This window comes from Thermobia domestica, chromosome 17, assembly GCF_964235325.1.
Source record: "Thermobia domestica chromosome 17, izTheDome1.hap1.1, whole genome shotgun sequence".
Taxonomy (NCBI): Eukaryota; Metazoa; Arthropoda; class Insecta; order Zygentoma; family Lepismatidae; genus Thermobia; species Thermobia domestica.
In genome coordinates this window covers 88,897,552-88,969,640 of record NC_137470.1, presented here as the reverse complement: position 1 = coordinate 88,969,640, position 72,089 = coordinate 88,897,552, and the positions used below count along the sequence as shown (strand labels likewise).

General features: G+C 36.5%; 1 protein-coding gene and 1 long non-coding RNA gene across 2 annotated transcripts; both read right to left on the bottom strand.

The window, feature by feature from the left end:
- Positions 1-13,770: 13,770 nt before the first annotated feature.
- On the bottom strand, positions 13,771-67,742 carry LOC145673824 (uncharacterized). The gene is made up of 2 exons (XR_014128824.1): positions 67,593-67,742; positions 13,771-16,236 (listed from the first exon to the last, which is right to left on the bottom strand). It is a non-coding gene; the product is annotated as an uncharacterized LOC145673824 (long non-coding RNA).
- On the bottom strand, positions 23,660-64,324 carry LOC145673823 (eukaryotic translation initiation factor eIF1-like). Its single transcript, XM_081743597.1, has 3 exons — positions 64,151-64,324; positions 37,834-37,991; positions 23,660-24,640 (listed from the first exon to the last, which is right to left on the bottom strand). Exons 1-3 carry the CDS (start codon positions 64,176-64,178, stop codon positions 24,494-24,496), a joined length of 333 nt encoding a protein of 110 aa, XP_081599723.1. The 5' UTR covers positions 64,179-64,324; the 3' UTR covers positions 23,660-24,493.
- Positions 67,743-72,089: the final 4,347 nt, after the last annotated feature.

The window sequence follows — 72,089 nt, the reverse complement described above, 5'->3', positions numbered from 1 at the left end:
ACTTGGGGCTCTTTTACAAGAGCCCTGTTAACTCGGAGACATCTTGACCTGTGCTCTTTTAAAGGGGGGGGAGTTTTCACTCGGGCACCTTTGACGCAGGAACCTTTTGACTCGAGTCTTTTTTATCACGAAATCATTTTGACCCAGGATCTTTAGAGTCGGGGTCTTTTGACCCGGGCTCTTTTGACGCAGGGCACTTTTGAGCCGGACACTTTTCACGCGGGGTAGATTCAACTCGCGCCTTTTGTCGCGGAGGCCTTTTGACCCAGGCCCTTTAGACTCTGGTCCGTTTTGACTCGGGCCCTTTTGTTACGGGTTTTTTCGACCTGTGCAATTTTCACCCGGCTCTTCAGATGCGGGATTGTATTGACTCGGGCCCTTTTGGAACAGAGCCCCTTTGTCGCGGAGAGCTTATGACCCGGGGCCGGTTTTACTCGGTGCGTTTTGTCGCGGAGGCAGTTACCCGGACCCTTTTAACCCGTGCTCTTTTGACGCGGGGCCGTTTTGACTCGCGCACTTTTGTTTTGGAGACCTTTAGACCAGATTTCTTTTGACTGAGGCCCTTTTGTAGCGGGGCCCTTTTTGACACCGGCCCTTTTGACACGGGCCCGTTTGAGGCGTGTCCGTTTTGCCTTGAGCTCTTATGTCGCGGGACCTTTTGATCGTTGCTGTTTTGAATCGGGCCTTTCTGTCCTCCCCCTTTCGTCTAGCCCTTCTGACATAGAACCATATATATAACGCAGCAGCAGAAATGCGTGGGGAAGGCGGCGGGTATGAGTAAATCGATTATTAATCGATCCCTGGAGCAGTAAAATAAGTTACGCTACTGATCATATCTCTTTCTTTCTCTTCTCTTTACATCATGTCTGGAAATGAATGTTCTGACTAATAGGCTACAGTGGCGATTTTAAAAAGACGATATATGCTATCAATTATAAATGTTATGAATTTTAACTTAATATATATAACGCAATAAATCGAAAAACACTATATCGGCCTTTTGCTCCCCCCTTCCTGTTGGAAAAAAATCTTGCTGGTGTTAAGGATTATCATGTTGCTTAGTTAGTGTATTATATTGTGCTATATACACAGTAAATACATCTGTGTTTTATTTAATAAGAAGAATCTTATTTACATTTATTACGGACCTTGCTTTACGACAACGAAACATATTCGCGTTCAGCGTAATCAGTTTCCATTATCAAATAAGGACAGTGAGACGAATGAAATAATTGACGCATACATTTAGGACTTAGAAAAGTGTCCTGCGAACATGTCGTAGTAAATTCCTGAAGAATGAATTGCGCTAGTAGCAATTGTTAGCAGTTATTAACTTAACATAGAAGATAATAAACTGAAAAACTGAGAATACCAATCTTTTCAGAGATGACAGTGTACTCGTGCTTCAAGTATGTACCTTTACTCCCTATATCTACGTTATTTCCCTAGTCAAAATAAAAACTCTTCAAAATTATTCACAATTTCTTATGCAACCATCCCTTCCTTGGAGTACTGCGCGGTCACATACCCATCACGGCGATGTCAAGGCACTTTTTGCGACGAGGATAGATAACACATTCGAAGTGCAAGAATTTGGGTAAGTCCAGCGTCCCTTTTTAGCACTGAAGCTATGAGACATGGACCCAAACTGAACCACCGTAATGTGTTCAAATTTCAATGCTATTCTATTACCAAAAGCGGCTACACCAGCAGCGAATACGAATTCTATTTGAATTTATGGAACACTGAAATTTATTTCCATTTTTATCGATAAACGATTTTGGATGTTTTCAATGAATTTAAAAAACCTATTTCAGCAATGAAAATGTACATGACATGAGCATATAGCTAAGCATGGAATAGAATCAAACTGTCTCCTAAAGAAAGCAACTTCGGAACATATGTACCCACATGCGCAAAAAAAAAAATGCGCGTATACGGTAACTCATGATTTTTTCATTTATTCCATTTTCCTTACGTTTATGAGTAAAATTCAGTTATTAGTATGTGGAGATGATAGAAAGCTATCCATCTAAGGAGATATTTCAAAAAAAATAAATAATAAAATAATAAAAATATAAGCAAAAAAATACGCTCGGTTTTTTGTATACTGGCAATCATGCTTTCGAGGGATTTTCAGTAGCAGAGCACGATTGCGAAAAGAAATTGACAATAGGCAATGAACGAGGGCGATAGGCGAAGGAAGGAACTGGAAAGTGGAGTAAAATATTGAGATTATTGCTTTAAACCTAGTGTCTAGATGGTTTGCCAAATATAAATTAGCTTCTGTGACTAAGATGTACGAAAATATAGAATTAAACAGAAAAACTCTTAAGATTCGAAGCGATACGCACCATGGTTATGAGCACTATTTGTTAAGAAAAAGAGCAAACAAAACGTAGTCTCCGTGGTTAGGTGGATAGAGTGGCGGAATAGCAGTTATTGTATTATTTTGGCACCAGATCGAATCCAATCCAATTCCATCCCATCCCATATATATATATATATATATATATATATATATATATATATATATATATATATATATATATATATATATTTACAAAACTACAGGAAGTGTGTAATTTTGATGTTAATAAGAACCGAAACAATATAATAAGGAAATAACTTATTGATAGCATCCTTCAATCGACGTATTTATTCAGTATTAGAATACGTGTAGGCCTACTATTGGAAACAACGATATCTTTCAGTTTATGGTCTTGTATGTTACACCTCCTCTGGCCGTTCTTGAACAGCAGACAACTCACTTCGGATTTGTCAGGAACAGGAAAAAGAACATATGCGACAGTCTTTCGTCTTACCCCTTGTTACATTGACCTAATGTCAAATTATCGTTTGTGTGTGTGCTTGTGTTTTTTGCTTGTTAGAGTATTTACTTTCTCTCTCTTTTTCATATCCACAAGTGCAAGAATACTTTCGTTGAACGTAAATAAATTATACAGATCTATTTATGCGGAACACGAATGTTTCCAAAAGATAGCATGAATATGAACGATAATCATGCCATATTTCTACATTATATAGTAGCGTGAAACACGTGATATTAAAATGATATAACAAACAGCCATAAGCTTTTTTTGGCATGGCAACACACTAAACGTAAATAATTAAATTTTGGGGATTACAAATTGTCACCTTACGTGTCGTATTCCTATTCATTTTCACGTTCGAGCGAGGAAAGAATAAATTGTAGTGATAGTGATAAAAATCGCATTCGAGATTTCAATGAATTCAAATTTCACGCCCCCACATATCGGAAAAGTGATTTTGATGTCTGTCCATCTGTTCGTCTGACGGTTCGTCACGCTTTTACATGCATTCAAATAGAGGCCATATTGTTCGACGTATCTGGACCGAATTCTAAACATGAAGTTTTTATAAAACTTTATCGTTTCGAATTCTATATCCTCCGACACCTAAAAATAAGGGTAGTTTACTTAAGGATGAAAATTTAAAATAATTAAATTGTCTCTAAAACAGTTGTAAAGATTTTGCTTATTTTTTTTACAAATATATATTTTATTAATAACCCTTCACCGTAGTATGAATCATTGCTCTGAAAAAAATACATAAGGTGTAATATACTGCATGGGATACGTTTTTTCGAACAGTTTTCTCAATCACATTTCATAAATAAATGTAGCATTAATAACCTAACAATATGACAAATCGTTCGTCCTGTAAACATTCAGAAGGGGTAGTTTACTCTTAGTTTACTCTTCTCCGACGATTTTCTCATTAACACCTGACGCAATTTTGTTCATATTTCATAAATAAATGTTATATAAATAACCTAACGATATGGTATAATTCCATCATCCTAAAAAGCTAGAAGTGGTATATACTTTTCGGAGTAAGTTTTACCCTACGATTTTGTTGAGAACGACTCAGGCAACTTTGTTCGTATTTCATAAATAGCATAACTCGTTTGTCCTGAAAAGATATACAAGGAATATTTTATTCTTGGTGATAACTTTTTTGACGATTTTCTCAGAAAGTACTCAGATGCTTTCGCTCATAGTTCACATAATTATTTCCTTAATAATTCTAATATATGACATACTTTAATTTATTTCTAATAGAAATATGACCAATGGGTACTTTACTTTTGGACGTAAGTTGCTTCGAACAAAGTTTTCCAAAATACGTTATTTTATTCGCATTTCCCAAATGAATGTTTCAGTAATAGCTGCAGCCTAACACGAGTCAGTTTAAGAAATTCGAGCGAGAAAATTCAGTGCGTTTCATCCGGATCAATTCTTAAATATATTTTTAAATCACAACTTTCCTAATAAAATCGAAACTTGTTTTTAAATGTGCCCCGTTGTGGCCAAATGGTTCAAGTGCATTGGTTCTGGATTTGATTCCCGGTGAGAGCTAGTGTATTTTTATCCAACGTTAAGGTATAGGTAATAAGTAGGTGCAAAGAGAAAAGTGTTTAAACAAGCCTAACCAAGCTAATGAATAATACAAAGAAATAATACAATATTACGAAGTTATAGAAGAAACGTGGTTAATATTAGATATTTGCGTGTGAAATGTCCAACCGATGACTGTTAACTCCAAAGGTAAGAAAGTGAAACATCGAATACTAGGTTAATCAGTGGTCTCTAGGTAAAGCTATGCTACTAGGAAGTGATTGAGATACCAAAAAATGTTGTAATCGCTGGGAGACATGTTAGGAGAATACAGTGAGTGAGAGAGTTTAATACTGCAACTCATGTATAGTCTGCATCTTCGTTGAGTATTGAAGTGCGTAGGCCTACCTAGGTTTGCACTGCAATGAGTATTAATACACAATATCTCTTGAACATTACTCGGGGCTTGCAGATAGGTTTGCAGTGCATTTCATGTGGTTCGATATTGTAACAATCCTAGCGAACTCCTGAGCCTTCCCCACTGTACACTATAAGTTAAATTCGTGCTTAATTAAAACTATTTGTTTAAATTTAACACTGTTAACCGTTATCACCTGTGCACTATGAGCAACAATCCGCCTGTAATTCTTTATTTTTGCCCTCTGTTTTAGCGTCAAAAATGTCTGTCTATGGTTTTGCATATACGTAGCGTGGACATTAAATTTTGACTTCTACGCCATGTGCATCTAATTACAAACACACCTATAACACGAACACAACAAACTTGGAATCCATAGTTTGTATATGGAAAATCATACATGAGGCGCTGCACGGGAGAGCCGTGTGCATACATATGGCAGTCAACTTCCTAAGAAATTAATAATAATAAACAGAAAACGAAAATTATTTGCATAATTAAGCATGGAAGTGCAATGGACTTAAGTTATTTCTCTCTCTCTCTCTCTCTTTTTGAAGGCAACAACCCTTAGGGTGCCAAGACGTAGAAAAGGACTTGTGGCACAAGACTATATGGTGGTGTGTGGTTGGCACATCGGGTTCCTTTGTTGTTAGTTCAAGCTTTCTAGACCGGATGCAGTTATTCCCGGTAGAAAATACAAGATAATATACCTTTCTATTACAATTAAAGTAAATAATTACACTCGTTCCCTTAATGTGATACTTGTTTGTTTAACTGTATACAGCCAGCTGATCCGTGGAAGAATCGTTGGTAATAATAAATAAAATAAACTCGACAAATATTCTTGTAAATAATAGGGAAAAGTTTGCGTCAGACTGTTCATTTTGCTGGGCACGCCAGTGCCGTTTTATCCGGTTGTGGCACACTGGAATATAGGGTATGGCTTTCTAATTTTTCCCAATTATTTTAACTGCTTCAACTGAAATGAATCTATAATAATAAGAGAGTGAATTTAGTCTTCTTACCCTTCGATTTAGCAATAAGGTCCACTAGAATTGTATATATAAAAAATAATAATACTCAGAATTTTAGAGAATAGTTTGTTTTATTCGAAATGACATACTTCCTGCAACTGTTTGGGTTGGAATTATTTGAAATCAAATCTTTAAGTTTTACGATCCACGGTTATACCGGCTAGGCTAAAGGAGACGGTGATGGAAAGAAGAAAGTTAGAGAAAACGGGAGAACCCCGAGAAAACCCATGCACATCGTGTTTGCCCGTCACAAAATTCACTCGGTGCGAGCTGGGATCGAACCAAGGATCCCATGCACAAAGGGTGAACACTATCACCGAGCCACCGCGGCCCCTCTGAAATTATTTATAGGAGAGAGTGACTACTTTATGAAAACTTGATATCGAACACACTTGTTTGAAAATACCAGCTTTCTGTGAAATATTGCTTAATATTCAGGAAAACCTAAGTCAATAAAATAATAATAATAATAATAATAATAATAATAATAATAATAATCATCATCATCATCTTAAATTAAAAACTCTCTGGACCTAGTGCATTGGCACAATTCCACGAATTAAAAAGAGTTTGTTTACTTCTCATGTAAGTGTAGAAGGACTTAATCCCTGTTGCTTTCAATATACGAAGAGAGTGTCCAACTGTCAAATGATATTGTACATAAAGTGTACTATGCAACATAATATAGTATAGAGTCATCATTTCTAGGTTGTCTAAAGAAAACTTTTGTTTTAGTAAGAAAGGAAGAAAATAGAAACTGCTCAGTTTTAACCTAGTAGAAAGTTTGCAGATTTAAGTGAAAATGCACAGAGTTGTTGGATATTAATTGTAGTTCGGATTAATGGAGTAAGACACCGTAGTTTATTGTTTGAAATATAATGAGAGTGACCAAGCCATTACCTATGAGGAGACGGTGATGATGAGAAATGAATGAAATGGTGGAATGAAGAAAGTGTGAGGAAACGGGAGAACCCCTAGAAAACCCACACACACGGTTTTTGTCCACCACAAAGTCTACTTGGCGGGGGCTGGGATCGAACCCGGGACCCCAAGCACCAGAGGTGAACGCTCTACCACTGAACCACCATGGCCCCATAGCACACACTGATTTCGCACCCGTCTCAAACTGGAATACTCATAACAACCAAGCGTGCAATTTTCGATGTCAATTTACCACGCCTACTCGACGCACTAAATAGTTCTTGAATGTTCTTTCCTACTTAACACACTTCAGGTTAATACACTGATAAGCTCGGTCAGTGGCCACATATACATACGACAAGGCCACTCCAAGCACTGAATGCAATTACACTTTAAAAATCATTTTAATGAAATAAGGATCTCATACTTCACAACACGCACTACCATTTAATATTTAATAATTCAACGAAAAGTAATCAATGCATTATAACTTTCTGCATGAAGCAACGCACTACTTACTACGGTTTAAGTGTTCCGCCGCACTCCAGAAACACAACTTCCGCTACATGCGCGCGTAAACAATCAACATGGCTTCCAGCCGTCAAATTTTACTACTCAATATCTTTTGTGATTTTTTAAAAATAAATTGAAAGCTACTTATAGATAATCTGCAATCTTCGTTACCACCCATATTAAATTGACAACATATCTACATAAGAATAAAGCAGAAAGTGTACTTATACCTACTCGGGAAGTACCACACCAGCGTTGTAATATATTCATGTCTGGCTATCTATAACTCCAGAAAGAGGCAATCAAAGTTGTAGTTATTGCTTTGTTGGATTTTAGTAAAAATTATTCCTTTGTTATTCAAATTGAAGCACGATACCACTGGACTCAAGGCTACTGTTCAGTTCATCCACTTGTGATGCATTACATCCGTTAATCGTGTTTGCCTAATGCACTGTACACATTGGCGGCATTATTTTCCATAAGATCGAAAGAAAGGAGCATGAATTACATTCGTTCACACCCAAAGCCATGACTTATGGAAGCAAAAACTATTCCTGGCACAAGAAGTTTTCATGGTGTGTTCCCACTATCCCAACACAAAGCTGAATTAAAAAGTCAGGATGGAAAGTATGCTTGTTTCCAATTTTGAAACAAGCCTAATGTGTGGTCATATTGTGCCTTATGCGAAGTAGTTCTGACGTTTGATTAGTGCCATACTAAAGAGTTTGACTAACATGTTTCCTGCAGGAGTCATGTCTTTAGTATGACGCGAATCATACATCAAAACGACTCTCCATAAGGCGGACCGAGTCTAAAATATATGTCGGCTGCTACGTTACATGTGTATGGCAAAAAGTGATTCATTGGGGTAATACGTAACAGGTCAGAAGATAACGCTCAAGTTAACTTCACGCAACCGCCAAGTCTTTATTCTGCTGGCATTTAACTCGAGAGGATGTGTACTGGATAATCTTTGTCTCATCTTCTCAGTTTTGGAGACCAACAACTAGCTGTCCGCACCTACTGTTCTTTCACAGATTTAAAATTTTGTGACTGGAAATTTCATCGGAAAATCATTTCTTACTACATATGATTCTACAAGTAGTACAATTTGAAAGTTACTGAAGGTACTGTTCATTGCATGAACTAAACTCAGTAAACACACGCACTATATGTACGAAAGCATCCAGTAGTGATCCATTGTATATTAAGAAATCTGTAATAACTTCTCTCCATGATCAGTAAAGTGCTGAAATACAATGTTCCAAGTACCAAATTCCCAAACGTCTAAAATAGTAGGGGTCGTAGGATGTCTGAATTAATGCAGATACCCTTAAGCAGGGTTGGAAAAAATCACGATTAAAAAAAATAGTAAAATTTAAATGTTCATTTTCGTTATTTTCTTTTCGATAAGTTACCGGGATGTCTCGTTTCTTTTAGTTAGCCTAAAAAGCAAATAAAACCGATATTTATGGTGTGTTTTATAAAAGGTGTTCCTCATACGAGACAATTAGTAGTCATTGTTCTCTCAACTTGTAACAGTGGGTGATCATATTGATCTCGGAAGTTCAAATCTCAATGGCTGGACGAAAGACAACGTATAGTTTTCTTTTATCCGAATTTCAACTGCAAGCGGCAAAGAATTTCGTGCAAAATGCAAAGTATGTGGCTCAGAAATGCAAGGTCTTGTGGTCCGGCTGAAAAAACATTTAGAAGTGTGCAAAGCAAAAGAACCAGTGGAAGATTCTTGGGGATGACGAGTGTGATTCAGGTAGCTAGCTTATTACAGCTATTGCTATTACATGGGTACAGAATTTATGACAGGCCTACATTACTAATTATTTTGAAGTTCACTGTTTAAATAGTTAATGATCAAATAGCGAAGTGTGTGAAATTAGTGTTAAACAGGTCTGTAGCCAGGACAAACCTGTAACCAGGGTAGGACTAGGGGGTTCTGCCCTTTCATTGTATTAAGGTCTCGTGGAGGCAACAAAAAAAAAATTTAGATACTTGTCGAAGAACACGTCATATCTCAGGGGTGCCCACAAGGGGTGCTATGACGCAAACTGCGTCATTGAAATATTTGGGGGGGGTTAAAAATTATATAAATATGTTTGAGGGTGTAAAAATTAATCGAAGTTTTTTTTTTCATGGAATAACACTTACGGATAGGCAATTGAGGGGGAGTGCGTCATGGACATGAGGAGGGTGGGCACCACTGCATATCTATTGTAAAATACTTCAAAAATAATCACTTTGTAGCATCTAAATACAGCAAACAAGGTGGTCAGGTACTTTCCCCACAGATGTGCGATGGAACATAGTGGACTGTCTAAACACTTACACTCATGTCCAAAATTATTGTTGCATGTCTATAAATATTTTGTTGTAGAAACAATTTGATAAATTCGACCGGTATTTCTTATGTCAGTATGTATATAATCGGTAAGGACATGCATGTGGCAAATTTCATGTCAAAAGAGCAGTAAATAACAATGAAACTAAAATAAAACTTTCTTGTCCATTTAGCAGCATTTTGTTTTACTTACTCTAATTTTCGTATTTATAAACCTTTTCCTACGAAATTTACCACAAATATACATTTCCCGATTATACACATAGTATCAGTATTAAAGGTACCCTGCAAAATCATTATCAAATTATATTCTTACAAGACAGTTATAGATATGCGACAATCATTTTGGACATGAGTGTACATTAAACATTGGCCAATTTTGTTTAAAACATGTGAAGAACATCGATCAAAAATAAACGATAGAATACAGCAGAAAATGAAAAATGTAATATTAAGGCCGTGTCTAACGTTTGGAGCTGGGATCATCAATCCCTATATAACATGGTAAACTTCTTTCCAAAATATTATGAAAACTATTTATCTTATGCAGTTCAAACTTTCTCCAGATGTTCACCTTTTTATTTTACAACTAGCTCTTATAGTTTATAATTATTTTTTTTTTTTTTACAAGTAAATACGGCAGCGTTGTAAGCAGGCTTTCTTTTCCTGTCCGTGGAGGTGCAGATATCTGATCCAATCACACCATTGTTCCTCACTGATCTTCAAAAAGTTGGTAGGGGAGGGAAACAAGTTACGAAGTGAGATAAGACCGTTTATCTAAAAATGAGGAGAATGCATATCTTCGAAGTTATGTTAGTTGACAACCTGACCATATGGTCGCAAGAACAAATGCTTGCGGGAGGTAAGACTGGCTGCTGTCAGAAATGATAAAATCTTATCTACTTACACATCTTTTTACTTTATTTTGTAACAAGTCTTCTTTTGAATTGTCTTCTCAAAATTTGTTCAAGATTGGTCGAGTGGTTAGGAGTTATAAGGTTTTATTTATTTTTATACTGCCTCCTCCACCCCCTCCCCTTAGTTCCACCATCAAAGTGAATAGCCTAAAACCAGCCCAGCCTCGAACCTCGTTTATGTTAGAAATTTGATCGAGATCTGTCGGGCGGTTCAGGAGATTTAGTCACATAGTGATTTTCAATTATATTTATATATATATATCTATATCTATATATATATATATATATATATATATATATCTATATATATATATATATATATATATATATATATATATTACAAGACAGAACATAAGTGATTTTATTAATTTTTAAAAGAGGAAAAGAAAGATAGGTAAATAGTTAGTGCCCGGCTTATAAACACTTGCGTCGGAAGTAGATCTTCACGTTTCATGCTCACCATATAATTTAATTAAATAGAGACAGAAGAAGAATGAGATAGACACTTTTTTTTTTGGGGGGGGGGGGGGGCATTTACGGATAAAACCTGTTAACTCAGAACTTATTTATGTAGGCGGATAACTTGCAACTCATGTAACTGAGATACAGCACTAAAAAGTTTGTTCCATCACCATGATATTGTTCTATATGAACGATGCAATGAACATACGTATTTAGTAAAATTATGAAGGCTATAGGGGCTATGGGGCCAGTACCCCCAGGAATAATTCCATTATTACGTTTTCGCATCATGCGTACAACACAAATGATGGTACGAAAGCAATGAAGAGAATTTATCTACGTTTAAAATATCCAAGTCATTACAAAATTTACTCCAATAATAAGTGTGGTTTAAGTGTTCGTATATCACATTATTCGTGTAACAATCGTGACGCGGAACGGTTGTGAAAACTAGTTGAAATTAAGAAAAAAATAAGATATAATTTTTTAAACATACATTAACAAAACGGAGCAATAAAATTTCGAGACAAGAGCGAAAGAAGTCTTCAAGGATCGAGACTAGACGAGACCTATTAAACTTACTTCTCGTCTCGTCTCATGAGGAACATTATCTGAACGAAGCATATATCATTCTTACTTGTAGTGACTAGCTGGCAAATGTTGGTGCATTTTTTGCATGAATAATCGATTTTATGGTATATCAATCTCTAAGCATATCATCAATCTGTACGCTATTATTGGGTATTAGCCAAGAATTTAACCCTGTAGAATGCATTAGGTTATTATTTAGAAATGAAATCTTTCAGTTTTACGTCCCACTGTTATACCGGATACGCTAAAGGAGACTGATGATGAGAATGAACGAAATGCTGTAATGAAGAAAGTGGGAGAAACGTGAGAACCCCAAGAAAACCCACGCACATGGCGTTTGTCCACCACAAAACTCACTTGGCGCAAGCTGAAATAGAGCCTGAGACAACACACACCGGAGGTGAGCACTCTACCACTGAACCACTGTGGTCCCCGTTATTCTTCATGGCATAATTACTGATGTAAAAGAATTTTTGAAATTCTCAGATTCTTAATCTACAAGAAAATAAATTTGATGAATAATATTTCTTCTATCTGGATTTATTATATTTACAAACTATGTTATGCATAAGTATCGGAAGTCGAATAGAATGGCTCTGCATGTTGACAGGTATCAGACGAAAAGCGGTAAGAGATATCGAAAAGGATTTTCCGGAATAGATTTAGCGTCCTAAGAATAGTTTCCATTTCCTCCGTCAATCTTCTATATAAATCGGAAGTGATAGAGATCGACTACTTACGGGTCATAAATCAAAAACTATAATAGCTAGCGACAAGTGGGATTAGGGAATTGATTCAACGTCCCTCGAAAATGTACCATTTCTACCCCTATCTTTCTATCAAAACCGGAACTGGTAGAAATTTACTACTACTTCCAATTTCAATATTGATTTTCATAGAGCAAAGACGATAAGATATATCGAGAAGCAGTTTTCTGTGGACTCCATTCAGCACCCCAAGAATAGGTTCCATGTCAGTTTCCTCCAACCACCTTCTATTTAAATGGTAAAAATCGACCACAACCAGTTTCAACATTAATGGCCATAAATCAAAGACGGAAATAACTAGCGACGAGAGGATCTGGGAAATCGATTCAACGTCAAGAACATTTACTACCTCTACCCCTATCTCACTATTAAAACCGGAAGTGGTAGAAATTTACTACTATTTCCGGTTTTAATATCGATTTTCATAGAATAAAAACTGTCAGAGCTCGAGAGGTTTTCGGGAATTCAAACGACGTCTCAAAAATAAGCTCCCTTTCTTTCGTTAACCCTGTATTGAAATCAGAAGTGGTAGGAATAAACCGTTTTCGGTTTTAACATTGATCGCCATAAAAATAAATTGGTAGTAGATAGCGACAGTTTTCGAAAATCGATTGAGCATCTCAAGAAAAATACCATCTTCACCTATCTCTCTCTACTGAAACCGGAAATGGTAAAACAATTTCACTCTTAGTTTCAATATTGATCCCCATAGCTCCATAGAGCTCCCCCGGACCTATGTGGATAGCATACGCGTCTTAAGCGCGGGAGACCCGGGTTCGATTTCCGGCAGGAACTCGTGTGGTTCGTATTCCTCGCTGTAGTTCCACGTCTCATATGACCTCGCTGCTGAACGGTACGCTAAGCTGAAATCAAACTAAAACCAAATCCATAGCTCCATAGAGCAAAATCGATAAGTGATATCGAGAAGCATTTTTTATTATTATTATTAATGTTAACCCACGATTTTCTTCTGTCCCACCAGGCGAATATCACCAGGATGATATACTTCCCACATATGCTCTGCCTGATTTCCATATTTCCTTGTATTTGTTATTAATGTTTCGGTATAAAATGGCCTTTAGGCTCCATCTGACATTTCGTTTTCTAAAATAAATAGTAATACATTTAAATTTACTCGTCAGTTTGTTTCTAACACAGCAGCGGTCTATTTCTCAAAACTATTTTTTTTTTGAATCCATCAAATATCATGAAGTAGAAATACTAGAATAGTAAAAATTCATTTCTAAGTACTATTGCTGACATTTTTAATTTGCCGCTTTTTAATAATATATACAAGTGTAAAATATTTGATTTTGAGAAGTATCATACTTGTACTACAAGACTAGTAGTTTTGAGACGTAGGCCCCTGTAGTTCAAGTTATTTTTTTTTTTTTTTTTTTAAAAAAAAGGCAAAGAATTGGGTTCTCGATGCCACTAAAAACCCAGATATGTAAATAATATATATAGTAAAAGAATCGTTCGGACCGTTCTTTATTTTTACTCATTTCTAGATTTATTAGACAATTTTGATACGAATATACTTAATAGACAGTAAGTACCAGCATTTAGTATACCGTTCGTTTTTTCTAAGACTTCTCTTTGATCTATATGTAAATTTTTCTCAGTTGATGCAACAAATAAGTGAGTTTCCTTTACGCTATACAGTTCGATACTAATTTTATAAGATGAACAGACTTCCCTCACTTGAAAACAACAGACAGATTTTCTGAAACTTTCGTATGTTGTTAGCTGCAATATGCCTGTACAGGTAACTATTCACTGAGATGTTTACGTAGAATCAAGGAAATCTTTCCGATCTATGAAGAGAGAGAAAACAGACATTGCTCTTGTTATCTGCTGTCAATCTGCATTCCATCGGTTTCTTTTTCTCTGCGGACAACCCTAAGTTCACGCACGTGACCTAGCGGGGGCAGAGAATGAAAGAAATCTACCTGGTTAGCTTCCTATCTGCTGTTCTACACTGTTGCAAAATGCAGCCAATATCTTAAACAGCTTTTAAATGGAAGAAAATTAATTTTTAATTAGCGCGCTCTAATATTACCTTAGCAAGAAAAACTAAAAGTGAACATGCAATATTAATACTAACAAACATTTGGCCGAATTTTGAACTTGATAAAATAAATAGTTTTCATAAAATTTTGGAAACTCCCAACTCTCAAGACGATCTCTGTTGCATAGGACAGAATTCCAAGAAATGAAACGATATCTGATGCGGTAGGACTATGGGAGTGTCTTCACGAAGTGTTAAAAGACCCACGCCAAGACGAAGAAATGGAAAACATGACAACTGTCATAAGCAAGCATTAACTACCTGCCCACTTCTTGGCCTACCTTCTCGATCCGAAACGGCGAAAATTCAAATTAACTGCCGAAGAGAACAATTTAGCCTTGAAATTTGCTACTTATGGTGGTATTTCTCTACTGCCCATAGTAATTCAATTTCAAGCAGAGTTCCTTTTCTAATAGGATGTTCACAAAGAGCCATTGAATGGCGGCAGTCACAAGGAAGCGTGCATGATAGTAGTGTTATGAATCCAATTACGCAGTTGCTTCTGCTTCGTCTGCAGGAGCTGAAAGAATATTTTTCTTTTAGTTTTATACAATCTAAGATACGAAATAGTTTAGGCACTGAAAAAGCATCTCTTTTTAATTTGTAAAGCAACTTAATCAGTACAGAATTTAAACATGCTCGTGTAGAAAAATTTGCATTACACTGCACTGAGTATTTAGCCTTTTTTAAATTTTTGTTTATAAAATAAGTTTTTACAATCTTATTTTTACTATATCCTAATGAATATCAGGATATCTCTATATAATCGTAGTCAGTGTCATTTTGCGTGTCATGTATTCACATTTCTTGTGTGTTGACTAATGTTAACGTTTATATCTGTGAAATCTTAAAATTTTTATTGTATTATTTAAGTATCAAAAACTTTTGTATAAGTATGTACAGGAACTCAGAGACCTATAAACATTCTTTACTGTTAAAATATAGAAACTTTCAAATGCATAAACAATTCCAAAATAGTCTTCAAGGATGTGTGACGTCCGAGTTGTTTATGTATTATAAGCCAGAAAAAGTATTTCTCAAATACATATAAATACTTCCCAAAATTTCCAGTCAAGAGAAAGAAGACAGGAAGGCCTACTGGCTGAAGTCGATATCAACGAAAAATGAGAATTTGTTCAGTACGAAGATTTGTATGTAAGTATCTTATTACGTTGAATTTGTCTTGTTTGAGAATGTATTTTTAAATATTCTCAGAGGTCTCCTCGCAGACCTACCAAACACCAGATCCTTCAATCTTGGTAATTTTATAAAGCTGCTTCTTTATTAATCTTTTGAGACAGCAGACATTTTAGTGCACCAAATTACTGATTTACTTAATTACTTGCTTACCTACTTAATCATGGTTTATACTGAATATGTCTGCAATTGTTGTGATGAATTATTTTGTTAATCAGTCATTTATGATCAAATAAATGTAAATCAATTTGAATTTCATTTATAGACATTTGAAACCTCAATTAACATTCAATATGTAAATCATAACCACTATACTACCAAATTCGATTTAATTCTATTAGTTAAATCTATTTAAATAATGAAAACTTAACTCCAAGATTAATTAATAATCGAGTATATATATATTTATATTTTACTGCAGATTGTAAGTTTATTTTGCAATGAACAAAGGGTAATAAAACATTTAAAATACAAACACATCCTTGTACTTTAGCACATTTTTTTTTAATAGACAGTAACTAAGCGCCATCATAAAGATTAGTCTGTTCAGAGTACATATTTCTAGAATCTGATTCAAAGTACAAGACTACTAGTAGTAATACTACTACTAACAATTACATTTTAGTAAAACAAACACTATTTCTTTTATATAACGAAATCAAAATTTACTGTAATTTTTCATGAATACTAAATCTTCTGCTTTCAATGGCTCCAACAGGTCATGTTATGTCACTGTCTCGACGTACGGTACAGCATTCTGCCGTAATTTTTCACATAAACTTATGGACTGTGAGCTAGCTCTCTCCCTCCCTTCTTGCTCGGTTGTTACATAAATTGTTGCACCAATGATTTGTTTTTACTCAAAACCACCCTGCTCTGCAATCACAGAAGACCTCTTCTACCTCTTTACCGGTGGGTAACGTTCCCATAATAGCAGACATTCCCACGTTGAATGGTTATGCTAATGCGTTGAATCAGGAAAGATTTTGCTAAAGTATCTCCTGATTTAATTGATAGGCTGTGGCCGATTTCATTTATTTGTACTGAGTATGTTACAATATGTAAGATGGTTTAGTAGTTAGTGGAAAGTTTAGCACAGTACATAGACACTGCCATAACTTTGGTTAAGGCATTTCTTTAAAATACATTTTTCAAATGTTAATATTGCAGTTATGGTATAGAAAAGAAGTGTGTGTATATATATATACCAAACACGGTGTGGACAGTTCGCAGCAAAAAACCTGCAACATGAGCATGTAAGTTTGTGAAACGACGAAGTCTTTTGCTCCAAAATAAGTGTTCAGGGGAGGAAGTCGAGGTTTCTCCTGGCGTGATTCGTGCCACTTGGACGTTATGTTGATTCCCTGCGCTGTTAGGCATTGTTTCACAATAAACTTACATGCTCATGTTGCAGGTTTTCTGCGGCGGACTACAATTCTGAACTGAAAATTGTGAATATTAAATTCTTCATTGTCACTGACAATGAATTCTACTTTGTCAAAATTCTTGACTCAGGAATTTTGATCTTAAAAAGTTATTAGGTTTAAACTTGTAACCTACCTGATATCTTAAAATTTATCAGCTAAAGAACTAATAAACAGAAGAGAATTGCGAGGTTGGCTAAATGTTAATTTTAGTAGATTCCTTATATGGTATAGTATAATAAGCAAACACGATTAGTAATTATAATTCATTGCATTATTTAATGATCAATAATATGCCATTCCCAGAAATACGGTATCTTAATAGCTCAATATGTATCTTACTTGAATCAAACTCCTCATTACACACAAAATCTAATAAGAACATTTCTTCTGATTATCGTACTATCGCTACACAGTACGGATTAAGGCACGAATTTTAGATTTAAATTCGATTAACGTTTGAGAATGGTCAAAAGTACTACACTATTTCAGTTTAAAGAAGAATAAATATGATTTAAACCATCGATTTAAAAAAAAAAATCCACGTGATTTAAATCAAACCACCCTGCTCTTATGATGGCAACACGGTTCACTATATCGCCTATATATGCATATGTATTACTGAGAAACCTCGCATATCTTAACAAGGATATTAATTTGCGTTGAACATGTAAAACTGTTTTTCAAAAGAAGCAAATGGATGAGTTAAGAGACTTCTTGCATTATTATTATTATTTATAAGAAGTGTCCAGTTCTATTGCATTTGTGTTCTTGTAACCCCCCCCCCTGTCCTGATTTGATCGCTATCTTCGGGATACATCATTCCCCACACCACAGTTCAAGGATATATATAATTTTTAACACTTCATAAATTTATAACATTTGTTAATACGAGCATGTACCCAAAATTCCACTGCTGCTCTTTCATAACTATAGAGCAGAGATTTAAGTTTACTTGAAGACAAAAATTACCACTGTTTTCGCTCCATCTTTTTTAAATTGAGGACAGAAGTTTGCTATCTTTATGACTTTTGTTTTTCAGAAGTATACAAACCTTGGTGCTTCAAAATTTTCACGCAGCTTTAGTTAGATACTGAGCAATGTTCATTATACATGTTCAATTTTAGACTGCACTCAAAGCAGATCGCGGAAGTTGTGTACATGTGCTATTTTCCCAAACTTTGATCGCCTCTAACTCCAAATCTATTTGGTCTGATGACTAAAACTTTACAAAAGTTATGACCCTCGTGCTAACAAGTGGCAGAACTTTCATTAACATCTGAGATGGGTTTTATATTATATATATATATATATATATATATATATATATATATATATATATATATATATATATATATATATATAGAGAGAGAGAGAGAGAGAGAGAGAGAGAGAGAGAGGACATTTTGCTGGAGGATTTGAAATGGAATGACCCAACTACCACAACGACTGGCCCCTATCTGACCTTATCCCATGACGTTGATTCTCTGAAGACAAATCTCGACGTACTTTTGAATTTTTAAGTCTGTTCGATGTAAAGTTAGCAGTTAATAGATTTCCACTAATAGACTGGTACATCAAACCCATCATTACGCACAATTTCATTAGCATACTTTCCACCTTGTAATTTTGATAACTAGTGTATCAACGGTCTTGAGTTCTAGGCTGTATATCACGTATATTTCATTACACTATCCACCTATATTTAACTCTGGGACAAAAAATATATTACGCGTACATGGGCTAACTTCAGTCACTCCAACACTTATTAGTGAAGTACATCTTTTTCTATTAGCTCGAGGAAAACAATGGGGAGGAGGCTAAGGCCCACTTTTTTTTAACGCCTGGTTTGACCTCTTTCGTCATAAAACTTGCTTAGTTTCTAGCGTTTGGTTTTGCTATTTATAAATCAACAAAATGTGTGCCTCAGTGGCCTCCTCGTTGTTAGTACTAAAGGGCTATTAAGCGAATACGCTGTTACATTCGAGTGTTTTTAGCTATTTATTTTATTTTGCTATGAAATAATCTTGGTATTACATCAAGCAGAGTCACTGTATTGAAATTATGATGCAGTGCTGTCAACTACATATTTTAAATATTTAGTATTTATATTTCTGATTTTTCATTGGTACCTAAGTATTTTATTTTCTATTAGTTTTTCCTTCAAACCTTTAACACCTAAGTAGGTCACTTTATATCACACACACACACGCACTGCTTATGAATTTTCAATAAATTGAGGATTATATTATATATATAGGGTGACCGCGTGACTGTTACAAAATGTAAGGGATGATCCCTGACACGGAAACAAGAAAAAAAAAGTTCAAACTTTTGTCCAACGTACATAATTTCGGAGCTACAAGGTGCCGAAAGCGTGGGAAAATGACATTCAACACTCTATAGCTTGACTATGGTGAATGATAGAGCTAATGCGGCATGGTCACGTCAGAGACCAAAGCTGCTATATATTCAAAAATGCTTAGGTCGAGATCGTGCAATTCGTGCACAAGGGATTCCCCAAAGGAGCTTCATACGTGCCATGTGTATGTTTTATACGTGCCATGTGTGGTTGCATAACGCGCACTAAATAAGAGTGGGAAACCTGAAAGGAAAATGTGAATAATTTGGTACAAATGATAAACACATGATATTACGCAGTCCTATCATTGAACAGACTGTTTTAATGGAAGGTAATAGTCATGAAACGTACTAAAATGTTGTAAAAGGATCACACTATTAAAGTCTTTCTTCCATGTATTGTTGTTATTGAAAACAAAACTGAGCGAAACAACCATAATGCAAAAGAGTCTCCTAAAAACAAGTCACAAGAATGGGAATAATGTCTTCAATCAACATTTTACAGCAGGATTGAATGCAGCCAGGATCATCAATTACCTGTAAACGAGACAAATCTCCCAATTATACTACAATAGGTGATGGACATGGCGTCCCTCTACTTGAACACAGGCATTAGTTCTGACGCATCCGCTGTAACAACCCAGGATCTGTTCTTACAGTATCACAGGCAGCGAGTATTCGTGCTAATAGTTCTTCTGCGTTGTCTATAGGCGTTTCATACACAAATGTTTTGACATGACCCCACAAGAAAAAATCAAGTGGACGCAAATCTGGGGAACGTGCAGGCCTATTACAAGGACCGCCTCTTCCAATCCATCTGTCACGAAACGTTTGATTGAAATACTCTCGAGCACTAGCTGAAAAGTGGGCTGGGGCGCCATCATGTTGAAACCACATCCGTTGACGAACTCCGAGAGGGACATCCTCTAATAACTCTGGAAGTATTTCTCGCAGGAATCTCCTATACACTGGTGCAGTTAATCGTGGTGGTAGCAAATATGGACCTATTATATGATCACTCATAATACCAGCCCACATATTTATGGCGAATCGGTCTTGGTGGCCCCTTTCCACAATTGCATAAGGATTTTCGCCTGCCCATACATAACTATTGTGCCGATTAAATATCCCGTCTTTCGTAAAACGAGCTTCGTCGGTGAAAAGCACGTAGGAAGCCAACAGCGGATCAATTGCAGAGCGTTGGAGAAACCACTCACAAAACCGAACGCGAGGTTGAAAGTCAGTTGGACGTAAGGCCTGAACCCTCTGCGGATGATAGGGGTGTAACTGTTGCTCGTGTACTACTTTCCAAACAGTATCTTGTGCTACTCCCCTTTCCGGGTACTTACTGTTGGCTCTTGGATGAAACGATCAAGCGCTTGTTCTTCAAAGTCCGGAATCCTTGTGGTTCTTCGTCTTCCTTGGTCGTAGTATTGAGGTTGTAAATTCCCCGTGTCTCGTAAGCGTTGAAAAAGTCTAGCAAACATAGTATGGGCTGGATGTCTTCTTTGTGGATACTTCAGTCGATATAACCTATCAGCTTCTCGACTGTTGCCATTTGCTTGACCGTATACAAATGTCATGTCCGCAAGTTCTGCTATCGAATACTCCATTTGATCTCACATTCGAACAAGCAAAGAACAAACTGCACTAAGGAACTCGTACGCTACGAACAAACCACACGAAGAATGACCTTCCATCTTCCACAACGCCTTCTAGTAAGGTTGTCTTATACTTTCCTTACCTCCGATTGTTTTCTACGACAGAAGGAAGAACAAATGCTTGTGATCGAACCTGCAAACTGTGGCGTACTTCAGGTGACAACACCGTCTGTGAAAACAAAGTATCTTCTAAACGATAACAATATGACATGTTAAGCATTCTAGACAAAATCTCGGAATCAGTCCTGCAAAACAGCGGAAGCAGCGTCCTGGTAAATCGTTTTTCCTAGTTCTTGGTCAATGTTTGGGTAACGCGCATTACGGCTAATAAGAAACTGATATTTTACTGTTCTCTGGCAGTGGTCAAATTAACATGGGATGGCGGAAAAATCCCCCCTCGTAAAAAGTATAGTCGGCTCGTATCATCAAATAAAATAAGATTTCTGCCTGGAAGAAAGCACCCATATCCCCCGGTTTTTCCCCTTAGTTTTACTTGCTTTCAATGACAAAACTACATGGAAGAAAGACTAATAGTGTGATCCTTTTACAACATTTTAGTACGTTTCATGACTATTACCTTTCATTAAAACCGTCTGTTCAATGATAGGACTGCGTAATATCATGTATTTATCATTTGTACCAAATTATTCACATTTTCCTTTCAGGTTTCCCACTCTTATTTAGTGCGCGTTATGCAACCACACATGGCACGTATAAAACTGTTCGCCATTTTGTGCTTGTGCGAGATATCGACTTAGTACAGACGTATTATTGCTAGCAGTTGGGACAGCTATTCATCCGTATCCTTTTCGACCTTTCTTTCTTCACAGATTATCCTGGAATCCCTACGCTCCTTTGGGGAATCCCTTGTGCACGAATTGCACGATCTCGACCTAAGCATTTTTGAATACAGCAGCTTCGGTGTCTGACGTGACCATGCCGCATTAGCTCTATCATTCACCATAGTCGAGCTATAGAGCTTTGAATGTCATTTTCCCACGCTTTCGGCACCTTGTAGCTCCGAAATTATGTACGTTGGACAAAAGTTCATTTGAACTTTTTTTCTTGTTTCCGTGTCAGGAAAAAAAAAAATATATATATATATATATATATATATATATATATATATATAGAGAGAGAGAGAGAGAGAGAGAGAGAGAGAGAGAGAGAAAGAAAAAGGATCAGGTTTCAATAGTGATTGAAAAGAACTATGCTGCTGAAACTCTGGTGTTAAGCATTTTTAATCGTAGAATTTACGAGCAGCAGCCTGCAACACAGAAGACGCAGATTTGATAGGAAAGTATCAGTTTGTTATTGTGACTGTATTTTGGAAATCTGCAGCACCATTGGAACAATGACAAATCGTGCTCTTCGTGAAAGTTGAATTGAGAAAACTTTTAAATGAATGTTATAAAAGCTCGACTGTTAACTAAATGGAAATAGGCCTGTCAGGTTTTGATGCAGAAGACTGATTTGAACATTTTATTTGATAATGCAAATGGAACAAATGGCAGCAGGCAGTGAACACCTTGTAAAGTAACCTCAGTCTATAGACAGCCACTTGCTTACAGAGGGATGTTCCCCTCGTGTGAGGTTTTTTTTTTTTCCATACTGTCCTGTTTGGTTTTCCTCTCCCTTGAAAACTGACAGGCAAAAAACTGAACCCAAATCTTTGTCAATGATCTTGTTTCTTTGACAACCTCCTCCCCCACACACACAGACACATGCATGGAAGACAAAGAGGGGGAGAGGGAAAGGAAGGCATTATGTATGGCAACGTTTAGTAGTTTTTCTTCTTCCGAAAGAACCACAAACTTTATGACTGTTCCTTTGTTAAAATTCAAAGTCTCCCGACTGGCTATTGTCTGGGCGTGCATTCTATAATATTCGTGACGCTGTAGTGGTGTTAGTTTTTACAACACTAACAGACAATTCGTAGCTTGTTTGCTTACGTTTTACATGTGCAATCCACAGGTGCAAAAATGACTATTCTAATAGAAAAATTTAACTGTTGGGTTGGCAACACTGCTGACATCCGCTGTGGTGCCCAGAGAAGGTCACACTGCTTTCGTGGAAACAAAATTTAAAAGAACTTCGCCATTCCAAGGATAACCGGGATAGAAAATATAAAAGGTTAACCCTGAATTCACTGGAATACTGAAATATACCCCACTTTTCCCCATTCCACTCCACTCTACCATACCACCACCGAAATGCAATTACAAGCCGCCTTTGCAGATACTACACTGTACTAAGTTGCTACTGATGTGAAAGGTAAGTTTTTTCTATAGAAACAAATAGGCCATAGTTACTGACAAAAAATGGTAATTACATACAGTTGGCAACACTGTACTTACAGTTAGAAACCTAGTAATAATGGAGAATAAAGATATATGTCGGTTTAGTAGTCCTAAGTTTATATCAGACACTATAAATTAGTTTTCGTGAGAAATAATGACCTTTAACTTGTGGGCCTCTCAACGCCTTCCTCCCTCCCGTTGTCTTTCATGTAATCCAAAAATACTTTGGTGTTCCTAGAGTTAATCCAAACGAAACATTCTGGTCTTGGTATAAACAAGTACAATACTTTGTAATAATGGATTTATTATTCCAAACATACTGTATTACATGCACATTTAAGAGAAACCCAGAACAATTAGAACGCAAAACTCAAAAGTTTACATTTATATTTAAAAATAGAAAATAAAGTGAGACTACTCCATACTGACAAAATCCATGTACACAAGGAGGAAATACAAATGCCCCTGAAAAAATGTACCCGGTAAACTTCAAACCTAATAATTACCAAGACAAGGCACAGGCATGTGAACTTTTTTATATATACATACTACCTGTTATCGGAAATCGAAATTTCTACATCTGTAGCATCATCCATGTCCAACCGCTGCAAACTTGCCACACTGCAATAACTAGTGTTCGTGACCCACCACTTGATATAAATACATAAGTATTCAATCAACAATCAGGTATAAAAAATATCTCCTGTACAATACAAAAATTCATTTCTGAAGCGTGTGCATCCTAAAGAAACAATGTCAAATTTTACTTTTTCACCCTAATATTACGTTCGTTTCTCTAAAAATATCAATGGAACCCAGATACATGTTAGCTTTTTCCAAGGGCATTCATTAACTTCTTAGGAAACGTGAATTTAAATTAGAAACAAAAAAGTGCCATTAGAAGTTAAAAAAATGTTTGTTAAGGCCCAGAACAATTAATAATTATTGCTTTTCTACACTACCAGGTGAAACTGTACCCACAAAGTAACTATTACTGTGAATGTATAAAATTTTCGTCCCACAGCTATCCTTCGAGTTATGACGGAGAATTTAATGTAATACCCGAGATGATCTGAGAACCATTTGGAGCTGTGGATGTTGAGGGTAAGGGGATTCAGTTAGAAGCCGTGGACTTTCAGTTGATCTGGTTTAGCTAAACCAGTTTTAGTGAGCCACTGGCATATGTTCTCTCGCTGGTCACCCTGAAGCTGGAGAACTTCTCCGTATTCTGGATGTTCAATTACAGTACCATTGCAGGCAAACTCCTGAAAATTTGAAAAACAATTTTCATTAAATGCTCATTCATTACATTAAATAATATTTCGTCATTGTACTAAAATTTACACTACCACATTTATTATCCACTATCACAAACAAGGTACATTACAGTATAACAAATATCCAAATTTTGAAAGCCTGTAACTGCAATAACGCGACTCAGACTACGAAATGTTCATACAAAGTACCTCATGTTGCCTGCATGCATATTATAATCACCAGGGCCCGGATCTTGTTGAAAAGTCAACTTTTTACTGTTACGCATAGGACAAGACAAGTTGAAATATAAACATTGTTAATCAACTCTACGTTCTAAAAATATATCTTTTTAGGGTCAACATTTGGTTACCTTTTGACGTTTTGAAGTTTCAGGTCATTTTTTAATATTTTGAGGTAACTTTTAGGTTCACTTTTAGGTCACTTATGGTCTTTTTATTCTTTTTCTTCTACATAAAGAAATCTTAAAATGAACACTTACAGATTTGAAAAATACGAAGTTAAATGATCTCTCTTCCTGCTTCCTGACTTTTGGGCTGGAAAAACTGCATTCCTAACAAGCTAATGAACACTGAACTGTAGCTGGTTGACGAGGGGTGGGGTTGGTAGGTGGTCGAATAGAGGTTTTCGGGTTGTTGACCACAAAGGATATGATAAGGTGAATAACTAAAAATAAATTAAAAGGCGTTCAAAGATTTTAAACTTCTTTTTATCTATTATTCTCGTGTATACAGTCTACACTTGCGAACTTTTATTCTTTAAGTGTACTTCCTAGTTTCAACTCGGGAGTGAATTGACACTTTCAGTACGTACAATGGACTAATAATTGAACACATTTGATCAATGGGCTGCAACTAACTGAAACAAAACTTTTGAAAATGACTGAGAAATGATAGTTAAAATCCAATAGATATTTTTTTTTAAAAAAAAAAATGTTTAACGAAGTAAACGTTTTAAAATACGCAAGTTTTAAGGTCAATTTTTGTGAATTTTAGAGTCAGTTTACAGAAATTTTAGTGTCATTTTATAGGTCACTGTTTAGAAAAGTTTAGGTCAACAAGATCCGGGCCCTGATGATCACGATATGAAGCATTTTGAATAGAACAGTTACAAAGGACTAAAAATTTGACAGCTGACGTATCAGGTGGCAAGTACCCTGTTATGATGGATGGTGACTTGCAGAGTAGTAATTTCAATGCGTTTACATCATTCCGAAAAAGAGAGGCCGCGGTGGCCCAGTGGTAGAGCGTTCACCTTTGGTGCTTGGGGTCCCGGGTTCGATCCTAGCCCCCGCCAAGTGAACTTTGTGGTGGACAAACAACGTGTGCATGGGTTTACTCGGGGTTCTCCCGTTTCCTCCCACTTTATTCATTCCACCATTTCATTCATTACTCATCATCACCGTCTCCTTTAGCCTAACCGGCATAACCGTGGGACGTGAAACTCAAAGATTTCATTTTTTCATTCCGAAAAAGGAACTTTTGGATATTGTCCGTTCGTCGTCCCAGTGTAAGCACTCTCCTACAGCCATACTGTTTAACATATTTGCACTAAAATTTTCATGTATTTTTACGGTTCTCTAGGTTATTTTTTTTTTTTTTTTTTTTTTTGTTTTTTGAATTTTTTCTACCCTCTAAAACAAAGTTTACTGAAGGGTGAAATCTAAACTTTTGACTTTCTCGAAAACGGTTTAAATATTTTGTATTTCATACACCAATACATTAACCTTTAAAAAATTAATTTCTCTCGGGGAAAAAATTCAAATGCGTTAATTTGCTTATAGGTGAGTTATATTCGAATGATTTTTCTCAAAGCAAAGCAGGTGACTTTGTTGATATTGCATAAATAATGTTTCACTAATAGCCGGATAAGGCATAACTTTCATTCTAAGAAAATCCACAAGGAACAGTTACTCTTCAATTTTCCTGAAATAAGACAAGAGATTTTGTTGCCATTTTATTAACTGTAATATATGGTATAAGTGATTTCTCATAAAGGCCAAAAAAAAAAAAAAAAAAAAAAAAAAAAAAAAAAAAACGCTACTGCGATGAGTTTTATTCCTAATTTTCCGAAAATCCTTAGTTTCGTTCGTATTTCAATAATAACTGCACCGAACATAAATTAGTTCAAAAATGAAATTAATTTTTTCAGTTTAACGTTCCACAATCATGCCCTTTAAGCTAAGGGTGACGGATTAAAAATTTAAGTGAATAACGGAAGAACTGGTAGAATGAGAACGAGGGAGGAAACGGGCGTACCTCAAGAAAACCCACTGACAATTGGCCGGAGATCGAATCAGGGGGGTAAGCGCGTCTATCACTGAGCCACTGGTAGATCCAATTCGACGATTATATATTTAAATATGCTACAATAGATATTAATAAACAGTAGAAGACTGAAAAATTACTTAATAGAGAAAATAACTCTGTCAAATATTACAAAACTAATTTCTGATAGCAACCACTCTTGCCTCCCCCAACCCTTCTCTTTCCAAACCGTATCTCTCTCAATCTTCTGAGGCCGAGCCGCTAAGTTGCGTGTTCCCCAAATTGTTCCCCCCCCACCATGTACAGATCTGGTTGACACCTCCCCCCATAACTACAGAAGGAAAAACTTTCATTTACCAAGGCTGGATTTGTATATATTTATGTCGTCTCCAGCGCTGTCGTATAAAAAGAATTCGCTATGATTTTTTTTTAAAAGAAAACCGTGAGCATTTAGTACTGAGATAGGTTAATATCTAGAGAAATTTTGTATCTCATATGACAAATAGTTTTAATAATCTTTCGCGACAAAATTCAGCATATATACGGAGAAATTTCAGCAGAAATTTTAGACCCGACTTTAATATAGTTAGTTAAATATCCTTTTTCTTTATATATACAAAAGATTAATATTAAATATATTAAATTATGTAAAAGTAAAAAGTATCTCGTATAATACAAGGTTAGCGAATATACAAAAATATTTTTATAAAGGGAAATCAGCTATGCGCAAGGAATAAACAGTATTAAGAAAAATACTTGCCACACGAACTGATTAGACTAAAATTCAAAGTTAATACTTAACCGATTTAATTCTGAGGCGTTCAAAATAATAAATGTGTGGATAGATTTGCACCACGTTGTCTAGCTTTACCACTTTCACCAGTGTTGTTTTTGACAACATCCAACACAAGTAATCATCAAAACTGAAGCCAGTTACACTATTTCTGAACATGTCTAATAGAATTTAGAATAGTGCTGAAAATTAAAACCTATGTTTATACCTCTAGTCACTGACTGCTAAAGACTATTAGCAAAACTAATCTTACTCATTCGAGTGTTGTACACTTCTGTTCACAAACTTAGTTTGCCTTCCAGAGTTCTAGTCCAAAAAGTTGAACCTAGATCTTTACGTCCCTCGAATCTATGTCTACAGGGAAATTTATTTTACCTCCATTCAAGCCTGTAGGGAACAGGAAATCTAGGAACAGACGAAGCACTTCCGAAGTCATGCTTTCGTGGTCAGAGGGTAAATTTACTATGTTAGCGTCATGGATCTATGTGGATATATTAATTTTAACATTTGTTCGAATTCTACCAAGTATTACCTCTCTTTACTTGACCAAATAATGAAGCATCCTCTGTCTTCAGTGTGCATTTGGTACCGGGTTCGAACCCGGTAGACCCCCCGAAAAGCGTAGTCGACAAATTTCTCGCCTTTGGTGCGAGCGGTCCTGGCTTCGATTTTCGGCGAAGACGTCAAAAAGGTAACAGCTTTTTCAGGCCAGCCATCCTGTGAGGTTTTCCCCATTCACACTAAGCAAATGTCGGGATGGTAACTAACAATACAAGTTCCAGAACGCTTCATTTCTTTCCCCTTCCTCTGATAGTGTATTCGCAGAAGGACGTCATCCTTCATGTGACAAACTTAAGGCCATAGATTACGGCAATACCCAGAAATCCGTACAAATAAATCAATTGGATTGCCAGTAGGAGTACCAAAAAAAAAAAAAAATTTTTTAAATCACGATCATTTACTTCCATTAATTATGAGCGTTCTTTACCCTAAAACGTATAATTCTGAAGCGGTGAACGAAAGAACTTTTGTTACTAATGTATATTCCTGAACAGAAATTGTGAAAATGTTAACCAAAGAAACTACTTACGGGTTATTTTAACAATGAAACATCAGGAATGTCCTTATTTTAAAAATTTAAATGTCTCTTCCTGGCAAAAGGTTGATGTGATATGAAATTTGGCTTAAGTCAGTTTTAGTTCTAATCGTAAGAGACTTTTTTTTTTTTTTTTAATTAAGTTTAACATCCAAATGATCACGCACCAAAGCTAAAAAAATATACAATGTGGTGCACGATAGTGATGGAATGAAGTAAAAGGGAACAAAAATTTTAGAAGCGAAAAAAAACTCAAGACTGCGATCCTGGCTAATAGTTATTGGATCAAGGGCCTCAAAATTTTTGAACAGCACCTAAATCGAGTTTCCGTATTTTCTAAGGAATAAGCACATACCGAGTTAAGTGATGGTTTGGGTTTGGCTACACTATATATAATTCTCCAGATATAAAGCGTACAAGAAAATTTTTGACGAACATACAGGATCTTTTGAATCAACTAGGAAACTCCTAGCAAACATTCACAATGTTTGTCCAAAAAGTAAGGAACCGACGCACGCAAAAAATTTTGAAGATTCTCCCCATCATCTTTATTTTGGATACTAATTACATAGTTCTTGCTCAAGGTCCTTACAGAAAATAAATTACGGAAGTATTTTTCTGCTTTCCTGAGGGGAAAAAAAAATTAAGAGCTCAACTGAAAAAGATAATTTACCTGAGCATAAGGGGAGTTAACACCTACCAATTACGGTTTATTTTGTGCTATAGTATACGGTACCTTTACTGTCATGGAGGTTGTAATACTAACATAGCAAGTGAATGTGATTTTACTTTGTTTCTTGAGATCTCCAACAGTTTTTGATACTGACCAGTTTATCTCATCCTCCTACGCAAAAGACTGGTAGAATGAAACATGTTACTATAAAACAGTACAATGTTTATAAATATTCTTGGTTTCACCCTGCTGATTTCACGGAGCTCTACAGAAATGATTCCTTAGATTTTGCTCCAAGTAAGATAACCGGACAAAGACAAGCTTTGAGGACACTCAAATTACTGAAACAGCTAACAAAAGCAAGTAGCAGAGCTGGTCTCTTGTAAATAGTTGAAAAGTGACCAAAGCACACGAAAAAAGTGACAAATCTCATCATGCCCTTTGTTTCCTGTGTCAATTTCTCCATCTCTTTACTTCTCTTTGAGCTAAGTCCTTTCTTAGGTTTTCTAAGTATGCTCTGTAGTTACGGTAAGCAGACTTAGCAGTTGTAAGAAGCTTCTGAGTAAGTGGAACCAGTTCTGGCCTATTTCCGAATTTCTTCATCCCAGACATTATATTTAACTTACCATTGAGAGTTCTCAAAGCCATGAAATATTAAAATTCATCACTTACTCTTAAGAGCATACAAGAAGCATAACAAGAACATGAACCACAAACACATACACCGTTGAGCGGAGCGTTAACTATTACGAGAGAAAACTAAAATACTATTATGACAAGAAAGAATAGACAGAGAAGGGTTCTCAAATCCCACCTTGAGAGCTTAAGCATCCACCAACCATCTACTGTGCTTTAGAAAGAATAAAAGCTGAAGTGAGAATAAAGCTGTTTCACATGTGCAAGCAAGTACTGAAGCTTTCAGACGAGTAATGAATAACAACTTTCATCCTTTTTCCATTTATTTTTACATTTTTCTTAGAAAACTGCCAATGCAAAGCATAAATCACACGAAAAAGTCTCTTTACCTCCCAAAGAAGTATTTTTAGTGACAAAGTTCAAGAATGGTAACTTAGTGACAAACTTGGGAAAAAAAAAAAAAAAAAGTAACATATAAAGATTCGCTATGAATCCTGAAATGGTCACTGACTGTAGGCTATTTGCAGTTATGAGATATTGAACCCCCTCCCACTTCAGTATGTTTTTAATTGTTCTAGATAAAAATAGAAATTATTCAATTTGAGACTTAAAATTGGCCAGATAAACTAACTAGATTTTAACACTCTGAAAGGCAAAGGCATTTGAAGTTTTTGTGAACAGAAGTATACGTAAGAAGCGTTCCGGATAGTACAGGCCAAATTCACATGCTAAGCTGGGTTCACTTATACCCGGAACGCCACAAATTATGTACAGGTTAAATTTTCGTCCAGTTTTAAAGAAATATGTCTGAAGAAGAATAAAAATCCTTGACGCCACCACACCAATCGGATAAATGCATGGTTTAGATGGACAAAAATAGTTTTGACCTGTTACCAATAGATCTATAATGCATTGAGAAACTTTAAAAGAACCCTAGCATCAAAAGCTGGTAACTTTTCTCTTTGCAACTGTAGCAAAATATGAGAGAAGGGCTAAACCAACCGATCTCAAATGAAAACACGCGGTTTAACCATGTCGTAAACAAGCGTGTGTGTGCTGTATAGTATAGTTGATCCGTAAAATTTATTTTGCATGAATTCTGGAGTTACAGACATTCTCCATTTTATGTTGTTATATTAGTGTTGTCAGTTGAGAATTAAAAAGTGTAATACATAAAATGCAGGTAGTACAAAGGACCACTCTTAAATAGAGCGCTTTGTGCACAGGCAGTACAAGCAGTATGACCAAGTAGAAGGAAACAAAAATAACGTAATACAGCACAAGTTTTATGAAGAAGTGGATTTAGTTCTTTAGCCGAAGCAAGGAGAGAACAACTAATTGTAACATTTTTCGATGTTCCAATAAAATAGAAATTAAGAACCTAAACGCTAGACTTAAATGTTTGTCTAACATTGAGTGCCCTGTCAAGTTGCAATTACAAACACACTAATCTTTAGAACCTACTCTTCAGACAACTAATTTATTCGTCGAGTTGTATGGCTGATAAGACTGTACACAAAATTCTCATACATAACGCTGACAATCGAACCACTGCCAATAAAACAGTCGTCTGAAGATGTCTTGGAGGCTAGTCACAAGAACTAAGTACATCCGTCTTTTCCATTCCTGAAAAACATCTAGAGTAAATAACAATGTACTGATATACTGCAAATTATATCGGATTCGGACATTTCCGCCCACAGGAAGGCGCGCTTACAAAGATCAGCAAACCCTTTTCACAAGCGTTCGATATTCCGAACATCGTAACTAACCTGACTTATTAAGATGATGATAAACCTAAGTGTCATTTGTTAGCGTATTAAGTATTGTTAAATAAATTTAGAATTATTTTTATATTCCTCATTTCCTTGATAGTATTTACTCACAACGCAACCCTCATTAATGTGTTGACTTTCATCAACATCTCTTGCGTAATATATTAATCCTAGCAACAGCTGGAACTATTCATGCAACACACACACACACACACACACACACACACACACACACACACACACACACACACACACACACACACACACACACACAAAAGCTAAATAGTCCATTTTACAGTGTGTGGGACAACAGAACTAAACAGGGTTAAGCTTACATTCTGCATCTTGATAAAGTGGACAGATTTACATGTAAATAGAAATAAGATTTATCAACTACAAATACGATTCTTTCAAAGTTACAATTACCTAATTTTTACGTTCTCTTGAATCATCCATTTAGTCATATTTGGAATGTTAAACAAAACTTGATAACAGCTACAAAGTAACACTAAAGAGCTCTAGTTCACAATTTTGAATGTTCAAAACTTACCACTGATCCATTATAGTTTAACTCTGAACACGAACATTCTCCGAAAGTTCGTGTACACACCTGTTCGCAAAAAGCTGGAAACTCGTTCAGAAACTAAGTTTGAAGAAGTGAGCCTAGATCCGTCACAATTCTCGCAGATCTATACACAGGGAATTGCATGTTCCCACCGTATTTTATATAGACTAGTTTCAAACCGTACTGTCATCCGAGCGATGTGAAAAAATAAAAATAAAATCAAACTACTTATTTCTGAGATTAATATTGATTGCACACCTCATGCACAGTTCCAATACGCAAAATCAATCATTATCTTAAGTGGAAATTGCTGAAAACTACAGAAAATTGATATTTAAACCTCCAAGTAGGAACCCGTGCTTGGAGCGATTCTATTATCAATATAATAACACAATCTCTTGTAAGTTGCGTCTGTGGTAAAGCGGGTTTAGTCCTGCTACTGACATTTGAAACTAAGGGCGACGGTTCGAGCCTCTGTGCGGAAAGTTAAAGTTTTTCTTCCTTTTTTTAATATGAGAACTTTTATAAATATAAATTTCTACCGTGAAGTGATTGCAAACACATTATCCGACGAACTGTCACTTTTCAAATCCCTGTCACATTTACTAGGCCGCCATGTCCAATAATTCATATACGAAAACTCTAAAATGAGAAATGTGAACACGAATACCTAAAACCACATGTCCAACATGAAAATTATTCATGTATATATTTCGGGGGGCTTTGCTAACATTCTTGGAAATTTGACCATTTTACAACGTATTTCATTCTTGAATAAACAAAATTTCGGGGGGGGGGGGGGGATAGAGCCCGTAAGTCCCCTAAAATACACCTATAAGCAGTACATATTTTCTAAATAATTGTTCAAATTGCTTTATAAGCGTTCAGATTATGAGGTACCGTAAGTTTTTTGTAATGCAAAAAAAAAAAAAAAAAAAAAGCACTATATATATATATATATATATATATATATATATGTGTGTGTGTGTGTGTGTGTGTGTGTGTGCTTGTTTTTTTTTTCTTTTCTTTACAAAGCTTAGTGTACCTCATAATCTGGATTGTTAATCAATTTGAAGAAAAATTTAGAAAATATGCACTGCTTAAAATCGGATTAAATCGCAATGGCAGTAATCTGTAATATCTTACATTTGTATTTATTCACATTGAATGTGTACATGTTTTATACTGTATAGCATGAATATTAGCTGCTAGATAAACAATTATCTATAATTGAATTTAAGTAGGAAATCGATATAGTTATTATAAGCAGCAGCTTGTGAAAATGAAGTGTGTAATAATGGTTGTATCTGAAATATACGTTGCGTAATGGTGTAATGTGTTACCCCACCAGCTTTGGAATACTGGGCTCTTCAAACTGTCCATCCTTAGGGATGCGCCGAGTCGAGTCGAGACAGAATTTTCCTGACAAAATTCGAGTCGAGACAGCTCTTCCAATAGAAAAATATACATTTGTCGAGTCGAGACATCACTTTTACAGCATATTGTCGAGACAAGACGGCCTCAAATCTTGTCTCGTGCGCATCCCTATCCATCCTACCTAGACAAAATATATTTGGATGCGAATATTCAATTTCTTTTAACGATAATTGTAATCTACGATACAGATTGAAATAAGATATTGGCTTGAACTATTTTATTACCCACTTAACCTTCGTGTACTGCAATTATATCTAATTGTGGCATAAATATTTATTATTAGAATAATCACTGAATATATTTAAAACATCCAATGAGGAAGAAATCAATGCTCGTAGTAATTAACAAATTGGTTGCAAGTTTATTTAAAATTACCTCTCTTGAAATCTAAATCATCATTATTAGAAAGAAAGCAAGAGAACAGTTTTGTTAATTTCGAAATATTAAAAGAGATTGAGGAATGTGTATTTAATCGAACAGGATATATGAAACTAAATGGAATGGCATGTGGAACCGAACTTGAAAGAGGATAGGATGTATATATGAAATAGGAAAGAAAGCAATGGTTAACAGCAGTAGTTACTACTTACAGCAGATGAGTGAAATCTACCCCCCGTAAGAAAAACGTTCAACAATTCGGAAACATAAGGGCGTCACATTTTCTTAGTTTCTTGACAAAATTGAAAAATGGATTTTGCATGTTGTTCGTCTATACCCCTTCAATATAGTTAGCTGTACGGTCGACTGACTAGACGTCAAGTGAGTGAAATTTATGTAGGAAGTTTCGATACAGCGTTCACCGAAGTGACGTAGACGTGGTGTTGAAGCTTCTGGTAGGTCCTATTTCGTAATGGATTTTACGTCAGTGAGATTTCTTTATACGTATCAAAAAGCTCTAACTCCATAACTCGATAAGCCGTTTCGGTCCCTACGCCGATTTTCCGCGGTGAGTCGAAAGACGGACCGAAAAGTCATCGCCGCTACGTGGTGGTAACTGGAACAACTCTAGATGTCTCTCGACTCTGAAATCCTGCCGCCAGGGACACACTAGTGGCAATCTTTGGATGCGTCGCTATATCGACGATCAACATTTACCGGCAAATGGGCCACTAGATATTGGCGACGTTAACGGTATGGGGTCAAGTTTCATCTCACAAATGTGAGATTCTATTTTTGGCATAAATTTTAACTCCTCTCCTGTTAGGACACGCATCTTGAAAATGGCGTGACAAGCCAGTCCGCGCATGGCACCCTGAAATGTTCTAGGAGGAGCTATTTTCATGGTTGCTATATATTATGTTTGGTATTTCTGTTTATATACATTTCGTGAGAGAGGGTGGCCCACCCTGCCCCCTTCGGGTGCCCATGAGTCAGAGGTAGGTGAAAGTGTTGACTAATAATCATTTCAAACGGTTCAGTCATTTTTTGTTCTGATAGACGAAGTCTTTTTCCTTTATATCCTATGTAGATAGATACAGATTAATAGCATTATTACTGTCTTATTATTTATTTTATTTTTACCATATACTTTTCACAACGTTTAAGTCCTTTAGGCTGAAGAAGACGGGTGATTCATGCAAATAAATTCTAATTCAAGTAAAATTTTATTGGACCCTTAACGGGAATTGAACCCGCGACTATAAGACCGAACAACGAACGCGCTAGGCATTTAGATATTAAAACAAAACTGACTTACCGAACGTTCCTCAGTAACAATTTTTTTTAAATTTGTAATTCTTTTACTCGGTTTTATGGTTTTAGCAGTACCTCTTTAACAACAGGGGCACGAACACAGAATTATCACAGATAGGTAAAAACACAAGCCTCTCCCAGCGGGAATAGAACTCGGTACCCCGTACACCAAAGGCACACATGCTAAGCACTGGACTATCTGTGTAGGGTACACAAAGGAGCAGAAATAAATATATACTGCACATTCCGACGAAACGCAAACGTCCCAATAAAAGCAATATTAAAGGAAAAATGGAAAAACTTAGTGAACTCTTGAAAGAGCTCCAAGGTCACCTGGGTAAGATTAATCTTTATTCAGGTATTAATATCTCGTATAATCGCCGTTAGCTTCAATGACGCATCTTAATCTTCTTGGTAATGAGTTAACCAAGCTAGCGACATATTGATGTCCCTGTGCTATTTCTTCCCACGCGTCAGAAACTAGCTCCCAAAGTGCGTGAGCTGTCCTTAGTGGGGGATCAGGCCAATTTTCGTGTAGAGTTCTTGTAACTTCCGCCCATAGATTTTCCATTGGGTTCAAGTCAGATCCTCTTGGAACCCAGTCGACTAGCTCAACATTGAGCTCCTCCTGAAACCAGGCTTGAACTAGATTGGAATCATGTATTGAGCTATGATCTTGTTAAACTTCTATAATGCCGTCTTCAAATAAATTTCTCGCAGCGGGGAGCAAGCCATACTGCACAATATTCAGATACTTCTGGCTGTTCAATCGGCATTCTATACAGTGTAGTTCACCAACTGTATCCTTACACAGCCATCCCCAGCAGTGAATAGTAACATGCCTCATTCGATTAGTTCTGTGCATGTACTGTGGATCGTAACGTTTTCCTGTGGGTCTATACACAAGTCGAGGACCATAATTTGCTGAAGAGAATATCTTTTCGTCTGTGAAGATTACATGATCGCAGTTACGACCAATATTTGCCTTAGCAAATGCTAGTCGATCAACTTCATGACTATCCGTCAATTGCTCCTTAAACGCGGCTCGATATGCGTGAAGCCCTGGATCTTTAAGGCGTCGCCGAGCGGTGAGGAAGGAGCCACGAAAACGAGACGCTATCACTAACTGCCGGGATGACATGAAAGGATTGCGACGACTTACGTCAACTAGGGCCCAATCTTGTTGTTGGGTTGAAACCCTTTGAAGGCCAGTGCCAGGTTTTCTAGACACGTTACCTGTTTCTGAGTATTTCTTCCACCAAGTATATGCTGTAGAACAAGGAACACCAAGACGTTCGCTAGCTGGTCTCACACTCATACCACCTCATTCAACAAGAGCAGTAAGCTGCTCGCGAACATTCTGACCACGATGAGCCATGACTAATGAATGAATTGCAGCTATTGGCTGTAGGTGGTTTTGTTACTCGTAGGCTAAAGTGGAGAAACTAGTCTGCCACAACAAGGCATACGTCGTGTTTTCGTAGTTCAGAATTTTGCTCACAAGTGTTAGAGGTGTGTGTGATACATAGATCTCAGGAACATAAATTACATTTTTTTATGTAAATGTAACAGATTTGAAAAGTGACAGTTCGTCTGATTGTTTTTCCAAGCACTTCAAAGTAGAAATTTATACTTATAACAATGTTCCCATATATTAAAAAAAGGAAGAAATAAAAACTAACTCTTCACACGGAGACTCGAACCGTCGCCCTTCGCTTCAGAAATTTCAATCAGCATTACTAAACCCGCTTGGCTATGGAAGCACTTAGAAGGAAGTGCGTTATAATATTGATAATTGTATCCCTCCAAGCGCAGGTTGACACCAAGTTTTAAATAGCCATTTTTCGGTCTTTCAATAATTTCTACTTAAGATATTGGTTGTTTTTGCATATTGGAACTGTGCATGAAGTGTGCAATCAATATTAATCTCAGAAATAAGTAGTTGGATTTTGTTTTTACATTTTCACATCGCTCGGATAATACGGTTTGCAGCTAGTGTCTATATAAAGAACGGAGGGAAAATGCAATTCCCTCTGTATAGATCTGCGGGAATTGTGACGGATCTAGGCTCACTTTTTCGGCTGAACGAGTTTGCAGCTTTTTGTGAACAGGTGTGTACGAAGAATTGGACTAATAAATGAATCAAGCTTATGTCAAATATCCGTTCCTCAAAAAACTTCCTACATATTCATTATTTTGTCTATTAAATATAAAAAAAGCAGAATTAAACACTAAATACTGGAAATTACCTTCTTACAGGCTCGGACGATTCTCTTCAAGTCATACTCTGAAGAGAGTCCTTGCACAGTGGTTAGAGTTTTCCGACCATTACGTTGCTGGATCCTTATATGGACAAGACCATCTTGGACCCCCTCATCTGAACCCTTAATTGCATCTGCAAAGGGGTCTGTAAGAGAAAATTCAGATAAATCTAGGATCAACACAATATAATTCAACAACTTTATGGATGATAAACAGTGGACAAATTAATATATACACTTTCGTTTATACACATATATAAAACCAATCTGTTTAGGTACTTTAAGCAAATTACCTACTTTGATGCTTAAAGAGTTGTTAAAATATTGTTCAAATATGTTAGACCACGCTCAACCTATAGAATTTTATTAAGCCTCCAGTAGCGCACACGATCAAGTAACAAGCACTAAAACATTGCTATCAAACAGTATTTTAAAAGAATATTGGTGTCGAATAAATTTCTTTAAAAAATTTCACTTTCAGCTCTACTGGCTTATGATTAGTTCAATTCTAAAGCCTCTTGTGTCTACTTTAGATATTAATGAAGGAAAAAATCCAAGTGTACCCCATTTAATTTGTTCAGGTATTTTACATTTCACAAAACCCGTTTTGCCTATTATGGGTGTAGAAATTAAGATGGTAAATAAATAAATAAATAAATAATTTTACAAATTTTGTGAAGCGGACGACGTTTTCGAATTCGGTACCTCACATATACCCTATTACCTCCACTCTTTCATGAGCCAGATGTGATTGCTTTTTGCAATACGTGCCAGAAAAGCTTTAGCACGAGTAAGAGAAAGCTTTAAAACAAAAACAAAAAATAGAAATGAAATAACGTCCCACGTATATGCCCTGTAGGCTAAATGAGAAATGGGTTAATGAAAGTGAATGATACTGAAATAACTAGTGAAATCAGAATGTGGGAGGAAATCGAGAACCCCACGGAAAACTACGAACTCGCGTGGTCGAGAATCGAACCAAGCATCCTTCGCACCACTAAGTTAAATAAAATTCTGTAAGTTACAAACGCAAAATTGAAGGAACTAAGAAAATTCAACAACACGGATGAAAATACAGTCACAATGCAATAGATAAATACTATTTTTTTTTCTTTTACAAATTTACAAGCGACTAAAATCTTCATTTTAGCTTTAAGAGATCAGAGAGCATGAAAATGAATCATCTGCTAGAAACTTTAATCCAAGAATTGTGAATGAGAGCAAAAATACGAAGACCTTATAGTAAAATAGAGACTAAAATTAGGAATTTTTTTTTTTTTTAAATGAACAGCAATGTCTGGAACTGCTGTTACAATGATGACTGAAAACTGGACATTTAACCATGCCGACTCCGGCGTTCCCCACAGGGGACATAAAATATGACATTCTTTCTTTACAACTTTAAAACCAGACTGGTAACATTGAAAACTGTTTACAGGGGATTATCATAAATTGATCAAGCCCTATAAACAGTTTTCAATGTTGCTAGCCTGATTTTAAAGTTGTAAAGAAAGAAAAATATGGTCATATTTTATGTCCTCTGTTGGCAAGGTCCGTCGACCCTACTGTTCCCTTCCTCTTTTAAGGTCGCGTCATAACTACCCTTCTTGAAAAACCGAAGATGCAATAAAACTGTGACGTCACGGCGGGAGCAGAGACAGCTTTCATCCCAGGTCCTAGTCATTCACTCTCGTTTGTTTGATTCTTCGAGTGAAGTGAGTGATTCTTATTTTCCTGTGTTCAGAAAAATTAATTGCTGTAGTGTTCGTGTTACCTATAAGTATGCCGAATTGTGCGGTAAATACTTGTCACAATCATAGCAGAAATACGGAGGGTTCTGACGTTATTTATCATTTATTTCCCTCGGATCCTAAACTGCGAAAAGTTTGGCAAAAAAAAAAAAAATGCTGTCGGAGAGACATGTTTAAAGTTGAAAACGCTCGGGTCTGTTCCGATCATTTTATTCCCGAAGCTTATGAACGTGATTTCAAATCTGAACTTCTAAATATTCCACCCAAGAAAAAGTTGAAACGAGATGCTGTGCCTTCAATGAACTTACCAGTGTCATGTGAACCATGTTCCTGTAAATAATGAAAAAGTAAGCGTACAGAAGCTAGGTGTTTAAAGAAACAAATTGTCAGACATTGGGGTGAAATCAAATGAAAAAACTGACTGAAATAAAAAATAACTCTTTGTATTAACTTTCGTTTGTTCTGTGGAGAGTGAGGAGCATAAACTTAAGGAAAAGCTTCCTAATTTGCGCGAAGAGAACGAAAAATTGAAGTGTGACGTTAGTATGTACACTCCGCATCAAAAAATTGCGACAGCTAACGCCGTGAAGTTAGACTACCCAATTTACACCTTATCCCATAATCGTGCCAGGTAGAGAGACCCCCCCCCTCTCTCTCTCTCTTCTCTTCCATACTAAAATTAGCTAATATGAGCACAATTCTAATTTCAAACTACACATGCATTAGTTTCGATAAAATTAAATAAAACCGAGACGAAACTAGATTCATGTAGGGAGAAACTGAAACACACATTGAAAAATTGAAACCAATGGATGTCTATTACACAGAGATTCAGAAATGAGGCAGAGAGAGAGAGAGAGAGAGAGAGAGAGAGAGAGAGAGAGAGAGAGAGAAGAAAAAGAAAGGGAGAACAGATAAAAATGTGGAATTTTAAACTTAGTAAGAAAAGAACCTAACATTATAAAGTTCCGTTACCAGAAATCCAATAGTAATATAGAAATAACGTTTAAACAAATAGGATTTGAAAGCAAATACAATAAAGAATTTGTTTCACATGCCAGTTCTAAAATAGAATATCGCGGTCGTTTCAATAGTGTGTTTACCGGGTGGTGGGTATATTACGAAAAAGTTTCTCACCAGGACCGGGTGAAGTAAATGTGCTAATAAATGGTAAGAAAAAACTAAGATGGTCTGAGGTAAATATTCCTGCATTAACAACACGCCATCAGTGAAATTATACAATCATCTGCGGTTACAAGTTCGGATCCCCCTACCCTGTGTGTCAACACTTTGACGTTGGGTGCAAGTTACCATTTTCTCCTGGTATTCTTACCCCAGTTTTGAAGATTTTGACGGAGCAACGACGCTACTTAAAGTATGTGGAGAAATATTCAGTGCTTATGTTTGATGAAATGAACGTTAACGGGCGCGTGTGTTATGACCAGGAGGATGATTTGGTTTTGGGCCACCACAGAAATGTCCAGGTGGCTATGATTCGAGGTTTGACAGCTGCATGGAAACAACCAGTGTATTATGATTTCGACAAGACTGAGTAAAAAGTTACTCTTTGAAATCATAGCAAAAGTTGAAGTTTCAGGATTCAAGATAGTTGCAATTGTTTCCGATCTGGGTGGTGGCAACAGGGGGCTGTGGAATGAGTTACAAATAAATGCAGAACACACACATTTCATGAATCCGGTGACTGAAAAACGAAAAAAATTGGGTCTTTGCAGATTTGCCACATTTGGTGAAATTGAGAAATCATTTCGTAGATAGTGGCTTTGAACTGAACGGTGTAACTATCGAGAAAAGTCTTATAGAGATGATCCTGAAGCTTGATTATTCAGTATTAGATTGGCATCACATTATGTTGCAGGAAAATGATAGAGTTGCCCCTCCAATGGAGCTTTTTCCCCATCATACGGCTGCGCTTATTAAATATTTAATGCCAGAAAATGAAACAGCATTCTTCCACCTTGTAAATGATTTTGTTGACGTCATGAATTCTGCTGTTCCCATTGATGCCACAAACAAGCTTAAAAGTAGTTTTGGAGTACATTTTCAAAAACAAATGGAATAGTAAACCAAATGGAAGAAACAAAGCTCAGAGTGATTGGTAAAAACAATATTACCTTTTCAGCACCGTTTACTTGTGTATCAGTAGCCTTAAGGGACTTTATGAAAACTTCAAGACCATTGGTTTCACGTATGTGTAAAAAAAAAAAAAAAAAAAAAAAAAAAAAATCAAGACGCACTGGAGAATTTATTCTCTCAACTTCGTGGAATGGCAAATTTCTATATTCATCCTCTCCCAGTAGAAGTTAAACATATGTTGCGCCTTTTAATATTAGGAGGCCGTTCAGTAGAAGCAACTGGAGATATGACAATCACTTCCGTGATCTTATAGTCTTCTGGCTCTGGAGAAATTGTATCGGAAAATGAAGGCATGAAAGAAATGTCAGATTTCAGTTTGGATAAAGAAACAGATAATTTTCACATGGAGAGAAGAAACGAAAGCATTAAGATATGTGGCTGGATACATTGCAAAGAAATGAAAGAACTGTGGTGCTACAAGTCATATGAATTCTCATAATTCAAATTTAGGATGGATAGAAGTCTCTTCGCATGGTGGTCTCGTTTCATCTTCCGAGTGGATGGAATAAAAAAAAAAAAAAAAAAAAAGTAATATTTCGAAAATTTCATAAGAAAACCGTGAATCGAAAAAAGAATGTGACTGGCCAACTATTTGATCTCCTAAGGAAGACACTTCCAAATGAAGATCCAGCTATGTTGAAACTATTCGCCAAAGCTGAGACATTCTTCAGAATTCGGTTTTTGAACAGAAAAAACACGGGAACTTCGGAGGAGGAATGTTCTTAAACGAAGACAATGGATGCAAAGTTGTTCAAGTGCTGCACAAGGTATGTACTGTATAGTTTTTTTTTTTTTCTTCACATTTTTAAAATTTGTTTTCCTTTGCAAATCGCTACGCTCGAACGTTGGCTTCGCACACGATATTTGTCCCTGCTTCACCGCGGTGACGTCACACTACAGCTGGAGAAAGTAGCTAGGTAGAAACTGCGAGTTATGAAGGGACCTATAAAAGCGCGGAACAGTAGGGTCGACGGACCTTGGCCTGTGGAGGACACGGGAACCGACATGGTTAAAGAAGTGTTATTTGTACGCAGGTGATTCAAAATTACCTTACGTCAAAAAACTGTTGAAAAGAACTTACACTTACAAAGTTCAACAAAATCAACACGCGCTTTACTTGCAAGTGTTCTTTAATAATTACTATAACTAAAACAGCACCACAAGTTATGTTAATCATACATGGGAAGCAAGAATAATTTAAGAAACTTGTAAAAAATGTGAAATACCTCCCCAAAATAATAAAGTAAAATTCCTGCACATTGTTCAATGATAAAGACTCAAAAGCCATATAAGCTTAAGCAATATCCATTTGATTTTGTTTGATTTTTGAGTTTAACGTCCTTTCAGCAGAGAGGCTATATGAGACGGGACCTACTGATTAACGTGGAATCCGAACTAGATTAGCTCCCGCCGGGAATCGAACCCGGGTCTCCTACGCCAAAGGCGCGTACGCTAACCGCTTAACCACGAAAGAGCCCTTACGCAATATCCAATCAAACGAGCTCTCAACCAACGTGGAAAGCATTTTTTGTGATTTAATACCTTAAGATGAAGTCCCATGCTACAAAGCTAACATTTTAGTATTGTAAGGCTATATTGGGATGAATACGAACAAATTAAGTTGTCCCGGACTGTTGTAAATAAAAGACAATAGAGGAAGTAACCAAACACTGAAGATCTCGTAAAGAATAGGCTTAGACTCGACAGCATAATGTACTTGAGCAGATAAGTAGAAAGGTAACTTTAGGATCCCGTTAAAGAGAATACAAAATGCAATCAATGCAGATAATGGGGTATACTGAGCATACTACATGCTACTGCAAATGCAGTAGTAAAGGAATTACACCGACCATTTAAATATATTGTACACGTATTCTGTTTGAGACAGCGATAAACCGAGAGGAGACGATACTCCCAAGTACACTACAGGAACAGTGCAAATAAGTAGTGAATACCGCCATTATTCATCTATATTTAAGCCTGTAGTTTGTAGCGGAGGTGAATCGTTATAATCCACAGTGTGTCACTGAAATCTTAGGGAATCGGAATTGAAATTTGAGAAACAATGTGGTTAAAGTACAACTATTACAAGAACAGCACTTCTAATCAAGGCTATGTCCAAAGCTCTATCTATCTATAGAGAGACTGATATACAAGCCATTGAATTGGTTTAGAAGCAATAGCTGAGGTTTTTCTGAGGGTTTCCATCCTTATTCAACGTCGAGGTTATGAAGGACGGAACCTACTATTAACATGGGCATCGAACCACAACTAAGGTTTGAATTCGGTGCAGTTGAGGGTGCACAAATTCTCTGGAAGATCAACTCAGTACAGGCAGTTCCCGTCACATACTTTCACCTTCCAGACAGTTGTATTACCATTCCACCGGCCCCAGCAACAAAAGTTGCACTTTTGGGAGAAATAGGTAAATTTCGGGTGGGTGAATGCGACTGTATCCAAGAAGATAGGTACTCGAATCGAATTCAAACATGTAACGTTATTCAAGTGTAACGCCACGAACGTCAGAATTGAAGAAATGCAGATATAGAAGGTAACAAAGAGAAATGGTACTCATCATAACGAAAATTTGTCAGCTTACACAAAAATGGTCTGGAAAATTTCAATACGTGTCATATCGCTAAAAACAACCACCACCTTGGGTTGAAAAAAAAAAAAAAAAACTAAATATTTCAGTTTAACGTCCCATGATGATTAAGGTTTGTGAACTATGAATTGGTGGAGTGAGAACGGAAGTACCCCCCCCCCCCAAAAAAAAAAACACGGACCCTGGGTTCGAGAGAAACATACTTATTGCAACCAATTTCATCTCAAACAGGTAAGACACAGGTAGGTAATTCGAATAACTTGATTTCCTTGATTAATCACAGTAACAAAATGCAGAATGTTCCGGCGAATACCATAGAATTTTTTAAAAAATTCATGTAAGTTTTAAACATATATATTTAAGACTTTTCAAACAAAAAATCCATTTCCTTTTTGTACTGCCAGAGAAAGAAAATTGTCAAAAATTGCTTCCCATTCAGAACACTGTTTTCTTCCCATGTGAATGTTTTGATTACGTGGCTACATCAGGTCAATCTCGTGATCTACAATTTGTCTCTTTTACCCTTTGCCTCTAACGTCTATTGTATTGTTTAAATACTTATCAGTTAACTTGGGACAAAGTGTCGTAGACTAAGATTGAACTAATTTTAGAACTGCTATTAAAAAAAAAAAAAACCATGGAAGCAAGTTTGTTTTATTCAGAAAGCAGTTCTTTGCTAAATTTGCGGGTCTGAAATTAAAATATCGCAGACGTTCGTCGATACAGTACACGTTGGTTCTTTGTCTCCGTACAACTTGGAATCAGTGTTTCTTTCAGAAACTTTGTTCGGGGGGGGGGGGGAGGCACACTTAGCATTCCGCAGGGGCACTGCTGGCATTTATTATACCATAGACATATTTCTTCTCCGGGGAGGGCACTAAGAGCTCCGAGGGGGCAGTGCCCCCCCAAAAAAACGTCTGGAAGAAACACTGCTTGGAATCGTTTAACATAAGTTTTACGGGAAGAAAAAAGGACATCATTTGAAGCACATTTATTAAAACCCCATCAGATAAGAAAATGACCATACGAACTCATTGCAAAACGCGCAAGAAATAGTTGGTTTAGTTCAAAGAATTAGGAATAATTATGAAAAATACAAGCTGTGAGAAGATTGGAAATCCAAATATTGTAGAAGTGCTGATCCGAAAATTGCTTCCGATTATTCTAACGTCAGTGATATGGTTGAGATGCAACTGGGTACTTCAGGTAAGAATTAATTTTTAATGCAACCTTTTTTCCTTTGTGTGTAATCTAAAGGTACTAATGAAATATTCTTTTTTAAGTGAAGCATTTTCGATTTTATTATTATCTGACACATGAAGGACATTTTATTACTTATATGCACTAATACCCGAGTACGTATTACAAAAACAAAGGTAACTTAGTCGTATTGCCTTTTGTCCCAGAACAGTTGAACATCGTTACCACAAATTTGATCGAGCAGGAATTAAATTCGTTATGCGCGATTCCGAAAACTTTTTCCAATGGTATTTGTTCTGGAAATACCCTTTCGGTAATACATAATTAAAGCCAATTCTGAAACCATGCATGTACTGAGAAACACTACTGAAGGAACTGTTTATATTAAGGTTATTACTTCAATCTAAGTTTTAAAGTAGGAGTTGGATTTTTTTCGGGCTGGAGAGAATTCCAACAATCCTGCTAGCATCTAAACTTCCATTTCTGATACAGCAACATTGTGTGTACAGTATAAATTTTTAGAAAGAAAAACTAGATATATATCTTGTGACCTTAAGAAAGCTACTCCAAAACTAGCCATGTGACGTACCGCTGGAAAGCTAATTTCATTTTCTTTCCAGCAATACTTAAATCTGTTCACTGCGTTAGTTAGGTCAGGGGTTGGCCTACCCTGAAGATTCACGAGCGTTCTAAAGTTGAGTTTTCTGGAACAACTCCTGGGAATATACAACAAACATATCTGCACCAAGCCTACAACATACTAAACATTCGTACAAATCCAAGATGGCTGGACTGGGAGCTTTGATTTGGCACGGACTGGCCAATATATGTAATCATTCATTCCAATATGTAATGGAAACAAGTAAGTGCATTAGATTCTTGAACAAAAACAACAGATCGTAATAATATATGTTCAGTTCAATATTGGAACTTAGCTTTATTACAAGGTCGGTGACGAACCTCTTTACGTTTTCTATTCCTCTTGGCGCACGAACACAATATACGAAGCCTAGTTGCTTCTGGATCGCTTGCATGATACGCTTATGAATTCGGAAGTCCTCATTCGCACTACAGGTAACTATGTTCCAAAACCCTCGACTAGCAATAAACAGAAATTGTCGCTCACCTAAAGTCTTACTACTGATTTCACACCAATTATACAGGTTGTTAATGAACTATACCGACAAACTGTAAGAGGTAATTCCTCACATAAAAATAAGAGGAAAAGTTCATGTGGACCTATGGTGAAAAGTGCATAATTTAAATGCTAGGGCTGTACAAAATCACGAACAAACCAAATTCCAAGAGGTCCTACTTGGAATTAGAGAGACTGGATGGTGGTCCTTATCATAAAGGAAGTTAAGCATACGCAATCGAAAAATGCATATTTCATTAATGTTCAATGGGTGTACAGATTATTCTCTGCAGGGTGAAATTTCCAGACATGCTATCAACCGAATTTTGAGAAATGCTCTGATTTTATGATTGGTCCAAAGTAGGCAAACTATAAGCCTTGATAGCAGTGAACACTGATTCCTTTGGCGCGATGCCGGAAGTGTTAAGGATTGTCAGCAGCACGGTCTCTTGTACTCGGAAAAACGCATGCTGCGATGTTTTCTTTCACGCTTATACCGTGAACTATACCGTGCTGAAATACATATCAGTTATTCCGAACAGGAAAAAACATACAGCTGCCGGTTCCTAACACTTCCGCCTTCCCTCTGAAGCATTGGATGTCTATTGTCAAGGCTTCCTTCTGGCCTCCTTTGGACCCTTGATGAAATATGCAATTTTGGATTGTGTATGCGTGGCTTCCTTTACACTGATAAGGACCGCCATCCACAGTTTCTGGAATTCGAAATACCACCTATTGAAATTTAGCGTTTTCGCGATTTTGGGCAGCCCTAGCTCTGAAACTGCACTTTTCGCCATAGATCCACATGAACATTTTTTCTCTTATTTTGATATGAGGAATCACCTCTTACAGTGTCGGTATAATTCATTAACATCCTGTATGTATCTTTTCCACGTATGTACCGATCCACGTTGTGCAATATTATTTAAGTTCCAAATATTATGTATAAATTTTTGTGAATGCCTTTGTTCATATCCTAATATACAATTTTACTTTTGCCTCTGCAGTTACATATTTCAGTGTTAAAAAGCCAACGTGCTGTATTGAGAACTTGTGCACACACACACACACACACACACACACACACACACACACACACACACATATATATATATATATATATATATATATAAAACAAAAAATACAATTCGCAACCCTGCCATTGCTTGCAATCATCACTCCTTTATGACCCAACAATTGAGTCACCCAAACAGTTCACGTCTTGCAAAAATTAGTCGGGACAAAACTTCATTCCATCTACTGGATAGATTTATGAAATGAAATCTTTCAGCTTTACTTCCCACCGTTATGTCTTATTTACTAAAGAAGGTGATGATTAGAATGATATGGTCTAAGACAATGGGAGGAAACAGGAAATCTTCGAGAAAATCCACGCACACGGTGCTTGTCCACCAGTAAGTCCACTTGGTGCGAAGTGGGATCAAACCAGGGACCCCTTACTCCAGAGGGGAACACTACCATTGAGGCACCGCAAATAAATTTATAGACAGCACATGTAGTCCTGCTATATTCAGCACTGACATCACCAGTAATGGGATCGGCAATTACGACTGTAAACAGAAGCATCAGTGATTACGACACATTAACGGCAAAGACCAAAACTGCAATGCACCTGCAAGCTAATTCATGATATTAAAAGCTTTGTAAGCCCGTTAAATTTGCATCAAAAGCACAGAAAACTTACGTGTACGTAAAAACTCACGAATGAGTTCCAAAAATCATGGCAATAAAGTTTTACCTTAAACACTTTCCATTCTGAACAATACGACACTTCATAACAAGCACAAAATCAAATCTAACGGCAATACTACACATACCTGATATACTCAAACTAAATGTTTTTGACATATCTCCCCCATATGTGATATTTAGGTGTACTTAAGAGGGCAATTTACACCATGATATCACAACTGCATCAGCCTTTGTATTATATCTGATGCAAGGACGACTCAGCACAACAGTAAATATACACTGTTTACATACTCTCAAGCACTAGTTACATTATTTTCTAGGAATTTTAAAACTAAATATTGCGAGCTACGGCTATAGCAATACACTTAACATTACTAGTACTACATACGATTACATTCATTGGTTACTTGAGATTGACAACAGTAATTCAACACAGCCTTAGATTGTGTATATAGTACCAGACCCGAATTAGTATACAGTAGATTCTGTATGTTCTTTTTCCATTAAACCTTCAGTACAAGTAGACAAAATTTAATTCAGCCTTGACGTAATCATAGATACAGTACTGGTTACAAAGAGACTGCCTTTCAGAGACAAAACCCGAAAAAAATGACCCTAGATCCTTACAAATTCTCTAGGTTTGGCTCTTTTTCCCTGCATTTTTGCCAGTCAGCGGTTGAAATTAAACATAATATTGCAGTAACATATGATAACCGTTGTAAATGAACAGCTATAATGCAAAAAATTACGGTAATTTTAAGTTACAAGTTCGATCTAGAACGACTAGATAAGTAAAAATGAAATGAAATCTGAAATTTACGTCCAACTATCATGCAAGTGATAAAAATAGTTGAATGGTAAGCTGCTTGGAAAATACAAAAATGCTAAAATCAAGATTGTTGGTTCGAACACTCCCAACGACATGGAAAGTTTTTCTTTAAAAAGATATGGTAAGGAATGGTATTAACGGTTGATGGTATGACAAACTCAATGACGCAATCTGCATCAATAAACATCTCCTTCATGCCAAAAGAATAGTTACAGCAGAAAACAAACTTTACTATTTGCTGGGTTTCACTGCTGTAAGTTGTAACGAGCGAAGTGATAGCAAGGTTATGTAGATAGGTGTTACCTTACGAATAAAACACGCTAAATCAGTCTGCAAAATATCGAAAAGAAAACTTGTTTATGACTACTTTCTATTGTTAAACTTTGTAGCTTATTTGCTTTATGTTAAAATATTTAAATATTTTCTTTTTATCTGAAAATGTATTATATGAATCTCGTAAGTAGAAAATTTATTTAAAATCATATTCTACTGGGTGGCGCAGATAAAAGCAGCCCGTGTAAGAATCAAGGAAATGCAGTGACATTACAGAAACTAAGAGCTGAAATTGACTTACCATTCATTTACAATGAAAAGTACAGAAAAATACATTTATAAAAGATGCTAAACGTGCGACATCAATACACAGCTGTGCACGTGTAAGCATACTCAGATATAGTGGGACAGATAAAAGAATCGTACAAATGGTGACACAAACATCAAAATTGGCATGGTAAGCCTCCAGGTCCCTTATTGAACCTGTCAGATTGGCCACTTGAAGTTCTAAGATGGCGGCCATTTTTCAAGATGGCTGCCAAACTGGTATGTTTATTTTCCTTAAAAAATAGTTATTGGCCGATTCGAATGATCTTGGTGCTGATTTATATGTTTCTAAGCATATGAAATTAATTTTTCTGATTTGATCTAAGGAATGTATTTCTTGCAGTAGAGAGCTTATTTTACCTTTTTTCTTTTCTTTCTTCAGGGTTGGAGAAGTGATGGTGCATCTTCGATTGTCAGGGACTACAGATTACATTACATTGGTGACACCAGTTGCGAGAAATTCAGAACCTCAGTATCAGGTTAGTAAATGATAGTTATATTGAGTTGAGTAAGTGTCCCAAGTGTCGCTTTCACCAGTTCCCAAATCAGCCGTCAAAGCTTCAAAACACCAAAAAGTTAAAAGTATAAAATTCAAAATACAGTGATACAGGATCTACCAGCAAATCGTGGCACACTGACTGGGATAAGTGTTGTCCTTGTCTAAAGTCTGCTGAGAAACATCTGAAATCTTCACATGCAAACCCTAATAAAAAATGCGATGATAGTTACAACAACTTGGCAAGAAATATTCGGCAGTTTTATTCAATTAACTGAATGCCAATCAAGTTCGATCATGCAAGACTCGAAGGTAATGGAATAGGTGCAACGCTGAGGTGAAATACGGCCCAGTATCATGAAAGGTGCAGGCTACTCTTCAATAACATAAAACAGAGCTATGAAGAGATTACCCTCTACTGTTCCTACAGAGAAGCCCAGCTAGCAAAATTCCTCGAAAGGTTAAAATTCCCAAAGCAACAGGTTTCCTGTGAAAAAAAGAAAATTATCTAAGGCGTGCGATGACAATAAAACTACATCATCAGACTCAATGAGTGTGTTCGGACACTTAATGACGGGAAACTGCTCGCAAATTTACGTGCAGGAGACGTTGTGGCGCAAGGATTGAAATACTATCCTCATTGCCTGACAAGCTTTACAACCGAGAATGAGAACACCGTAAGGTTCAGAAGCAAGATGAAAGGCAAGATAATGCATGCTGCGTCTTGAGCATCGAAATATCAGGTATTTAGTTTCAATTACTTCCTCCGCAGTTGCAGTCTTTACATTTTAAGGGGGGTTTGGGGGCTTGCCCCCTCATTTCCATTATGGAAGTGAGAGCGTTCACCTCCGGTGCATGGGGTCCCTGGTTCGATCCCAGCTCGCGCCGTGTGGCCTGTGGTGGACAAACACAGTGTTCGTGGGTTTTCTAGGGGTTCTCCCGTTTCCTCCCACTTTCTTCATTCCAACATTTCACTTATCTGCCATCATCACAGTCTCCTTTAGCCTAACCGGCATAACCGTGGAACGTAAAACTCATTTCATTTTATTTCTATAAGGTAAAGGCACTAGTAGTTAACAGATCGAAACTGAAACGAGATCGAAACAAAGACAAGGGATCAGAAGAGTTACGGAAACCAGCAAGAGATTAAGCAATTGAAAGCTTTTTTGCGTGATACAGACAAGACAGAGGTATCTCATTTCATTGCCAATAAAATAGGTCAAGCACAGACAAGTTTGATGATTGTGACGAAAGGAGATGTCATTAGCAACCAGGGTGGAAAAAAAATGATTTAAAATATATATTTTTGATGATTTTTTAAATTTAAATCAAATCTTTATCCTCGTACAATACAAGTCGCGAACTGAAAAAGAGCATTACGAATTAGTATTAAATGCCAATTATGCCATTTAAGTGAAAGTGTTGGGGTTGAATTTTGAATTAATCCCCAATTAGCCTATATCAATCCAAAACAATGTTGAACATTTTTTTTTTTGGGTAAATTATAGACTCAGTCAAGCATCATCCCTATTTATCCTAGGATCATGGCTCATACCTCATTCTCTTCAGAATAGAACAGCCTTTAAAACGGTAATTCACATTTTCCCTATCATGTCCCTGAAGCGGAAAATTTTGAGAGAAGGAATTTTTTCAAATTTTGATCCCCTCTGGACTCCCCTGTGTTAAGCACAGATCTCAAAATCAACTGGGAAATACTAAGGGTGCGAAAAATATTTAACAATGAGCTAAGAACATCCCCACAATACCCCAGATGACCCGGATGTAATAAAATTTCCTCGGACACCCCTATTTATCCTAGAATAATGATTTGTACATTAATCTCTTCAGAATAAGTTTCAAACGGTACCTTTCAAATGTCTCCATCGTGTAGGCTATCTGGGGCTAGAAAATCACGAAAAAAGGGATTTTCTGTTAAGAAATATCCCTTTTTTTACTTTTTACCTCTGTACCGCATCTGTTTAAAGGCAAAGATCTGAAACAAACCTGAAAAATACTAAGGGGTGCAGTGAATGAGTGTCCAAAATTTCAAACTTCTAGATGCAAAAGTAAGCCCGCGAAAAATATCCCCAAATACCCCAGAGTCCCGTATAAAACAGGATCTCAGGGAACAGTTTCCTGAGACATCCCTATTTATCCTAAGATCATGGTTCGTACATCATTCTCTTCAGAATAGAACAGCCTTTCAGATGGTATTGTCTCCACCTTAGGCGGAAAAATCGCAAAGAAAGCTTTTTTTTCTTTCTTTCTTCTTCCCTGGATCCCCGTTTTCACCCAGATCTGAAATATGAAAGATACTAAAGGTGCACTGAACGAGTGTGCAGAATTTCAGTCTTCTGAATGTAAAACGTAGGCCCGCCAAAAAATCTTTTTTAAATTTATGACGTCATCACATCCCATGTCTCAACGTTGAGAGGCGTGAAATCATATGTAACGTGCTCTACAATGCCTTTAGTCCTGAAAGCTTTATTGGTACTTTTTTAATCGAATAATGAACATTTTATCCTATCACCTAAAAATAGGTGATATAAATTTAAAAGGTTACGCGTTAAGGAAAAAGTACAGCAACGCTTATCAAAGTGACACTGTTTTCCACAAAAGTTACTGATATTTGACAGGGACATATTTTAAAGGAAATTGTAACTAGCTTGATGCACGAAATACATAAATTTTGCGTAAAGTTATAAAATCTAAAAAATTTTCGGAGGGGGGATAGGACACTTCTAAATACGACCTATTATCTGGGAACAAATATATAGACGCGCACACAAAAGAATCTTCGTCTTAAATGTCGATGTCCCCGTTGGAATAATTAACGATTTACACTATAAACCCTACGTTACGAAGAGAAGAAAACAGGATTGCCCTGTTACCCGTTCAAAACCGGACTTTCCCTAATCATCCTCTGTATGACACTTGTCTTCATACTATGCTCTACATACTGTACATTTGAGCCTCAGTGTATTATCATTATCATCTTCCATAATCGAAATAATAGAACGAGACTATTTATTTTCACTTTAGATTATTTCGGAATTTGATTTAAATCAACGATTTTTATTTTAAAAAATCAAGTGATTCAAATCAATCCATCCTGTCAGCAACAAAACGAATCCTTAAATCTGGCACCATGCTGTCACAAAGAGGCCGACACGAGAATCCTCGCTCATGCGAAGGATGTAGTGACTGAAGGTTGCAAGTCTATCGTCATCAAAGCAAATGATACAGACGGAGTAGTCACAGTAATATCGGTACTACCGTCACTTCGAAAGCTGGGGCTGGAGAAGATATAAATTGAATTTGGCCATGTATCAAGTGCACGATGGATTTCAATTCACGATATAGTTTCTGCGATAGGGTCTGAAAAAGCAAGTAGAATTTTATGCCTTCAGTGGCTGTGGTAGTTTCTGCGTTTCGGGAACAGGGAAACAAATCCGTGTGGCAAACATGAAACATCTGTGATCAGGTTTCAGAAACCTTCACAAACCTGTTATCCATGAGCAGGGACACAGGTTGATCTGCAAAAACTAGAAATATTCGTTATCTTAATATATGGTGGATCAAGTTTAGCAACTTGTGTAGATGAAGCAATGAAACTGTTTGCTTGCAAGCAGAGGTCCTATGACTATTCCACAAACACACGCAACTTTAAAAGAACATCCAAAATGTGCTGTCTTCAAGCTGGATTCTGGGGCCAATCCCGAAACAGAGCCTGACAATTGGGAATGGATAGTATGGAAAAGCATCGAAAATCTAACGTCAGGCACGTAGCCCCCCCCCCCCCCCCCCGGTCCGTGTCATGAAATACTGTGATCACACCAGGGGCTCGATCATGCTAAACTATTTTACTGGATCATATATTGGTTCGTTTAGCCAGGATTTCGTAACGGAGGGGGAAGGGGGTGATATGAAATTCTGAAAGCTCAGGAGCTTGATCAATGTAAACGATTATCAATATATATTGGTTTATTAGGACAATAAAATGAGGATATACTGGTAAGTATTCTAATAAACTATGAAGAAATCTCGAGTAATAAAAGAATAAAAAAAGTATTGAAAAAGATTTTACAATATTTACGTTCCTTTCTTTGTTCATTCAAATATAACAATTTTCCTTTCATTACGATCTCAACTATTATGAAAAGTACATATTCACTATTATAAAACGTACATACTCAATAATGTCTTGTAAGATGTTTTACAATATCTGCATTCCTTTTTCTGTTGAATCCAATGCTAATAGAACTCCTTTTCCATATAAATTTTTGTTTTTATTATTACGTCAACTACTGTCGGTTCCAAATGACAGGTTAAAGGAGCAGTAGAAAATTGTTTTTGAAATGACATGTTTGATTCTGGAAGGATGCGATGACGTATGATAAAAAATGTCCACGCTGTTACTCAACGGCACTATGCTTTCGGAAGCTTGAAATCTCCCTGACTAGTAGCAGAAATTGAGAATTCTGTAACTTTTCTAGAAATTTCAAATTCCCTAACTCTTCCAGGGTATATCGCTCACCTCGCCACCATGTATTGCAATTAACACAAATCTCCTCATAAGAAAGAGTAACCAAGAGCTTCCTGTCGTTTTTTATTATAATTATTACTTTTAACGCTGATTCTGCTTTTTCTCATGTCAAAAGGATTGCAACGGAAGATGCACGTGCTTCAGCGCAGAGCCTCTCTACACAACACACTAGTTGTGCGTGAGCAGCATTTCCCTGATATACAAAAGCTCAGAGAGCAAACTATTTGTATAGTATACTCCTTACGTGAATGTTATTTCGCCCAATTAAATACGGACTATGCGGCGTGACAAACATACCGGCATTTGAAGGCGGCGCTCGAAGTTTCCTTTAAATGCTGCCAGCAAATGAGAGGGCTGCGGTATTACCACGTTTATATTGTACACATTCACTAGTTTACGCATCGGAGCGACTTACCATTCACTGCGTGTTTCACTTTATATAATTATTTGAATACGAGTACAAAAAATCAAAGACTGTCAATGATTTTGATGAATCGGCAATGTTAGAATGCCAATCGGAAGACCGGGTTCAAAACTCCGGAAAGGCTACCGTGGCTGAGGACTTCGAAGACTGATCCTTATTGAATTCAATGACCAGACAATACCGGAATGGACCCTAGTAAAGCAATTGCTGGATTATTTCTCATCTTTGTCTTAAGCCTTAAACATAAGCCAGTTGAACTATTCTCCATAAGAATGTTACTCTTCATGGTCAGTGTTTTTCATGTGTAGTCATTATATTAGACTCAGATGGAGAAAAGAAAATTAGTGTACAACGTGATTCTGTTTCTTTTCAAGACGCTTGGCATTTCTAACCTTCCTTCTTTCTTTCGTTTATCCTATAAATCGCAGTCTGGGGTTGCTCATGTCAACTACTCTCGCAGATCAGATTCGTCTAGCAAAAACAAATGCTCATATTGCTCCAAATTGCTTTCCCCTCCTTTCCTCCTTCCTGCAGGTTCTTTATGAGGCCCTTTTCTGTCCATTCGTGGTGTCGAAATGCATCCAAATAGTTCAGTCTGTAATAACAGAGAGGAGAAAGTTCAATTTTTCTAATCTTTCGTTTTAGTCGAACGTGTGTGCGCGTTCCTGTGATTTTCTATTGAGTGTGCGTATTTCATTTGTGGTAATAGTTATTGTTAACATTTTTGTGTTGAATATTTTATTATTTCAACAAACAATGTCACTTAGCAAACCGAGTAACACCAGATACTGATTCCAGTAAGAAAAAGCGACGGGTGTTACAGTCAGGCAAAAAACATTGTTTTCTCGGTGTATACATACTTTAAAAAGCTGTCGAATGATACCGTACGTAAAACTGTTGATTTCGCAAAGTGTCAGGAACTTACTGCTGATGCCTGTGATATTAGCCTTCGTATGGTAGCCCGGATTTGTGTCGAAGGAAAAACATCCACAGAGATACAAGGTGAACCTAGTTTCTCATCTCCGGGGAAAACTCGCAAAGTTTCGAAACTTGACTTTGAAAAATGTTTGTTACGACGTACCATTTTCAATATGTATGATAGTGGACAATATCCGACGGCTAAAATCTCAACTAAGGCTACGCATGAAAAAATTAACTACAGTGGTTCATCGAGGTCTATGATTAGAATATTAAAAAATTTAGGCTTTCGGTACAGAAGAACAAATGACGGGCGGAAATTTCTAATGGGAGATAAGTGACAGTTGCTGCTGGAATAAAATTTCTTCGGGAAATGCACAATCTAAAAGTTTCTGGGGACGATCGATCTATTTTTTATTTGGACGAAACCTGGGTGAATCAAAATCATTCAAGGAAAGATATATGGCAAGATTCGACAGGGAGGGGGGGGGACTTAAAAGTTCCTTTAGGTAAGAGTGATTGTCATGCTGACTCATCTAAATTTGTTTTTTTTTTTTTTACCGGACAGTAAATGGGTGTTTCGTTTAAAATCTACCGGTGACCTTCACTCAGAAATGAATGCCGAAAGTTTTAAAGATTGGTTTATAAACAGATTTCTTAACTACTTAGAAGAAGGATCGATGATAGTTATGGACAACGCTAGGTATCATTCTGTTATTATGAACAAAATACCGAATACTAACTCACGAAAAAATGAAATTCGTGAATGATTAGATAACCATAACATTCCATACGATCCAACTGAGAATACCAGAACTGCTTGCTCGAGTGGAACCATACAAAAATAGAGACGTTGTATATGAATTAGACCAAATAGCTATGCAAATGGGCCATTTTGTTATAAGACTTCCACCATACCATTGCCAATACAACCCCACAGTGCTTATGTGGGCTAAAGTAAAGGGCGAAGTTGCTTCGCTCAATACTTTCCGGTTAGCCGACGTAGAGCGATTGATGAATGAGGCTTTAGATCGAGTTACGCGTAAAGACTGGGTATCTCGGGTAGAACACGCAGAAAAACTGTCGGAGGAAGATTTTCGGAAAGAAATTAACAGGGATGATATTACCCAGAACATTATTATAAATTTACGTAGTGAGTCAGACAGTGAAATGACAAGTGAGGAAGAACCAGACGCGGAAATGGAAGAGGGGCAACAAGAACTGTTAGCAGTTCCTTTGCCATAAAATTTTGAATCAAGTGCTTCTTCCGACGAAAGGTAGGATAGTTAATTTTTCACTGATTCTTGTTCCATATGAAATATATCTCGACTATCACTGAGCGGCACCGTAGGCCTGTAGTTCGAATCCCGTCTCGGATATGGATGTAATGTGTCTGATTAATTTAGTTCAATGAATCTGTTTGGTGTTTAGCAGTGATAATTTCACGGGGTGGCCTGTAGGGAAAGTCCTTCCTGGAGGATTGGCGTAACTAACAGGCCTGCGATGCGGGGAGGCCCATGCCAAAAGGAGACCCATTCAAGTTTCGAAGATTTAACTTCACAATACTAGAGTGTTAAAATACACCTTTTAGGTTTCATTATTTCAAATTCTTTCCTCATTATTGTCCTATAGTCTTGTAATATTTTCAGGTTAGTGCTTAAAAACCTGTTTAATTTACCACGAAGACTATGTATTGAGACTGGAATAATAGAGAGAGAGGATCTGTCAATATTCAATAATTTGCAGCTGAGAGTAACAAATGTGACCTGCTTGTTTGGAACAAAGAAAAAATAAACTAGGCCTTTATCTACCTTAACACAGGAGGTTGTTTTTATACGCGAAGTGTGAATTAGTTGTTTGAATTTCATTGTTGTGTGTAACGATTCAGTAAAGTGCTTTAAATAATTCCCTCGTCAAAATGCAACTTCCTTCGAGAAGAGAAACAATCAAGTCAGAAATTGTGAAAAAAATTAAGCAATTATCAAAAGTAGTGAGCATGTTGTAAGTTCAAATAAAACCTATATTGCGACGAAAATATCATACATTCAAAATAATAAATGTGCAAATTTAAATAATTCGAGCAACTAGTGACTCTAGATGGAACTTCCAAAATTCAAAGTGTTCTCTATGTTGGATAAATTTTAAATGTCTTTATGAACATGGAAAGACGGGCGAGGGGTGTTACAACCAGGGATAAGTCACCCAAATATTGAAGAAAAAAAAAAAAAAAAAAAAAAGCAATTTCTTAGCATGCATCAGTTTCCCTTGTTAAAGGCCAGAACGCAACGTCTATCCCCTGCCACCTGATCGCGCTGTTGGTCGTCTACTTAGCGTAGCCACTCCCTTTACTCGGCAACGTCGCATCAGAGATTGCGTCTCATTCGTTTAGCTGAAATGCCAAGATGTATAGTTTCATGTAAGCATACTTGCTTAACGTAACATGTGCAAGACATCTACTTATTATTGTAAGAACGTAAGATTGTATACTTTTTATTAAATTTGTATATATTTGGTTATTTTACCAACATGAAACTGAAGAATGGAAAAACAATATAAATTGGCTGAATATTTTCATTAGTACAGAAACCAGCATTAAGATTGAAGAAATTATTAAATAGTTTAAATTCTATTACACAAATTGACTTTCCAGTCAGTCTGGCGGCCATCTTGAAATTTTAGGTGGTCAATCTGACACATGTGACCAATAACCTTAAGAGAAATAGCACACCAAATTTGATGCTTGTACCACCATTTGCAGGATTCTCCTAAAAATTGCTTTTTATCTGTCCTACTGTACACCCGGTGTAAAGTTCGGATATCGATAACGGCAACTTCATGGCTAATGTTGTCTTTCAGTTCCTGTATTCCGTGTGGATTAGTTTCATAGCCCTTGCTCTTCAGGTGTCCCCACCAGGGTTTGCCCAAGTGGGCCCAGCCCGAAAAAACCCACCGGGTTTTTTCGGGTTGGACCCACCTGAAAAAACCCATCTTAAAACCCACCTGGGTTTTTGACTTTTTTGTTAGTGTATTATTGGTACAACTAAGGTGATCACATTGAAAGTTATTTTTATCAGGTTTTAAACTTTCTTTGGGCGAATTATATGCTTTCATGTTAAGATAGACAACAATATTCAACATAAGACCTTTATAAAGCTCTAAATGCACTGAATGAATGAATAAATAAAACCCTCACCTTAGCTTGAGATAACTGTAGAACAAATTAATGTGTGGATTATACTTATAGCCTATTTGAAGTAAAGTAAGCGATTGTATATTTTAGAAAATACTTTCCATGAATAGTATGTTTCCTGACTCGGCACCGCCGAGGGACTTATCCCTCATACGTTGACGGGTTTAAGGTCATAGGTGCCGGTACTAACAGTAAATATGTAAATACATTAGTAAAACTATTAGTATTGTTTCTTACCTTTGATGGTAACAAAAGTATTCAATAAAATTTTGTTTTCCAACAACAACAGTTAAGTTCAGTCATTTGTTGCTAGCCTTCAAATAAGCATTCTGTAGAATCAACACTAGCAATAACGTAAAAATTCTTGCCAAAATTAAGAAGCTTAATGCTCGGAGCTCCGAAGACTACGTAACGCTTACTATTTTAAGTGCTGCATTCAAACTTCAGTATTAATGGAAGTTTCGATGTACAGCAAAGCAAGCTGCATTTTGAGGGAAAACCCGTCGTGGAAAAAGTATTCGCGAAATTCCCGCAATCGAACCCACAAAGCATCGAAAGTGAATACTTCAACAATAAAACTATTTATTTTACGCTGGAGGATATTTCATTTCATTTTAGACATTTTGAAACATTTACTTTATAAAATATGAATTATAGGCCTATCTTTGTTAATTGTTTTAAATTAATTTTCGGAAAAGAACGGTCTTGCAACAAGTGCTCGGGTAATTCCCGTAATTGAATGCACAAAGCATCGAAAGTGAACTTCAACAATAAGACCATTTATTTTACGTTGAAAAATATTTAAGTCTTTTTGATGAATTATGTCTTTGTTTTAAATTAATATAGCTATTTGGTATTCATATTTGGCGAACACTGACTCGATCTACATTTGTTCGTTTGTCTGCCTTTACCACACAGTTCAACTTTCGGTCTTTTAAATTTTCAGGATACAAACCAGACACACTATAAATTTTCTGTTTAGATTTTGGCAGCATACCAACGTAAAATTACAAAATGGCGCGCTTTTTTTTAAAAAAAAAAATAGCTGTTATCCACTGGCGAAAATCCCGGGGGGGGATGATGGGGACATATCTCAGAATCTTGGAACTGTCCCCCCTCAATAATCCGATTGGAAATGTGTCTTTTAGGAAGAAATGTGATGATTTGTGTCCAACTGTCACAAAGGAAAGTGAGATGAAATTGATACCTCCCAGAATAAGCCTCAAATCTAACCGCCTCCCAATGTTGAAGACAACTCTGCTCCCCTACCCATGTTGTCCCTGAGTCCCACACAGGGGACATAAAATATTACGATATTATTATTACTTTACAACTTTAAAATCAGACTGGCAACATTGAAAACTGTTTACAGGGAATGATCATATTTGGATCATCCCTTGTAAACAGTTTTCAATGTTGCCAGTCGGATTTTAAAGTTATAAAGCAATAATAATGTCATCATATTTTATGTCCCCTGTGGAGGACGCCGGGACCGACATGGGTAATCCTCACCAGCATTGTTTTTCTCCTTCATAAATATTCTGTACATATTTTGGCGGCATAAAATTTCAAAACGGCGGCCATCCATGCTACAGGGTGCAATTTTCAGACTTTTTAGGTTGATATTTTGAGGGTAGAAGCTCAAGACCTTCTAAAGTTGCTGTATAGATTTTTTCGGAGATCCAATATAAAATTTCAAAATGGCGGCATTTTTTTCAAAACAGCAGTGAATAGAAAGTTGTTGCAAGTTGTGACAATGATACTCATAAAATGTAAATCATATTTTAACATTTTTACCTCAAAGAGATTAAAATATTTCGAAAAAACCCAATTAAACCCGAAAAAACCCAATAAAACCCGAAAAAACCCACATGGGCCCAGGTGGGTTGGGTTTTTTCAAAAATACCCGGGTTTTTTCAAACCCTGGTCCCCACAGGAAGAATTTTTCTTTTATCGAGAAAGTAATTTTGCGAACCGCGAAGAGAAACCTCTAACTTCACTGATGAAGCAAACTGAAATGCTGACAAGAATGCTAACAATCGGTAATTCTTGTATGTCGATTGTCGAAGAAATATTGCATACGCATTCAAAGAGGATGCGGGCTACTTTTAACTGCGACATCCTGTATAAAAAGTAATGACGGAAGAATTTAGTTCTTCGTGTTACGTTATTACTTTTTATAGAATATGATATTTCGAACCTCCCTATCCCACTGGGATAAGTTCCTCGATGTGACATGAGGAGTTATGTTGCAAGATTTATTTCAAACGCGTAAGCCGTCTATCGTGATGCGATCATGAATAACAATGTCTATACCAATGTAGCGAAAAAATATATAAAACTTTTAACTTTCATCCCCTTAAAGCTTGTATTTACGGAAATGCAGGTTCACGTATTCGCTTATTTGAAAGAGTGGAACTACACGAGCGTCAAAACTTAATTTACCGCTGACCCAACTGCATTTTGTCGGTGATTCATAAATATGTTACACTGCTCAGGCGATAAACAAAAGATAACGCGAACAGCTGCTAGTGGAAAACAGGTTAAGTCTCTAAGGCTGAAGTTTCCCAATAAACAAGTACTAAACAGATCTGTAAATCCAGAAGAATCCTGCAGATATCCAGAAATTTCAAACTTTTCAGCGATTTTCCGCAATTCGATCGCAAGCAAGATTCTTTTCACGTATGTATATTAGGTGTAACAGTATGCGGTAGTTCTCAGAGTTAACCAAATCATGTTTAACTTTCCTATGTATCGTAATCTACCTTACTACACATCCGCAGGCATTTCATCCAGTAATTTAAGTGTAAAATTGAAACTAGAAACCCCTTAACATTTACACAATTTTCAGTTTTCGGTATGCTTCCAATTTCAACGCTAGCTAGGCCTATGCTGTCTTCAGGTAATTGTAGATGTTCCTGAAAATTTAAAACTTTTCCCCTACCTACACCTATCCTATCTACACGTATTATTAAACTAGCTCTTAAAAGTATTTTACACTAAAATAACGCTAGATAAAAGTTCTAGTTTAATATAAACCGTCCCAAGAGCGATCTATTCTCTGGATAACTAATACTCTTGCCGCATTAAGCATTCAAAATGTACTGTTCTGAACATCACATATTTACAGGGAAATCCAGAAATCTTACAGAATTTCTGGATAAGCCTTTACGGAATCACTGAAACTACAGCGTAGCGTCAGGTGAATGAGTTTCCAAAAACCCGACTTTTAATTTATCTAAAAATGATAGTATCTCCCCCAATCTTACACATAAAAAATCTCCAGTGTTAGGCCCTACTCAATCCACAAAACATAGTTGAGCAAGGGAAGGGGGTTAGAAGCCTCGCAGGACTAGCTGCTTTCTACCTTTATCATAATTTAGACAAAGAGAAAAAGAGATGCGTTTCTGGAGCCATGAAACGAGATGGGGAGATACTAAATGCCATCCATGTAGGCTATATTTACAATGAATTACCTAAACTATTCCCTTCCTTGCAAATGTACGCGGAAAAAGCCTTACAAATAGAAAAACAACACATTAAAAATAGCTCAATTCTATCCCCACCTCAAGTTCCACATCATGTAAGAAATTAGGGCCCCAGATTTGGTTCACATTTCGAATTAATTTAGTGCCAGACCTTTGTTACTTAAGTCTTACACAGCCTCGATAAACGTTCCAACCTGGAAAAAAATTGCCCAACTTTAAGACACATGCACCAGTTGCGCATCGATTAGGTACGACTAGCAATATTAAAATTGATAAATGTAATTTCTCTTGTTTACGTAACAATAGCAGTCGGAACGCGCATTGTGAAATTTCGCCACAAAATTTACTCTTTTGAAAATTTAAATTAAGATGATGCATAAAATTGCAAATAATCCACGAAACAATAATCGTGAGCAAATTGCAATTTACCTAGCATTGCTGCCAGTACAGACATTCTTAACATTTCTTAGTTCGTAAAGGAAAATATCCATGATACGTTCGACCGGAAAGGTTCCAGAACACAGGTCTCCTAAAGCAGCTAGGTTGATTCCTTTCTGCACCAAAGTTGCATATTTAATTCACACAGTACTGTCGAGCGAGCGTCAGCGAATGAAGGCGGGTTAGAGTCCCGCAGGGCACGTTGTCTTCTGCCTTTGTTACAGCTAAATTGGAAGGAGGACCTGTGTTCTAGAAACCTGCCCGTTCGACTTCACCCTGCGACTTTGGTAAATCCAGCATCTGTTCCCTACATTCAATGGAAATTTCCGGGTTTTCGTATTAACGATTCTGGTTGTAATATGCTATCATCCCCAGTTAAAGAATAAGATTTTCCACAGCTTGAAAATAAACCAGGTAATAACAAGTTCTTGCATTCACCTGCCCTTACTTCATCCTTTGACAGTTAAGCATTATTAGTATTACTACTGAAAGCAATATTAATGTTAATCGACTTGACTCTTATTTGCCAACCACACGACTGTCAGGAGCAAGATGCACACTGATTTCGAAATTGTCGCGTAACCTCAAAATACTTGCATGAACTTAACCCCTATTTTAATGCTCGAAATTATCACTTATTGAGATTTATATACTTTTTTTGCTTCGCAATCACAGTTGTGTAGGTATTAAAATCTGAACAATTACGTATGTATTCATTAAAATTACAAACTACAGACTAACATTCTCATACGCCATTTTGAACTATCGCACTGTATTTTCCCTACACTTCTTTAAAATATATTTTGTTTCCAACTTACCGAATGTGTTGAGATTCTGGATGGACATACGACAAATAAAATATTTCACCCTTCCCTGTACACCTGCAAACTGCAATTTAAGCAACCAAATGTGTCAGATGTTTTCAGATACGATCCTGCACAAGTCACCCTCAAACTTCGCAGAGCCTTTTTGAACGGAAGCCCGGATGAAGAAGTCGTATCAGAGTTGCCAGCCTTAGAGAGCAAAATTATTGAATTTCGTCTTTAAAATTATCGTATATTCGTTATGCATGTAACAATTCTAAAAACATGTATAATACTACTAATAATAGCAATAATGTACAATAAACTTATCTAGTAATCTTCAGTTTCGAACTGCAATTTGGCGTCACTATCTTCAACATTTTTTAATCCTTATAAACACTACTCTGAACAACAATCATATTTCCACGGTACACTTCCGCGAAAACGTAATTGAATTTAAAGAATGAATGCAGGGTTGCTATTAGTCAATTCCCTAATCGTTATTGATTTATTTTAGAGGGAATGACTGTTTAAAACCTCAGGGCGTGTATTTTATGATTATTTAATGCAGATCTACAATTTTTTTGCACATTAAAAAACTCCAAAAAAGTGTGCGTTCTAAAATTATCGTATATTCACCTACAGAGTTTCTTTCGCAAAAAACGTTGCGGGGGACACACTTAATATTAGGATGGGCACATATTATTTTCATTTGGCGCTATTCTATATGTTATTATATTATAAGCATATTATTTTGGTCTCCTCCGGGGACATTCTCAGTGCTCCCGGGGGGAAGTGCTCCCCAAAAACATGTCTGGAAGAAACACTGTTCACTCATCATCGCAAGGTATGTGGCATTAAAGCTTAAATTATCGTATGGCTGGCAAGTCTGAATCAGATAGTAATACGTCATTGACGTGACGTAAACACCATTTTCTCAGTAAAAGCGCGCATGCTCACGACTCGGAGGTCCTTGATGTAACTAGAAAGAATTTTCACAATATATATATATATATATATATATATATATATATATATAGGTAGAGGCACCAGTAGTTGACACTAAGGATTTTTTTTGGTTTATTGTCTTATAAAATGCTTTTGAACCGTGATTGTTTTATGATTTTTTTAATTCTATACTTTGAAGTTCTTTTTTATAAATCTATATAATTTTAAATGGATAGTACAGTTTTTAGTATCTTTTTTTAAAAAATTCGAAACCCTTACAAAAGTTTAGTAGTTGACATGTTTCGTTTCTAAAAAATCTAGTACTTGACATATTTGAGATTAGTAGTTGACAGTACTTATTTTTCATACATAGGAAAGATTAAAAGGGAAATTATTAACATGACAGGATTTCAATGTGTATTGTCAACACTTGAGATGACTATTAGTAAGCAGTATAATCTTCAGAATCCAATAGAATGTAAAACTCATTATTTGGTAAAAAAAAAAAAAAAAAAAAAAAAAAAAGTACAATTTTACACTCTTTTTCTAACTTGTTTCAAAGGAGCTCAATAAAACGCAAAAGCACTAGATGAAAAATAGAAATAACTTTCACACTGAAAACAAACCTCAATTCCAAATATTGTCCGATTGAGTAAATACGCCGCACTGGCTGCTGACTGATTGAGGTTCTTCAATATGACCAGCAACATCTTCCCACACATACTCTAACGAGGGAACCTATCCAGGTGTAACTCTGACTTCGATTCGAGACTATAGCCGTTGGATACCTTGTCCTAAAAGAACATAACACGATCCTCGATCGCAACCGTTGCGGAGATATAAGCGTGAAAAGTTAGAAATTGAGCTCCATATTATAGATTACAAACTCAGATTCCAGGTCAGATTTTTCGGAAACGGTCAGGTAAGGAAACTCAGCGAATACATATCAAATTAGTGTGGGGAGCCCAGCGCCTTTTGAATGAAAAATTCGTGTCCCTAGGGTAGTGTTGTAAATAGAAAAAGAAACCGTTCGTATTTTTTCAGAAATATACGTTTTTTTTAGAAAATAAACATAGCCTCTCGTTTTTTTTTTTTTCTAAATTTCGTTTTCTTTCAAATAGTCATTTGTAATGCATCTTACGTCTATTAAAGTATAAAATATTTTTATGTAGGTGTAATTACCGTAAAATGCAACATAAATTAAACGCTAGATATTGATACGCTACAATTTTTTTTACAATTTATATGGATAGCATACCTTCTAACAATTCGGGTTTCAGCAGTTTTCATCAAGATCAACTTAGAAATAAAAGTGGAAATGAAATTTTGTTTTTTCGTGAAAGAGGTCTTTAATAAGTATAAAACTAATGTCACGAACAGTATGAAATTCAAATAACTTGTCTAAAGGTAAAAGCTAATACTAATTTGCCTACTAGTATTTTTTCTAAATATAATATATAAATAATTTGTCGACTAGACATATATGATATGCAGAGCCGGCTGTACCATATGTGCAATACGTGCATTTGCATGGAGCGGCAAGTATGGAGAGTCCGGCAAAATCTGTCATAAGTATATTATTTAAATTAAATATTTCTTGTTGGAAACAGACTTCATGATGATGGTAGTTACATTTACTAAGCTCACCTAATATTTGAATACTACATTCATAAATTGTGTTTAGGTCGCATTAGTTTAAGGTCACATGGACAATGCTAAAGCAAGTGCTCAAATAAATCCCAGCACAAATTGCTTGATTGTTGTCAAATGCGACAACTCAATTCTCGAATAGTAGCGAATATCTGTCCCATTTAGTTAGTTATAACAGTTTTGATATGACAACTAGTCTTGTTTTTGTCACAAACAAGTTCCTTATCATTGAAGAAAGAAACAAGTTTAAAAAAAAATGTTAACAGATGTAGAAGAAAAATCAAGAAATCAAGATAAAAGAGCTAGTTCCACTGGAATTGCAAACTGATACATTGAGATTGAAGCTCGATATTGAATTCTGTATAAAGGATTACCATCTTTCCTCTGCAGGTGTGTTTCCTTTATCTCTCACTAACATTACAGATTAATATTTAAAGAAAAAAAAACAGACACAAGGAGATTGTACTTTTAGTACAAGTAAGTAATTAAACCTTTCTGAGTAGGACTACACTTACCCTCCCCTTCATTGTTCATGCTGGAGTAGCATACTTAAAATCGTGACTTTTAAGATTTGTTCTTTCTGGAGAAAGGGGAAGGCGGCAAATTATGCCATTGTAGGGGGCGACAAATTGCCTAGGGCTGGCCCTGATGATATGTATCTACAAGACATGAATATAGGATGACTCAATTTGAAGTAATGCAGGGTGTTTCAAAATTAATATTAGGGCTTTGAAACTTTGTAATATCTATTACAATTAACTTACAATTGAAGCGCTTGGAGGATAAAGGTGTTATGTTACATTTTTCGAAATGTTGCATTCTGGCTGTTCATGCACGTGTTATATGCTACTCATGCTACCTAATGGGGCGTTTACACTTAGTCGATTTGCGTTCGATTCAGTTGAAATGACGTCACTTTCAACTAAATCGACCGTGTAAACGGGACTTCAACTTAATCGCTTGTTGATCGAAGGCGACTAATCGACTGGCATCTGAATTAAAAGACGTTCTATTTTCTGTGATTGAAATAATTGAACACATCTATCAGTCTCATTCGGCCTAGTTGCTTCGATTTAGTGGCAAATGCAGCGAGTCGATTTAGTCGTGCGACTAAATCGACTAAGTGTAAACGCCCCATAACACATTATTTGGTGAGTCCTCGTCCTAGTGCAGATGTTTAGAAACGATGAAGGTGGTATGTTGACGGACAAAGTTGTGAAAGTCAATTTTCCCATCATATTCAATTTGTTACATACAGGGGTGTAGCCAGCAGGTTTATGTAGGAGGGGCCCATCGTTTTTGAGGGGGGGGGCAGCTACAATGTACAAAGCCCAAAAAAAATGTATTGCTGCTAGTGTTTTTGAGGTCTGAAAAAAGGAAAATTTTCGTTTCCTTCTGGAAAACTAAAAACACTATTTTAGCTTCTTCTTCTTCTTCTTATTATTATTATTATTATTATTATTCTATGAGGCTTTGTTTTCATTTTGTACTAATACACAATAACACACTGAGCAAGGCTATGTGATAATATGTAATAAACAGTATCACGTAACAGTTTCAACACAATAACTGTGTCTTCTTGAGAAGGAGTGGAAGTCTGATGAAGACACAGTTATTGTGTTGAAACTGTTACGTGATACTGTTTTTTACATATTATCACATAGCCTTGCTCAGTGTGTTATTGTGTATTATTATTATCATTATTATTAATTATTATTATTATTATTAGTAGTAGTAGTAGTAGTATGTTTTTCTCCATAAATTACATTCAAGGTAGTTTTTATTATGCTTAATCAAGAACTACTGCCCGGGACCAAACGGGACCCACTTTTGTGCATAACTATAAAGGTAACCAAGAAAGTTCTGTCACTTTTCGTGGAGGTCTGTGTTCAATTGGCCCTCACACCGTGAGTTGAATGCGAGTGGAGATAAGGCGAAGGTCAGTTGTTGGCGTGGGTATATCCAACATACTACCTGGTTGTGGCAATTCATATACACCGTGAACTTGCGTAAGGACAGAGGGAACATGGGACATCCACAGAGCGTCATAAGGTCATGTATGCTGAACGAGTTCAAATGGAGGTCAAACGCCGCTGCAGCGGGACAGAAGATATGCCAGGCCTTTGGTGAGGGTGTCGTGACGATGCGGACTGTGCAGCGATGGTTTAACAAGTTTAAGGACGATGATGAAACATCCGAAAACACGTGTCGGAAGAGCAACACATGTACAAAGAGGAACTGGGACTACAATTCAGTGTGACTAGAGAAATCATTCGGCAGCACATCCATCAACCTGGGAAGCACTACAAGTTGGGTCGATGGGTCCCACATGTTTTGACTCTGGGCCAGAAGGCAACGTGGCAGTCGCCTGTGTTTATTTACTATTTCGGAGCCATTTCTGGACAGGTGTTGACATTTGATAAAAAGTGGGTCCTATACGAAGCTCCACGGCGCCGTCATCATTGGTTAGGATCCCATGAACCGATTTCAAAACAGTCAAAACCAGCACTGCGCCAGAAGAAGGTCCTTCTGTGTGTTTGGTGCATCGTGCGTCGGGAACTGCTACCAGCTGGTCAGAGTATCAATGCAACTGTGTAGTGTCAGCAGTTGAGCTGTGTTTAAAAAAAACTCAAAACTCTGGAACCATCACTTCTGCATTGCAAACGGGTCCATGTTTACGGGACTACGCTAAGTCCCACGTGGCTAGGATGGCTCAGGACACCATTCTAGCCTTGGATGGGAAACACTATTGCAACCACTATATTCCCCGGATATTGTCTGTCCGATTATCCCTGTTCCATTCTTTGGACAATCACCATAGAGGACGCTAGTTCAAATCCCTAGTAAAAGTGCAAAATGCACCTCATGCATTCTTCGTTTCACGGCCCACCATGTTCTACCGCAATGGAATTCATGGCCTTTCAGAATGCTGGGAGAGGGTCGTCGATGCTGATGGGAACTATTTTCGATCTTCCAGGTTAGGTGGCATATCGATGTTCGAAGGTTGTGGGTGAAAAAGCAACAAAACTTTTCTTGGTTACCTTTGTATTTAAATTTAAGACCTTGTATACAAAACCTATCTACACAAGATTGATTTTCTTTGAAATTTCACGTAATTTCTTTACGGTTTCCTGACAAAAATATTTATTTATTATTCGTAAGTAAAAAAAACAATAAAACATAATTATTTTATTACACTGAGTAGAAATAAAAGAGAGAGCGAATGAAATCCAAACTGAATAAAAACATTTTTTCTCACCAAATTTTCCATCCTCTATATTTTTTAAAACACTTGTTAAAGCATATAAAAATATACTGTACTTACAAATCAGTTTAGTACCACTGTCAAATATAAATCGCAGTAAATTGTGTAATCTACTGTCACAAAAAAAAGCATCCTATTTTTCGATCGGTATGGAAAAACAATATTTTTCTATACTATTTTACGGTAAATAATTAATTGTCAGTAAACTTTGTTACTTTTAAATGAATGAAGCGAGATAATTTTACTATGATGTTTTGAAAGCTGGTGATTTAGGGGGGGCAGGAAATGGGCCCCACCTTGGCTACATGCCTGGTTACATACCACCTTTATCCTCCAAGCGCTTCAATTATAAATATTATCAAATAAAAGAGCAACTCAAACAGTTTTGTATTATCTGTCAGGAAAGTAAATGTACGCCTATTTTTCGAGTCTGGCATTCCTGCGCTCCATCCGTGGAGAGAATGAGTATTAAATCAATCAAATGTTTACTGAGGGATAAAAAGAAAAGTTTAATCTGAATAAGACATTGTAGAGGGGCACAAGCTTTAATGCGAAAAGTGCATAGTGTAAATAAAGGACGATACCGAAAGAGAAAGCCAGAAACAGCTGTTAAACTTAGAAAAAAAGAGTAAAAATTGTCAAGTGGGAACATAAAACACAAATACAAATAATACGCCGACAACTAAACGTTCACCATGCCATGATCTTGTTGTAGTGGTTAAGGTGGGTTAAGGTGCTGGCTTACAACTGCAAAGGACGCCAGTTCGAATACCCGTCAAGAACGTTTTTAAAATTTTTTTATTAATACATACAGCTCATGAGATGGTAAAAAACGTCGTATTTAGTCTTTCGTAGCAATTATTATTGGTAATGTTTAGTACAGATAATACATTTGTCTTTGCTTATTGCTTTTATTCTTGTCTTCATTTCGAAAGAGAAGAATGTCCGAACAAATGCCACCGAAATTCCTCATATTTTGAATGTAAACGCCATTTGCAATTAGTAAAGAATAAAAATTGAACGTTCCGATGTAGCTGCAAAAAGTAAAAAGAAAAACATGGAAGTGGAGTGTTCGAATCCATACTCACGGTTATTAAAAATACAATTTCTACATACCTTACACCTCCCGACCACGTTTCAACGTTAGCAAGTAAGAGGTTTGTGTTTAGGTTAGGCTGGTCAATACGTTTCGCAAAGGGGCTCGGTTTAGCTCTGACGCACCACAGGTGCGAGAAGGGAGCAAACCACTTTTTCTCTCTCCCTCTGTGTGTCTATTTATCTATCTATCTGTATATATATAACGCTATTTGTGAATGCCATAGCCACCCTAATTTTCAGCGGATTGAAACAAAATTTGGCACAAACATTAATTGTTGGAATATCTTGATGAGTTCGTTAACCAGAATAATCAGATGAAACTGTTCAAAATGGCGGACCTTCAAACTCTTAAAAAGTTCCAAGGGAACCAAATTTCGCCCATAAATAGGTATTCAGAAAGTTTGAATAACTTTTCCTCTTTTACTGAAATATTTGTGTGCAGGGACTTATTGAAATATTGGACCCAATTAATCGCCTAAAAAAGGTTCACGCCCTTTCGCTATGGTCAGGCTTTTTTTTTGCAGGAGGGGGGTTATTTTCCTATCGGAACAAGATGATTACTAGTGATCATATGCAATTACACACTGAAAGTGAAGTAACTTGTGAAACGTGTTATTTGAAAGAATAATATAATAAATGTGCTTTCCCCTAACACAGAGAACTGTAAATCATTTATTTCGAGTTCGGGAGCGTGAATGGCGAGGAGTGTTATTTGATTTGCTTTTTAGTAACACATTGCATTGCAAATAAAGGTAGGCAAGATTAGTGGTAAGTAAAACAATAATAATAATAATAATAATAATAATAATAATAATAATAATAATAATAATAATAATAATAATAATAGGTGTTGTTTGTGGCAAGGCAATATCTCCCTCAATTCTTCTACAAACGTAATGATTGTAATGCCATATCTCCCTTAGAAACAAAATATTAGCAATTTATATCGAGAGAACGGGAAACTGTAGAGTGATGGGAGCAACGTTGGACACT

What these genes read in the sequence shown, in the direction of transcription:
- LOC145673823 (XM_081743597.1), bottom strand. Translation starts at nt 64,178, where the DNA reads ATGTCCATCCAGAATCTCAACACATTCG. An exon ending in CCAGAATCTCAACACATTCG is followed by an intron (nt 37,992 to 64,150) that starts GTAAGTTGGAAA and finishes TTTCTCTTACAG; the next exon opens with ACCCCTTTGCAGATGCAATT. An exon ending in TCGTCCGAGCCTGTAAGAAG is followed by an intron (nt 24,641 to 37,833) that starts GTAATTTCCAGT and finishes TCAAATTTTCAG; the next exon opens with GAGTTTGCCTGCAATGGTAC.